Below are 72,089 nucleotides of genomic sequence, written 5' to 3' on the forward strand. Positions count from 1 at the left end.
AATCTCAGTACTAATAGACTTTTCAGAGACAGCCTTTGGCGAGTGGTATCAGGGATTGAACCCAGGTCACTTGACCACTAAGCCATATCCCTGCCCTATTTTGTGTTTTATTTAGAGACAGGATCTCACTGAGTTGCTTAGCACCTCGCCATTGCTGAGGCTGGCTTTGAACTTGTGATCCTCCTGCCAGAGCAGAGAGAGCAAAGCAGAAGGCCTAGGGAATGAAATGGTCCATTTTTTTAATATCACTTTAGCTTCTATTAATAGGATGGATTGTTGGAATAGAGAAAGGAGATATCTTTGATTGCAAAGTAATAGAGCAAACTGAAGTGTAGGGTCAAGACATTCAGTACTCAGACGTTTGATGGGTAGGATATGGAAGTAAGTGAGAAAGACTTCAATTTAGGCAATAGGGAAAGATGAAGTTTAGGGAAGTATTGTGGACATTTGACACTTTTGCCTCCCAGCAAATGCCTTTCTTGTAGTCACACAATCTACCACTGACTGTATAAATTTTAGGGAAAGGATGAAAGTCAATTACTAACGCCTAGAAGTTGGTACACCATCTACAGCTTTCTGCCAGGGATCCTGAATCAGGGATTATGCTGAGAACAGGATATTTTATAATTAATTCCAATGATGATCTGAGGGCTGTGTGGTGGTAACAAAAGTGGCAGTACCACAACCAGGCATGGCCTTGATTGCTGTCATTTTGACTACTTAACTTCTTTTAGTTTCTGCCTATCTTTCAAGTCCATGTCTTCAGCTTGCCAGTTTTTAAAAAGTGTGCTTTAAAAAAATTGATGAGACTTATAAAGGTCACAAATCTTAAGTATGCAATCTGATACACAGTCACCTGTGATTAAGATATAATCACCTAGATCAAGATATAAAATATTTCAGCACCCTAAAATAGTCTTCTCTCTGGCGTATTATTTTTTCAATAAATTCCATTTCTGCTAGTCAGTTTTTGGCTAAGTCAAAATGCAACCAAACATACTGACATTAAAACCCTGGCATTCAAAGATCATCAAATGTGAAGCTTAATGGATTCAAAATGAAAACTCAGCAAGAAAAAGGGCAAAAGAGTATTTCTTATTCCAAAGCTCTGAGGTCAAGCAAGATTCAAATTAGAACTTGTCATCCCCTCCCCCCCCCACACTGCCCCCACCATACTAGGGATTGAACTCAGAACTGATGCATGCTAGGGAAAATTCAACTGCTCTACCACTGAGCGACATCCCCAGCCCTAGGACTTGTTATTCTTAAACAATAAAACTTTATCTTATCAAAGTACCTAATGTTCTTAAATTATATAATCCTAACCCTCAACATCATCCTGTGGTCTGGAAACTAAATTCCTTTCAGGAACCATAACACTACCCAAACCTATTTCTTTTGGTTCCCTAAAATAAAACTACACAATCTGAAAACTTCCAAAGATTGTTAATATATGGTATGTGGTACTACTTAGGTAGATATGCAAGGAAGTGTTTTTGCTTTCTGATTGTAGCCATGACTTTACAAGCATCATCACTAGATACAGAAGCACTACTAGTGTTATTAGTTAACAGAACATCATAAAGCATTTTGATAACTGTTGTATTAATAACGTCTACTACAAGGAACTCATTTTAAAAATATGAGTTAGTCATTTCAATCTCATTTGATGGCAATTTCTTCAGCTGCTTAGGCCTTACTCCTTACATGGCTTACAGGCAGATTCTTTTGACTCCTACTTCAAAATATATCCATTATCCAACCATTCCTCACTACCTCTATTGCTTCTTCTTTGATCTGAACAATCATCTTTCTATCCTAGATTACTGCAAACCAGCTTGGAAATAATAGTGAAATGCCTTCAAAATTCTAAACAATGAATTTCAATGTAGGATTACCAAACCAATCATAATGAAGCATGGGAAAGAAATAAAGTCCTAGTCAGACCTAAAAAGATGAAAACTTTATCTTCCAGGTAGTCTTATTTGGGGGGATAAAAAAGGGCACTTGCAAATATACTTCAGAAAACAGATACAACAAACAACAACAAAACAAATTCAAGAAAAAAGTGGGATCCAAAAAAATATATTCCAGGACTGGGGTCATGGCTCAGCGGTAGTGTTCATCTAGCACATGAGAGGCGCTAGGCTCAATCCTCAGCATCACATAAAAATAAATAAATAAAATAAAGGTATTGTATCCAACTACAACTAAAAAAGAAAGAAAGAATAATATTCCAAAATGGTAGTTAAAATAACTTTTGCAGAAATTTGATAAAGTTGACTAAGAAGCATAAAATGATCTGAGTTATAGAAAATATACTGAGTTAAATGATAAATCAAGGAATATGCATTTTTATTCTGTCAAAGAAAAGTACAGACAAAAATATACTTCAGGAGGGGCTGGGGATGTGGCTCAAGTGGTAGCGCGCTCGCCTGGCATGCGTGCGGCCCGGGTTCGATCCTCAGCACCACATACCAACAAAGATGTTGTGTCCACCGAGAACTAAAAAAAATAAATATTAAAAATTCTCTCTCTCTCTCTCTCTCCTCTCTCACTCTAAAAAAAAAAAAAATATATATATATATATATACACACACACATACACTTCAGGAATCCCAGGACGAGAACTAAAACCACTGAACAAATTTGGTAATTCACAGTATTATTAAGACAGTTAGTAAAATTATTTATCATCTGTCAAAATTTAAATAAATTAAATACTCCAAGAAAAATTAAAATCTGCAAAAGCTATGGCCCAATTATTGAAGTGAATAACAGTATGTTTTAGAGTGCTAAGGGTATGAGAGAAAAGAATCCATCCCCTTGTTCTTGGAACATTTTATTTCAATCAATATAGACTTAAAGATATAAAATTTTGCCTGTGAATGAATACCTTCACATACTCTAGCACAAACTAGTTACGGATCTGCAGTTTTTAGGATCAATATATAAAGGAAAAACATAGGTCAAATATAGAACTTCAAAATAATAAACATCTATTAATACTGATTATATAAATTAATAGCATAATTTATAGAAGTCAGGAGGTAAAAGGTCATAATAAGTTGGAAAGGAAGCCAGAGTTGTTGACCATTTCTTCAACTGGTAGGGAGTCATGAGACTGTTTATTGATGGACTGAGAAATCAAGATTATTAAAGGTATAAAGGAAACCAAAAAAAAAAAAAAAAAGAATCAAAAACGTAACTAATAGTAAGGAGAAATAAAGATAAATTGCTTACCATCACAGCAAACAATCAACAGACACTTTTAAATGATAAATTAAGGAACAGCAGCAACAAACATGCTGTTAGCTCTGAGAAAGGGATTGGTAAGGACAGCAGAAAGGAACTCTTTCTTACTTTTTATTTTCTCTCTGAATTGTTTAAAATTTTTACTCAGGTACATGCACTAAAGTTAAAATTGTTTTTAATCCTCAAAAACATCAGATCCAGTAGGCTCAGAAAGGAATTATAGTTGACAGTCTGTATAGGCAGATCCCAGGAAATTACAAAAAGCAGGTATAATCACTGAAAAAAGATTTAAAGTAAAGGCAGTTAAGCTTATTCAGCACTTCTAGATGCAAAAGAGATAACAATATAAGTCTATAAGTTATGACTCATAAACATAGAGGACAAAAAAATGTTGAGAATTCTCCATTTAAGGTGAAGGACTAAACTTTAAAACTATTCTCATCCAAAGTGAAATAATATCTTAAAGTATTTCAGATTCTAGAAAATTCAATTTTGGATAAATAAATGTCATTATATATAATTATGGATAATACCTTTAAAAATAATATTAAATAAGCTATCATTAAAATCATTATGATAATTAAAAGAATGATACTAGGGTTATAATCTTTTAATAAAATCTTTACATTCTGAAACTTATTCAGTTCATACAATATACCAGTTCATAAATACACTTGACATAGCAAACAAAAGGAAGAAAACAGTCTCTCCCTGGAAAACATTTCAAAGTACTTTCCTCTGTTTACTCATGACATATACCTGCCACATATTATTTTGGTATTCTAAACTGTTATACAAAGCTTTAAAAAATGAAAATTTCATAAAAAAAATAATTATCATTTTTAGTGGGATTTCAAAGTAAATAAAAAGGTGTTCTGTTCACCAATGTATATTGCATAGAGATAGTTAAATACTTTTAATGTTTAGAAAAACATTAGGAAGCCAGTTTTTAATGCCTGCTAAATCTTAAAGCTGAGAATTCAAATTTTATTTATAAATCTAAAATTATACATTCTGTAGGTATAAAAGTTTAAAAAAATACATTCCAATTTAATTTTAAAAAGCCTTCTAAATCAACATTTCAAACACTACTATGATTACTATAAAACTGGTTTGTAGATACACTTAGCCAAAATAAGTTAACTTCTAAAAATCAATAACATATATGGTGGCAAGACGATTTCATTAGAAACAAATGGGGGTAATTATAAAGTCAATATTATAAGTTTATTATTACAAATAAATACTTAAAACATTACAGAATACAAAAATGCACAGAATAGGTGAAGATTTTTCTTAATTTGTCACTAATACAGAAATCTGAGCACTTAATCCCTCAAGAAGCTGAAAGACTCAATTGAAAAGGTGACTTCACAAAGGATATTGTGACCATCTATGAATCAAAAGAGGAAAGTCTATTATTTCTATTCAGGTGCTTCTAAAATGTTTTTAATTCAAGTGTTTTTATGTAATCCCTCCTTGAAGAACTTAAATGTCCTTTCCCTGAAAGACATTTTTTAACTAATAATTTTGGCCTCACAACATATATATCTCAAAAAATACATGTGATTCTACTGTCAACCACTTCCCCCAAACTAATACCTACACATATAAGTTCTTATAGGTATATACACATTTTCAGGATTATAAAAATATTTTTGTAAGCTTAAATAATTACTGAATGTTAATACAGATACATTAATATTTGTTTAATTTTATTTATAAAAAGGTTTTATACATAGCAGCATTTGCATTGCAAATGAAATGTGAACAAATGATGTTACAGTGTACAAGATTCTTACTGTAAATCAGACTGAGCAGCTGCATGTTCCTCTAAAAGGAACATCTGCCCCAACTACAGAGGAGTAATTCCTATATAGTACAAAAACCTTGAGGAGCTAATAACCTACATGATTTTATAAGTGCATTTGAAAATTACCTCCATATAACTGAAAAGGTTTATTAAAATATCCAAAAAAATCCAAGTTATCTTTATCCCCAGAAATTTTCTAAAGAGATAAAGCAAAAATATATTTCCCCCCAAAATTATGCAATCATAATTACATTCAAAATTAATGGAATCTTACAATCAAGTGAAATACAGTCTATGAAATGGTATTTATGAATACAGACAATCAGATAACATTCTTAAATATAATTAAAGATATAATTAAATCTTAAATAAACTGAATGATATTGTTGGCTAAGATTTCTTTCCCTTGTAGCTTTTCAAAAAATTTAAAATGTGGTCCAAGAACATTTAATATGCCTTTTCTTAGTTGTGTCATACTCAATGGGCATCCTTTCAAAGAAAAATCAGTTAAACTGCCAAAGAAAATGCATTTCACAAATTTACCTTCAGAGCTTTACAACAATGATTATTGCTTTAAAATAAACTTCACTGATCAAAATTACTTCAGTAATTTCCTAAAGGAATTGGGATATAACCAGTTTTCTTGGATTTGGTTTAATGCTGCAAATGAACTCAGTATGCATTTCATGTTAGGTCATGCCTTTTCACCTTCATGGTCTTGGATAAAATCATGAATAGTATTTTCCCTTATTCTTTAATTATACTTAAGAATATTATCTGATTGTCCTTATTCATAAATACCATTCCATATTCTATATCTTGCTTGACTGTAAGATTCCATCAATTTTGAATATAATTATGATTGTATAATATTTTGAGGGAAAATAAAACCTACCACATTAGTTAAAACTAAAATGAGAAAACACAGCATATAGAAATGTTGGTCCTTGAGGTTTGATTTCCTTTTTTCCTACCAGTTTCATCTTTTAGAGAAATACTGAAATTATAGAATAAAGGGGTATGATGGAAAGAGCACTAAATGTTAGTTTAGCAACTAGCTCTTATAAATAATGGGAAGATCTGACCAAAAAAAATGTCAAGAGAGATATATTATAAATAGAGGAAACTCACCTAAAATGCCTTTCAAATTATGCTTGCATGTGTTCTTTTAAAATATTTTAGGAATCAAATAATTAGATATGTGATACATCTAGGTTGATAAAAATGAGTCATAACTACTGCAGTTGTATACAGTGTGATATGGGAGAAAACTGACTGAATTCAATGAAGGAATACTAATCTTATTTAAAATATTATTAAATTCTTACTTCTTCCCCCCCAAAAAAAGATTATATTAATGAAGTATCTTTAATTGAATCACATGAACTTATTAGATATTATTCAAAGGTTTTAAGAGTAAAAAATATTTAAAAAACAACACTGTGAGGTATAAGAACATGAAAAGAACTCATTTGAAACTTTAAGACATTATTAAAAGCCAAATCAAACCTTTCAATCTTAAACACTCATATTAAGCTTGTTTTTGTTGAGCTCACGCTCCAGATTGCCAATCAAAGTATCAATGCTTTCTTGTAGATCTTTGAGATTAACTTTTCGATCCACTGTAGACTCAATTGTCTGCATTGTCAAGTATGTCTGGAATGCGCACTCTTTGGACATAGGAAGTGGCTGTTCAATCATTATTTCTGGCCCATTCATTTTGCTATAATCTTCTCCATTTTCTCTGTCTTCTGAAGGTACATCATCATAATCCACATCATTTAAATTTTCTTTTGTATTTAAAGAGTAGTTTTCTCCACAGCTGCTCCAGACTCCTGCGTAACGATTGCTAAGTGGACTGTCTAATCTGGTCTGCCTTGGTCTAAGTACTCCTGATGAATCAATACTATTCAAATTTAACATGTGAGGTCGTTCTTTCTTCCGCCTCAAATAATTCAGAGAGGACAACTGCTCTGGGAACATACTGTCTGTTGATTCTCTGACAGCTAAACGTTGCACTAGAAATGAACAATAAATTTGTTTTAGTGACAGCAATCCAACTGGTCTTAAAAAAACAGAGCTAAATAAAGATAAGCCATTTAATAATCAACTAAAAACATGCATTAAAACAAAAACATGCACACTATCAAAAGTAAGCATTCCATAATTATTTTTTTCTATCATCAGACATCATCAAGATTAGGAACAGAAGCTAGTGGAATGTTCGGTGGTGCTAATTCATGCTATATCATAATGTCCTCAAATAAATTTCCAATGTTGATTAACTTTTGGTGCAAGTTAATTATTATCTAGCTATAACTCAAACAGTAGCTAAGCTGGTAGCTTCTAAATTAAAGGCTACAGCAAAAAGCAGGCAAGGCAAGTGGGTGTACAAACAAAACAAAACAAAAAGTTCCTTTGTCTGCAAACATAATGACGCAAGGCATCTAAAGTGTTTACTCTAAAAGTCCTGACTTTAGTGGGCTCTTCCGAAATTAGCAACAGTGTCATAATTTACTAAGCAGCCCAAAATTTGCTTTGATAAAATGCAGGAATACTAGACTTGACCATTTGTTACCTGAGTTCGATTATACAGCATTAGCTACTAACAGTCTTCCTTTATTGCCTGGAAATAGTACAAATATTTTCATTTTTCCCATTCTGGTTAGATATTTAGCAACCCCAAATAACATTCCTCTTTCTAAGACTATTTTTTTAATATATATTTTTTTAGTTGTAGATGGACACAATATCTTTATTTTATTTATTTTTATGTAGTGCTGAGGAGCAAACCCAGTGCCTCACATGCACTAGGCAAGCGCTCTACCCTGAGCCACAACCCCAGCCCCTGATTATTTTCTTTTGAGATAAGACGTATCATATCTTCTGGTATCATACTGGCCACATAGAAGATCACTATAGATACACACATTATTTAACAACAAATCAAGGCTTCGTTGCTTACTCATATATACTACACAAAATATACGTCTAAGGCTCTTCTGTATATAAAATTGACTTAATTTATAAGACTGAGACATAGCTACTAAAGATTATCCATACTTTCTTTTTTCTGCTTGTTTATTTTATTAATATCTGCTTCTCCTTATATACTTCCTTAAGATAAAGAGCATGTAAATCAGTGATAACATACCAATCCTACAACATATAATCATGCTTGTTTACTATTGTACAAAATAAGAAAAACTATACAAACATATATGGTTCTGGTTTTCCAGACTTATAGTGATATAATATTTTTCAGATAGCACATAATATTTTACTTACATTCTATTAGGATACTTAATTGTGTGTCATGTTTTAAAAATTTCGATGTATTGCAATTTTTTGTTGTTTTTGGCAGTATTGGGCACTGAACCCAGAGACTTGCACATGCTAGACAACTACTGTACTACTGAGTTACATCCCCAGTCCTATATACTTCGTTTTTATGACAATTATTATTATATATTATTCATAGATAACTAAGTTCTTGATAAAAATTTTCAAGAAAATAAAGGTGAGACATTTACTTTAAGTGATCTTTCATGTAAGTATCAATATAAAATGTTCCATGCCATTAATTGACTCAAATGCAGAAAGGCTATCTAAATTTTTCCACTGTTTGATTATTCATATTCCTTTTTCTCCTCAGGCTGCTTATCTCCACTGTCTCCTTTTTTCCCCTTTCTCTGTGTTCTACCTGTTCTTAGTGTTGAACTGCTATGACTGTTGCTTTTGCCACCAAATTAACAGAACACTGCTAACCTTGGGGTTATCTGGTCTGATCCAACCACACATCTTTTTATTCTTGTGTCTTAAGCTTTCATTATGCCTGTATTTTCTGACATTCATCTGCAAAATCCAGATTTCTTTTGTTGCCAGTCTCTTAAAGCTGTTTTTAGCCAAGATGCTATTCCAACATTATCTCTGCATACTGAATAGTATTTAGGAAACCAATTAAATCAATATTTTATATCTTTTAGACTAAAAATTCAATTTCTAAAAAATCAATGGCATTGCTTTTTTTAAAGTGATGATGCTAGAATGTTTTCTTTGTTGATACAAAGAAAATGGCTAATTTTAACCCTAAAAGAAAAGTTCTCACTTTCTTATTACTGTTGACTACTCACTTTCAATGGAATGAAATAAGAAATGCAGTCTAATAAGGTTGCTGAAAAAACTTCAAAATGAAATGACTAATTACTTAAGAAACTTAATTTGTTTTTATTCACCATGTTATTCAAAATGAAATGACCAAGTACTTAAGTACTGGGATTGTGGCTCAGTGGCAGAGCACATGCCTCACACATATGAGGCACTGGGTTCAATTCTCAGCACCACACAAAAATAAAAACAATTAAAATAAAGGTATTGAGTTCATCTACAACTAAAAACATATTTTAAAAAAAGATCAAAGATAAATGCCATGTTAACCTGGGATAATCTTTAAAACAATCATGAATACAGTAAAGATGTCAGGAAGACGAATGAATGGATTTAAGAAGAAAAATAAATTTTGCTTCATAACAGTTGAACTTAAAATGAGAAGAGTAAATAAATTAACATTAAGTATTATGTGCCAAAAGCTGTCCTCATATAAAGTCTATAACAAAAGATGATAATACTGATGTTAAGGTCAAAGTGCTAATAAGTGGCACAACCAGGATTCAGATCCAGATCTGACCAAATCCAAAATGTGTACACTGTCCCACATGTTTACAATATTATCAGAAAAGGCACAAAATATACATAGAAAAATCTGAAGGAGAGGTATCAATTTATAAATATATTAAAAAGCAAAGCTAAAAAATATTATCTTCAATCATACATGGGAATATTTAATGATTAGCTAATTCACCCCCATCATTGAAAAATAAGAATATTTCCATAGAATCATTTACCTGGCCAGAGTTGGAGTAAATAATGAAGAACTTCAATATGTTTTTTAAAATTCAAAGCACTTGCAAGTTCTTCTGAATCAGTAAAGACTCTGTTGTTATGGGTGGAAGTCTCTTGCCTCTGACTTAATAATACTGGTCCGAAGCACACTGCCAAATTCTGGCAGGTCATCTTATTTACTTCATGATGAGAAGCTACCAATTTCAAATGATCCAACAACATCTTTAGGGTTGCCTAAATTAAATCAAATTAAATTTCACTTAATATATTCATATAGACACAAATCCAAGGATACAATTTACGGCAAAATATAGGTATGCATCTTGTCACTTTTAAAAGTTTGTTTCAAAGGTTTATTCGTAAGTTGGATATCAGGAACCTGAACATGTTTTCTAACAGAAACATTACAAAGGGTCCAGATAATATTCTAACAACATGATTTAATCCATTAAATGATTCTAATAATACTCCATAAAATGCTTATGAATGTATTCCAAATTTCAACTGGAGTCCCTGGGATAATGCATCATCAACTCTTCCTCTCTACCTTCTCTAAAAGATAACAGCAAAAGGTATAATGGAAAGGAAAGTTCATTTTTAAAGTATAGATAAATCCTATAGTTATAAATACAGGCCTACCATACTTAAGAAGCTTTACTATTTCAGAGCATAGCCAGATTCTACCATGATGCAGATTTTTTAAAGATCAATGTGTTTCTTAACTAATAAATATTAAGCAGATAAAAGATGGAAAAAGGAAAGTTAAAAGTAAAATAAAAATTTACAGGAAAAAAATATTTTAATCCTTAAGGAAATGCATAAATAGAACTGGGTCAAGAAGTGGAATATTTATTTGAGTTTATGTACTTGGGGAAAGTAATAATGTTTTTGAAGTATTACAAAATCAGTTATAATTTCTTATAAATTACATTGAAAAAATGACTAGGTTCAAAACATAAACATTATATAAAGTAAAATTGTGATAAATTAGGTCACATCCACTCAAAGAGATAGTATGCAGCCTCTTTAGAAAGGATGGTAATAGCATGGGTAAATTCATGCAACAGACTAAAAACAATCACTAAATTATGTAATTTTGGTCATGTGATTTAAATTCCTGACACTCATTTCTTCACTCAAAAGTGGCATTTATAATTTTACCTAATGTTAGGAGGGATTATTTCCACCTCTTCAATTGTCTCCTCCTGCTACACCCCAACCTCAGCTTCTGCACTCTTTAGAGGTTCCTCTCCCTCATCCAAAGGAGGAGTGTATTGGAGAGAACACTGGACATTTCTGGGACAAATAACTAGTGAATAAAGTTACTGGGCTCAAAGTTTCTACCCACTCATCTTGCACTTTCTACCCCTATACAATAAGAAATGCAAACAAAGCTGGCCTCCTCTGGTCAAGCCCAACCACATCTTTTTCTCATTTTCCCTTTATTCTTAGTAATAGCCTCTAAAGTCAGGCTTAGGCTGGTTCTGCAGACCAGTCAGTCATCCTTCTGTGCCTCCTGCAAGTAAACCTGAAGATGCTGGTGTTGAGATTAGATGTGGGAGAAGAGTAAATGGCAAGAGGCAAGGAGAAAAGAAGCAGAGGTGTGGGCAGGGTGCATAAGTCTTAAGACTAAGCCATATACACAAAAATGGTTGTCAAATTTAAAAAATACTAAAAGAAAACACATCAAAATATCAGTTATATTTGCCTTTGGATATTGGTAATTTTACATTTTTCTATATTTTCTCAGATAAATGTATTATTTTAATAATAAGATAACAATACATTTTAAAAGCTTAAAAGGCATATTCATGCCTAGGTTAAAGTCAAATACAGAAACTGTAAAACTGATTTCCAGATTTATGCTGTTTAAAAAACAATAAAGACAGAGCTTAAATACTTAACTGCCACAAATATTAAAGACGTGAAAATGTAGTTCTTAGAGCTAAGCACATAATTCATTAGCTGAATTTGGGAAAAATGCATACCAATTACATTACCTTCTCAACACCTGGCAGACAATTCAACAGGTCAACAGTGAACTTAGAATCACCTGGGTCATTTTCACAACCATTTGATGACATTTTCAAAGGACTTTTTACCATTGCAACTAATACAGCCTCATAAAGCTGCTTTGTTATCAGAGGAGAGGGAAGTTCTCTTAAATAATCCTTGAGAACACCTTTAAAAAAACAAATCAGAGAAAGTTGTGATTGGTCTTCAGAGTGAAATAAAGAACTATGTTTTTGTTTTTAAATATTAAGTATTATCATAGCCAACTTTTAATATTCCAAAAATAAAAGCAACATTAAAAAGCACTATAACAAAACTCTAGCATTTTGTATTTTTTAAGTTATCTTGGTAATTTAGTTTTGAAAACATACTAAAAACGCACACAAATTTCCAACTACCATACATATTAGGTTTATGAATCATAATGAGCTACCTGATACACATGTCCTATTGATTCTGCCCTTCTATAAAAGGCTCCTCAAAGTGAATGTAAAACAGAAGAAAGGCATATTAATTGATGTTAGTTGTAAATAATTATTCCAACTATGTAAATTTTGAGTTTCCAGACTTTTATTAATAGTGAAAGAGTACCAATGGTCCAAAGTCCCTGCAAATAAATATATAATTGCACTTCCTTTCTAATTCTGGAGATGGGCTTTAAACAGATATACTAGATGGTTGAATAATCTATAATGTTACACTATCATATGAAAGAAAAAAAATCACTCCTGAAACCAAACAAATGAAACCAAAAGCCAAGAAAAGAAAACATCAGACATCACTATAGGAGTAAGGGAAGTCAATTTCAAACACACCTCAAGCGGTTTTGAACTACCTATAGTAGAGGAAACAGTAAAGTCATAGTTGTTACATCTAAGCAAAGTAAGACACTAGAAAAAACTGAAATGTCATCAAAAGGGAAAACAAGATATTTCTGATTGCCAAAACCTAAAAATATACAATATTGATTTAGAACATGCTCTCAAATTAGCTGAAAACTTAGTCTAAAAGATTAGCTTGAATTAAAAAGCATCATATAGGAAGCTTTCTATTTCATAATTTAAAAAATTTTAATAGTAACATGGTTCATACATTTCTTATGCATCATTCAAATATTTGTTTCTCTCCCTTTATTACATAAAAGATAGCATATATCTCCCATTCTGTTTCTTACTTTTTCATTTAATACCATAACCTTGAGATCTTCTCAGTACATAGACAGCTTTCTCAATCATTTTTGTAGCCACATGATAGCACTCCAATGGATGGGTGTACCAGTTTAATCTGTTCACTCCCCTATACATGGGTATTTTGATTCTTCCTAATCTTTTATTTCAAGATATACTGCAATGAAAAATCTTGCACATCACAACTTTGGGTAAATGCAGGTATGTCTATAGCATAAATTGCCTGAAGGGGGAATGTTAAATCAAAAATGCATTTGTAATTATGAGGGAAAGGGAAAAAAGAATGTTTCTTTCCTGTTTGGGGCTTGAGTATACAGCTGGATATGACTTGACATAGAAAACAAAGGAGGAAAACTATGTTTTCGGAGGTAGAGAGAAGAGTTTTATTTTGAACATACTGAGCTTAAATTATTTATGGGACATTTGAGGTTGCTGAATATAAAAATGTGAGGCTAAGGAAAGAGATGAATGGAGACACAGATCTGAGAAAGATCATTTTAAAGGCGATAATGACTGAAATTATCAAAGAGGCATGGGTGATAAGAGGTAGTGCAGAAAATAACCCTGAAGAACATCAATTTTTCAGGGAACAAGATTTTTGAATGGTAACTAAGGAAGAATGGGAAAGAAGCATGTGTGGTGAGAAGCAGCAGTGATGGGGATGGGAGAAGAATGGGAAATATGCTGCCAAGCAAGTCAAGGAAAAAATGTTTCAAGAAAGAGTTTAAGCTATCAAATGAAACCCAAGAAAAATTAGGCTAAATAAAAAACAGCATTAAATTATGTGAAATATAGTATTCTTAGCCCTACCAAATCATAATCTCTAGGGGCCAGGTCTCAAGCACCTGTATTTTTAACAAATTTATCTTATGATTCTATGCAACTAATTATTTTTTTAACTAACTACAGAAAACAATGATCTGGAGATAATTTTGAGAAGAGCAAAAAAAGGAAGTGAGGCAACCATGGCAATTGGTTTCAGGAGAATAAAGGACTCTGGAGTCAGGCAGTTGGTGAAAAAATAAATGGGCATAAAAGAAACAAATACAGATCACCAGTTTAAGAAGTCTGGCTTTGAGAGAAAGTGATAACCACAGAGGAGAGGAAGGATAGGGAGAAGCAGGATCAAAGTAGAGATTTTCCTTGAAAGACTAACAACATTTGAATATTTCAACACTAATGGTAAAGAAGACATCAAAAAGGGTTTTAAGACTCAGGAGAGAGGGAATAAAATCAATTGAGCAAAGCTCCCAAAGAGGAAAGAAAAGAATATTGACAACAGATGTAGGAATTAAAATTAGTCCAAGATGTAAGGAAGATTATGTCTACACTACTGCAAAAAGGAAACTGGGAAGTAGAAAGTATGTATGCCAAAGAATGCTCACTGATAGACTGGTTCACAAAAGTAGAGGAATTTCCCAGCAGAAGGCTTTTATTTTCTCTGTGAATTAGGAGGCAAGATCATCAACCAAGTGACATGGGTGAAAGAGGTTTAAGGAGAGTGAGAAGACACTAAGCAGATAGTCTAGAGAATAAGAGAGAAAAGGCTGATAAGAAAACACAATTACTAGCAAGCACCACTAGGACCAAGTTAATCTTGAAATCTACAGGTTTATTCAAGAACCAAAATATACTCTTGCATAATTCTTTTCTCCTAACAATCAGGAACCCAGATACAGGCTAAAAAAGCATGCAATGACTGAAAACAACAGACAAACATATGGGAGGAGTAGGGGAGAGGGACTATGTCCGAAACATTGGACATGAAGTAAAGAACAGTGATTCATGAGCAATGGGAACTAAATGAGGTAAGCCCTTAAGTTCTCCAATTTACTTTCTGAAGGGACTTTTCAGGTTGCAGAAGGGAACAGAAATCTGGCTAAAGTTCAACAGTGAGGCTAAGCTGAGATGAAGCTAGAAATCCAAGGAGGACAACATAGCTAGAGCTTTCAGGACAGAGTACTAGAGGTCTGGAGGCTATCCATAAAGAACTCTGGAAATTTGCAAGGATCCTTGTGAATCTTCATCTGAGTACTGATAAGCACACACACATGAGGCAACTATACAAAGCTGGGGAGAGAACCATCCAAAAGGATTAGAGAGAACAATTCAGGAAGAGAACCACCCAAAAGGATTAGAGAAAAGCAATAGCTCCTGTTCTGTGCTGCCAGAGTGAAAAATGTCATCATTTATTGAATTTGGATACAGTACTGTTTGGGATTGAATTGTCCCTCCTCTCCCTACCCCAAATAAAGGTTTACTGAAATATGAACCCCTAGTACCTCAGAATGTGGCCTTACTTGGAATAAATTATTTATAGAAGTAATAAAGTTAAATGAGCTCATTAGAGTAGGCCCTAATCCAATATATATGTCCTTGTAAAAAGGGAGACAGACACACACAGAGGAAAAATGAAATGAAGAAATACAGGAATAATACCATATGAAAATGGAATATTGTTTATACATCAACAAGACAAAGAATCCCAAAGATTGCTAACAAACCACCAGAAACTAAAAGAAACAAGGAAAAATTCCTTTACAGGAATCCAAGAGAGCAGGGTACTACTGATACTTTAATTTTAGATTTGTAATATCCAAAACTGTGAGAAAATAAATTTCTATTGTTTTATTTTATCATCATCATCACCACCACCATCAACATATTTTTTGGCACTACTAGGGACCTGAACTCAGAGGTGCTCTACCACTGAGCCACAACCCCCCTCCTATTATTATTATTATTATTTTTAATCTTGTGAAGTTGCCAAAACTGGCCGCATATTTGTAATCCTTCTTGCCTCTGCCTCCTGAATAGCTGGGATTATAGGTATATGTCACCATATGTGGCAAATTTCTATCGTTTTAGCCACTTTTGTTATAGCAGCCCACAGGAAACTAATACAACCACATAGAAGATTTTTAATTTAATAATGAATCAAAGAAATAGACAAAAAGGAGACTTATTTAGAAGCTACTCTCAGTCTACCTAGAAAAACTGAGAAGATAAAACTCTGTGAATAAATTAATTGCATACCAGAACACAGAGTATTTATAGGAATATAAAAATATCCAGCATCCAAGAAGGTAAAATTTTCATCTAGCATCCAATAAAAAAATTATCATGCACAGAAAAGAGGCAAATATAATCTATGATTAGGAGAAAAATCAACTTAAACCAATCAGAAAAGACAAAGCTGAAAGAATTAGCAGATAAGTATAATAAAAAGTTATTAAAACTATTCCATATGTTCAAGAAGCTAGAATACTAGAATAAAGATTGAACATGTTAAGTGAAGACTTGGAAAGTTATACACACACACACACACACACACACACACACATACACGTGCATATATACGCACATCCCAAACAAACTTTTAGTAGTAAAAACTAGATATCTGAGGTTTAAAATGCAATAACATCAGAAGACTAGTGAAAATCTAGCAATAGAAACAATCCAAATTAAAATACGAGGGCATGAAAAAGTAAATCATCAGTGAGCTGTGGAATAATTTCAAGTGGCCTTATATATACATAATTGGAATCTTTAAAGAAAAGGAAATGGCAGGGAGTGGTAGATAGGAAGGAAAAAATAATTTCAATAATAAACAGATAAAAATCACATTATAGTTGAAGATTTCAGTTCCACTATTAGCAACAGAAAGAAAACAAAGACATAGAAGACTGTGACAAGATTATTAGTCAACTTGACTTTATTGGTAATTACAGCACTCTTCATCCCTAACCACTAGAATACACATCCTTTAGATGAACTCAAAAAGGAACATTTACCACCAAAAAAAAGAAAAGAAACTCCCCCAAACTAAAAACAAACAAAAAAATAAATAAAACCACACCAGACTTTAAAATAAATCTCAATAAATATAAAAGCATTTGAGTCTATGAAGTATAGTCTATGATTATAATGGAATTAAATGAGAAATCTATATTAGAAAAATATCTGGAATATTCATCAAGTATTTGGAAACAAACTAACATACTTCTAAATAACCCATGGGTGGGAGGGGGGAAAAAAAAGCATTTTCAACTAAATGCAAATGAAAATACAACTTATCAAAATTTGTGGGATTGTACTAGAGGTTTGGAGGCTATCCAAAGCAACATTTAGGGGAAAATCTATAGTTAAATGTTATATTAGAAAAGAAGAAAGGTATCAAATCAGTGGCCTTAGCTATATTCAGAAACTAGAAAAAGAGGAGTATGTTATATCCAAAGTAAGTAGAAGAAAGGAAAATACAAAGATCAGAGTAGACCTTAATGAAACAGAGACTAAGAAAACAGAAAAATCAATGGCACCAAAAGTTGATTCTCTAAAACATCAACAAAACTGACAAATTTTTCAGTAGATTAATCAAGCGAAAAAGAGAAGACACAAATTACTTAAATCAAGAATAAAAGAGGGAATGGGGACATCTACTAACTTTAAAGAAATGAAAAGGATTATAAGAGCATACTATGAACAACTATACCTAATAAATTAGTTCACACAAAAGTTAGAATGTACAGAACAATAGAAACTATTCATAGTTCAAAAAGAAATAGAAAATCTGATTAAACTTTTAATATTAAGAGATTAAATTAGCCATTTAAAACTTCCCACAAAGAAAATTCAAGTCTAGAGGGCTTCACTGGGGAATACTATCAAATATTTAAAGAATACCAATTCTTCACAGACTCCTCCTCAAAATAGAAAAGAGAACACTTCCTAATTAGTATTATAAAGACAGTATTAACATGATACCAAACCAGATAGAGATATCACAAGAAAATTATAAATCAGTATCTCTTAGAAATGTAGAAAGAAAATTACTCAACAAAATATTATCAGATAAAATCCAGCAAAATATATATATAAATATATATACATACACACACACATGTATGTACGTATATGGGTGTATCTTTTTTTAAAATAGAGTACATACCATAACCAAGTGAGAATTGTCACAGGGATGCAAGGTTGGTCTGACATCTGAAAACCAACTGATATAACGTATCAATCAAATAAAAGACAAAAACCCACATAATCTTCTCCACAGACTCAGAAAAGTCTAGCAAAATATATTTCATGATAAAATATAATCAACAAACTTGGACTAGAAGGGAACTTCCTCAATGTGATAAAAGGAATCTGTGAAGAATTAACACTTAGGAAAAAAGTACCAAATTTTACTCTGAAAACAAAAATTATTTTTGAAAAATGTTAAAGGAGATCTAAAATGTAATTTAATCTCACTTTGTGGATCAAAAGACTTAATACTGTGACAAGTTCAACACTCACCAAATTGATTACAGATTCAATGTAAATTCTATTAGAACTCCAGCTAGCTTTGTCACAGAAATTTATTAACTAACCCTAAAATTCATATGTAAATTCAAAGAGACCCAGAATAGCCTAAAAATCCTGAAGAGGAAGAACAGGGAGTTTTAAAACTTACTACAAAGCTTCAGTAATCAAAACAGTGGTACTGGCATCAGGATGAATATATACAGCAATGAACTAGTATTAAGAATCCAGAAAAAAGCCCTCACATTTGTAGTCAATTGACTCTTGAAAAGATGAAAGACAATTCAATGAGGAAAGAATACTCTTTCAAAAGAGGTGCCAGGACAAGTGAAAGTCCACTTATAAGAGTTGGAGCCTCTTCCTTACATAATGTACAAAAATTAATTACAAGTGGATAACAGACCTAAATACAAGAACTAAAACTACGAAATGCTCAGAAGAAAACATTATAAATCTTTATGATCTTGGGTTAAGCAAAGCTTTAGATATTACAACAAAATTGCAAGTGAAAAATATATTAGAATCATCAAAATCAAAGGACATCATCAAGAGAATAAGTGGGGGGGAATGGCACATTATATATCAGATTAGAGACTTGTACATAAAGAACTCTTACAAATAATCTGATTTAAAACATGGACAAAGGTTTTGAATAATTTCTCTGAAGAAAATATGCAAGTCGCTAATAAGAAGATGGCATGCCAGTATTTAGGAATAAATCTGATAAAATATGTAAGAATTACACATTGTCAATTTAAAAATATTGCTGACAAATTAAACACACCATAAATAGATTTATCATGTTCTAAGATCTCAATTCAATATTGTTAACATGTTAATTTTTCTCATATTGATGTATAAATTTAATGCAATAATCGAGATAATGTGATTTAGGCATAAAAGAGATATTTACCCAAAAGAACTGAATAGGACTGGGGGTATAGTTCAGTGGGACCCTGGATTCAATCACCTATAGAAAGGAAGGAAGGGAGGGAGGGAGGGAGGGAGGGAAAGAAAGTAAGAAAAAAGGAAAGAAAGGAAGGAAGGGAGGAAAAAAGAAAGAGAAATGAAGGAAGAAATAAAAGCATATGCCCACTCAACAACTTATAAATGAATGTTCAAAGCAGCTTTATTTATAATAGCCCCAAACTTGAAAAAACCCAAATGTCTGTCAATAGATGAATAGATACACCAGTAACAGTATATCCATACAATGGAATACTATTTGGCAATAAAAAGGAAATGGACCCTCATTACAAACCAGCTAGTGGTGTGGACCTCAGGCAGGCATTTTCTTTGTGTGTGAAAAACATGCCTTACCAATGCCTTCCTAGTGGTTGGGCAGGAACTTGTATGCTAACCTATGTTATTCCCCAGGCAGATGTTGTCCCTGGGGTTCAACCTCTCTAAATATCAGTAGAAGCTCATGGTAGAATCAAAAGAGCTATATAAATTATTCCCCTATTAGTTGTCTTAGGAATTACAGCCAGGAAAGGAGCAAGAGTTAGGGAAATAGCATTTTCTGAGGCCGGCTATAACCAACTGTCAACACAGTTTATGGATAACGTGGGGTGAATTCCAGGAATACTTGAGACCTTATAAGACCAAGGAGATTCTCTTGAAGAGGTAGTCCTACAAAACAGATTTAAACCTGCTGACCACTGAAAAGGGACGACTCCTTGCATTCCTGGATGTGAAATGCTATTTTTACATGTAGGAGAAAATGGTGCATTGTAACTTTCTGTACTCTGTAGAAATGTAGCTGCATCAGTTAATTGTTAGTATGATTTATAGGTTACTATGCCAATAAACTGATGTCTGAACTACTATGCCAATAAACTGATGTCTGAACTATAACCTTGTAGATATGGGGGGTTTATACATATAGCTCTTAGGGATGTAAGCTTACAGTTATCTTGAGAAACTGCTATGATGAAGTCCACTTTCTGATATCACTTGCAGGTGTCTCACTGCCTTTGTTCTGCATCTGTGAGCTGCTTATCATAAGAATTCCTGTGCATGGTCTATGGTCATGTGGGTCAAGAATTCAAACCCACCAATGTTGTAAATTTCCTATAAAGACCCATGTAATCTCTCAACTCAAGGCCCAGAATTTCAGAGTGATAGCTTTTCTGGGTCTGCCAGCGTCATAAACCTGAGTTCTCAAAAAAAAAAAAAAAAAAAAAGGAAACGGACCATGAATACTTGCAATAACATGGATGAATCTCAAAATAATTTGGCTAATAAAAGAAGCCAAATTCCCCACCTCTGCAAAAAATAAAACACTACATGAGTTCATTCTGTGTAACTCCATTACATAAATTCTAAAAAATGAATTATAGCAACAGCAAAAAAGATCAATGGTTGCCTCAGGACAGGGAATAAAGAGGCGAAAGGCACAAGCAGGAGGAATTACACAGAAATATGAGGGACCTTTTGGAGACAGTGCTTATATTCATTACATCTGCTGTGGTTATGGTTCTATGGAATATGAACATATGTGAAAACATGCTATTATATGCTTTTTATCATATGGAAATTATACCTCAATAAAGATGTTAAATAAGACTCATAAATGACATTGCAGATCAGAGGTTTTGTCAGATGGGTGGAGCAAAGAACAATGACGAGGTAACAGCATTTAGGACATTTGTATGAAAGTTGCTAAAATGATGAACCATGAAATCTAATATGACCAGAGTGGGAAATGAGAAGAGAACTGACTGAGCAAAAATATTAAAGCATAACTAATGAAGTGAAAAATGGGAAGGAATATAACTGAGTAAGGAAACTTGAGAATAGGAAATTTAGCTCTAGAATGAAATGAATTCAAATTTCAGAGGCAAATTCTAGATGACAAGAACCATGATCTCAGGAGTAGATCATAAAGTAGAGCTGATATAAAGGTCATAGTTGATGACAAAGAACCTAGGGTTCTGAACCATCATTTGTATGTTAAAGTCACTTAGGATGATGGCAGGACTTGAACTGAACATATAACCATTTGCTAAGATATCAAAGTCCTCAGGGAATGAAGAGGACTTCATATCTTAAATTTTGTATTTGCTTTAAAAAAAAAAAAAATCCTGATTTGTCTGGAGCATTCATTCTGTGCTCCAGACAAACCAACCTCTAAAAATGCATTAAACTGAACAACTCCATCACTTACTTCATTAATTTCTTATTTTCTAGACTTACTTATTAACTATATTCTAAAGTTTACTCAGAAGTGTGAGTTCATATGGAACAAACATTTGAGGCAACATTACTACTAGCCAGTTTCCCAAATCAACAACACACTTTGTTTTGAGCCACAATGATTAATCTATTAGAATTTTAATATTCCTCAAACAAATCTTAAATCATTTATTGACTCTATGAAGAAAGAAAATAGTTCTAAATTCTTTTGAAAATGGTCTTACCACCAAGAAACATCCAATTCATGAAATTAGAAACTCACAATTTTAGGAAAGAATATTTTAATCCCAATATTCACTGACCTATTGTCATTCATATTTTCTGCATATACTGCAAAACTAAAATCCCTTCTTACCCATTAACTAAAAGCATTCTATTTCAACTTTTGAATCATACATGCTTAACATAATTTCCATTTTTACAACAAATCTTCACCAAAACAAAAATCCACTTTCTTTTTTTCAGTGATAGGGATCAAACCCACAACCTTATATATGTTAAGTAAGGGCTCTACAACTGAGCACTCTCCAAAAATCCACTTTTATTTATAGAATCCACTCTCCTAAAAATTGGTATTTATAAAAATTGTCTCTAATGAATTCATAAAGTGGATATTTTACTTGTTTTGTTAATTACATATTAACAAGGTAAGAACATTTCATATGTATTTTTTAAATTATCTCATTTTTGTAGTGATAAGCCTCTTCCTTTACAAAAAATAAGTAATCATTATTTCTGATTTGTTAAAATTCCTAAGAAATTTATAAGAAAGAAAAGGGGGGCTGGGGCTGGGGCTCAGCAGTAGAACACTTGCCTTGCATATGTGAGGCACTGGGTTCGATCCTCAGCACCATATAAAAATAAATAAATAAAATAAAGGTATTGTGTTCATTTATAAACTAAACAAAACATTTTTGGAAGGAAGGAAGGAAGGAAGGAAAGAAAGAAAAGGGTATCTTGGTTTGTTTTCCCTTTTCACAGGTACTGGAAGTATATTCTTCTCAATGCTACTTGGTGGTTATACTGACCACTTGACTGAACAACTCAAATTCTACTACATCCTTTCTTTAGTGGCAAATGAACACTTTCAACTTCACTTAATATATCCATTTTAGATCTCACTGCTACTTCAAATATAATATATCCAAAACCAAACTCATAATCATTCTCAATATTTCCCCATCAAACACAGATCTTCTTATAGCTCTTTTTTCTGCTATAATGGTTAAGTTACCAAATCAACCAGGTTTCAAAATCCTTTTTTTCTGGGGCCCTCTCTTGTAACACATCCTTTCAATTCTATGCTTTTCTATTTCTACTGCTGCAATCCCTCATTACTTCATTGCTAGAACTACTGGTAAAAATTCCTGATTTTCCTTCTTCTGGTCTCTTCACTTTCAATTACATACAGACTTGCCAGATTAATATTCCTAAAAACAAATCCTTAATGACTCTACTTCCCTACTCGAAAGACCCCTTTGCCTAGCAAATATATTAAAATTTTCAAACCAGAAAATCAATGTCCTTTTACATCAACTACGCTTCAGTCAAACTGAACTCCTGTGGAATTTTATTTATCTCTCTATGAAGGTAGATATCTTCTAGCTACTACAGCTAATTTAATGTAGTTCTTACTCCCCCCTCATCATCTGCTGGCTATTTAAGGGCAGGAACCATATCTTAATATCTCCCCACAAAAAAAATAACACAGTAAGTAAGTAGCGTTTATGAAGGAAGGAAACTAAGACTTAAAAAACAAACAAACCCAAAAAAAGCTCATTAAATTTAGGCTACGATAGTGTTTCAATTCTCATTTCTACAGTCTTTCCAGAATTGGTACATACAATAAAATCTATTAATTACCTGTTATTACATTTATATCTGGGTACTGGTTTTCACATAGAACAACAGCTTTGCTATCCCTCTCAAAAGCCTCTCGAAGTTCTTTCTTGACTGCTGCTGAACCACATAATCGATACAGGCCTACTACCTAGAAATAAAATTATGGCCACATTATGTTTTATTTAATAAATAAACAATATAATAGTACAATATAAATCACATAAACTTAGCAATCACATTTGTTCTGATCGCATGTATACCTCCAAGACAGCTATTGAAGTCTCACCATAGACAATGTTGTTTAGTTTTTAAAAATCCTATTATTTCATTTCAAACAATATACTATGATTTCTGCATTCTCAATAATCTTAAGAAAGAGGTGCAATCTCTTCTCTTCATACTGTCCAACCAGTATCTCCATACCAAGCATGTACCATTTCATATCTTTTGCCCTAGACTGATATAATGCAATACCACAATTAAACAATGGTTTTAGAGTTGTAAAGCTCCCCTCTGTCACTCTTTACTGGTAAACTTGGGCAGGTTATTTAATCTCTTTAAGACTCAGTTTCCTTATTCATAAAATAATTATATAGTTCAAACGAGAAGCCAGTATGCTATTTGTATAAAGTTTTCTAAGGAAAAAAAACAAAAAGATTTTCAGGAAGAAATAAAAGCCAAACTAGGGGGAATTTTACTTATGAAATTGATTATAACGTAACAGAAGAAATTTAATCAATACAGTAAAGATAAAATAAAACCTCTAGTTTAAAATTTATGTAAGTTGCATAAGTACTATTCAATCCAATAACCTACAATGAAAGATTTGTTTTAAAAAAACAGTTCATACAGATTCTGAAATATTGTCTTAAGAAGTTCACTATAAATTCACTGAGAAGAAACCAGAATGGTTGCTATAAGGAAAAAACCAGCCTAAATGACCTATAAGAGTTCTTTGAAAAAATAAACTTGAAGAATATTAAGGAAAATAAGTGGTTGTCACCTATACTTCCACGTCAAAGACTATTTAGAAATCTCAGTCATCTTGAATTGAAGGAAGAGTTATAGAGAAAGAAATTATTTCAAGACAGAAATAAAGCAAAGCCTCAAGAATTTGAACTAGGAATCACTATAAAATGTTATAAATGATCTACAAGAAGGTATACTCAAATGAAATTTCTGGGTTTACTTGTGACTTAACCTCTTAAGTCATGGAAAAACTGATACCACTAATAAAAGCAAAAGACAAAAGAAAAAAAAAAAAAACCCTGACAGACTATAACAGAGAAGATGGGTTTTAATGTGGGAAAGTATCAATAATGGATGCAGGGAAATGTTGTCCAAAATGTTTGAAATGATAAGCTCTAAGTATTAACTGAAAGACAGTAAAAAAACTAAAACTGTTTGTACAAGACAGTAATGCAAAGTGTTGTTACATTCAAAAGGATCAACATATGGGAAACTAAGAAACATGGAATAGGAAAAATATTGAAGTTTCTCCTCTTAACTATATTCCTGATGCATTTATGTTAAGAATAGCATTTGTTAGGCTAGTTGCATCATCTCAAGAAAGACAAGGTAAAAATTTAGATAGGCTATTAAATAGGCTCAAAGAAAATCCTTCCACAATAGAAGAAACTAACTTGATTATAGCCCTTGTGGTATAGGCACATTTAAGTGTCATAAAATCCTATAATAAGGATGTGCCTCCTTGAACTTGAGAAGGAAATGAACCTAGAGCAAATTTAAGGAAGTACTACTTAAACAGTAGACAACAAATTAACATAACATTTTACCTCCCAAAACTGAACTACAACATAGCCTTTAAATGGATGAATAAAGAAATTAAGATTGAATATAAGTATTTCAAGGATAGGGCATTTTAGGATATATTCCTAAATTTAGAATGCTGACTTCTTGAATCAAATTCATGAAGTACATGCTCGATTTCTCTATCAGAGCCAGAATCTATACTGGATGAACCATAAGTATCAGTAATTTTTCCCACTGGAATCAGAAGACATAATATAGCTGCATTCAAAGTATTTAGATGATGTAAAAGCCCACGCCGCAAACTATTTTTATATGAATATAAAAACTTTATTTTCACAGTGAAAAAACAAGAATAATAACTGACAAAAAGGTAAATAAACTTTAAGAAACATGGTAGCCTGTAAAATGTAGAACAACAAGCCTACTTGTATGTGCGAATGCAAGCAAGCAAGCATGCACACATAGGTGGAAAAGCAGCAAGGGAAAGAAATCAAAAAATGTTTTTAAAAAATACAGTTTCAAGGGGCTGGGACTGTAGCTCAATGGTAGAGCACTTGCCTCGAACATGTGAGGCCTTGGATTCGATCCTCAGCACTACATAATAATAAATAAATAAAGATATTGTGTTCATCTACAATTTAAAAAAAAAAAATTTAAAGTATAGTTTCAAATGCCCAACTGTAAAACATTTTAGTTCGCAGGAAATCTTTAAAATAAACCTTTTTAGAATCTTTCAGTAAAGAAATAAAAAGCATTGCTAGAAATGTTTTCTTAGTGCTCAAAAAAGTAATTAACAGTCTTCACATACCTGCTCTTTATATCTCAAAAAATAAACTATAAAATACAATGCCACTTGAGTTACTTATTATAATATTCAATTGTAAAATTTTCTGCTTAATAACTAGCTTTAAAGTCTGCCCCATCTCTGAACTTTCTGCATACTAACTGAAGTGGGGGGGCAGGGGGAATGGAGGAAAAAAAGAGAAGCTTAAGAAGGAAAAGTAATTAAGAGAAAAAAAACTGGACTGTAAAGTCAAGTCCTCACTCTCACATCAACAACACATACTAGAGACAGAATTATGTATAAAATTTAGATGACCTCCCTCTTATCATTAGAAATGACTGGATCCACTTTTATAAATATAAGCAAATAAGACCCATAAGGATTAAGTGATTTGCCCAACATCACACAGTTAAGTAATAACAGTAGAGAAACCAGAATCCAGGTCCTCTGGATCTTAAGACAATACTCCACAAATGTATAGTTTCCACATTAAGTTCAAGGTGAGATGTTTTAAATGAAGACATAATATTTCAGATTTCATGATATTTACCCTTATTGTCTTTTGAGTCAATGTAAATTTGGGTGAATAAAGCAGAATTATCTCAGAACATTATGATTCTTAATCACAAGAATTTATGTGTCAAAAATTAATATAAATACTTTTTATATCTCAATAATATCCTCAGTCATATACTGTTTTTCATTGTCATACTCCATACCTATAAATGAACATAAAGAAAGACAAGGTATATTAACTGGCTAAGATTGTTGCAAATAATGCCAGAGTTTTGTTTGTTTGTTTGTTTCTTTTAATAGGTTGCCTTTCCTTTCTTATTTAAAAGGAAATGAGAGGTGTTCTTATAAGAACTCTCCTCATCCTACATGCTATATGACTTTCTAAGAACGGGACTATTATGTCAATCAATGGAAGGGTAACTGATGTGATTCAGCAATCTGTATACGGGGTAAAATTGGGAGTTCATAATTCACTTGAACCAAACCGTGTAATATGATGTATTAAGAACTATGTAATATTTTGAAAGACCAATAATAAAAAAAATAAATAAATAAAAAGAAAAAAAAAAAAGAGTAGGGAAAAAGTGGATAGAGTTAATGCGAGGAGTGAACAAGTTTATAGGATTCCGTATTAGAACCTTCTGTCATAAACTGTCAAACCATGTTATCAGCTTTAGCTTTTCCTAGCATTGCACTTACAAAGCAATCTTGATGCCTAGTTATAAAACCCATGTAGTTCTGTAACACAACATAAGCTCTGATCTATTAAGCTCTGAAATCACTGATAACACAGGTTAAAGTAATAAATTATACTCTAAACAGTGATGTAATAAAATAAACAACAGAAATAGGAAAATGTCTAAACTATTTTTTTTACCTTACCTTAAATTCCTTCCCCCAAGACTCAAAATCAGACTTATAATCAATTCATCAATCAATAAAGGAGATAGTAGAAAAATGCAGTGAAATATACCTGACAGCCTCTCTTTTCAATTTCCATAATACATTTCTGTATCAGGAGTGGCACCATCAATCCTACATTTTCTTTTTCTACAACTTTTTGAATGTCAACACCAAATATTACCGATTCTCGATTTTTATCTAGTCCATGAAGAGAATTTTCCCACTGTTCCATAAGAGTCATTTTCACATAGATAAGACCTCTAGGTTCAAGTTTGACAGCCAATTGATGTGTCTTTGTCACTCTGAATAAGGTGGGAAGAACAACAGTTCCATGACAGCACACTCTATTTTTTCTTGGAGTGGGTTCCCAACTAAATACTACTAGTTTTAAATGTTGTGCATTTTCAATTTCTATATTGAAAGTGTGATCCATGTCTAAAAATGTGGTTCGACATGTGAGCAAAGCTGTTCTTGCTTTGTTTACTGAATCTACCTGAATTGCACAAAAGACATCTTTTGAATCTATCCGTGGTGGTTTTAAATCCTCAGCACCATAGAAATGCACACTCATGAGCCCAGATATGTACTGTGAACACTTGGGTTGATCAGAAAAGTTATAATGTCTAAAAGCATCTATGTCTATTTCATTTTTACTACAACTGTTTGGAATTATTTCTTTTCCTTTTCCAAATTTGCTTTCAGATCCATGTTTGCTAGATTTAGTTATAAGTTCAGGTGAGTCTCCATCACTGAGGTAACCACCTTTGCAGGAATACTTCAAACTCATGGAGATTTTCTTCTGGTAGCTGTGCTGAGAAGATACAGTGGTATCAAGATGGTACCGGCTTATGACATTCCTCTTGGCAGCTGTGGTAGTGTTTCCAGAAGGTAAAATAACAGTATGATGAATTTCTCGACAGTTATATTTAGACAAGGAAGGAGAATTATCTGAACTGTTTACATAATTCAGGGTTCCCTTAACACCTAGCTTTCGGCTAAATTCTGGCAATCTTTTCATTTTCATGGAAAGTTTCCTCACAGTTCGTGGAGATTTTATTTTATCTGGTAAAGACCAATTAATTGAACTGCCTTTTTTCACAGGGCTAGGGCTTGGAGAGGATGGTTCCATAACTCCCAATTCAGTCCTACTTGTAGCAGCTAAGATTCCAGGACCTTTAAAAAAGAAAGAAAGAAAAATATTATAAAAAGATATGTTATGATTTTTCTTACTCCTATTTTATAAACCATCAACTAAACAAGGTCTCACATGGATAGGAATACTTCCCTGTTTCATCTCAATGGGGAGATTAGTTTGAAGTTCAGGTCAGTCTTCATCTTCATGTTCAAAGCAGAATATCAAGATCTCCAGATGGTATACAGTACAAAGAAGCATCTCCCTCTCCATCTGCTATTCTGAAGACTTGGAGGAAGGGTAATGCAGATTCCTTTTTAACATTTCCCACTACAATATACTCCAGTGAGCATATTATATATTAGAAACTAGGAAAGCTTCTTATTTTAAAATGTTAGAAATGCTATGCTAATAAGAACGTTTCTTCTATATTTATAATCTTATAAAGCTAAATGTTGCCACTTAGTAGAGCTAGTTTTTTAAAAAGCTAAAAACAAAATAAATTTGTAATTTTGATAGCTGAGATGCTCCTTGTTCTAAAATTCTATTAGAATGTGTCACCAAAGTTTATGTAGAGCTATCTAGTCAATCAAGAATAACAGAATATTGAATATCATAAATGTAACTGAATAATTTTAAAAACTGTTAAGAAATCTTCCTTATTGTGTTATTTGTATACAATAATTCCACAACTTCAAATGTTAGTTATGGTCTTTAACTGCAACAGAGTTATAAGTTTTCTTGCAATTTTTAGTTTTTATAGACAGTAAAACCAAGAAATGCTTTTGAATTTTTCTCCATACAAAAATGGCTTTATTCTTCTTTGAATGTCAAAATTATTCAGGTTTATGGTAAAAAGTTTTTAAAAATACTAAGAAGTATTTTACAAGTACAAATAAAGTAAATATCAGCCTAAACTACATATTTACAGATTAGCCACTACAAATATTTTGGTGGAAATAATACTAAATACTAAAAGTAGTTTAATATTAATAAATTATTAATATTTCATTATGATTAAGCAATGCTACCTGACATTTATTGAGCTACTTAATATCTGTAGTCACTTATTTAATTTTCATAGTAACCCTGTGAGTTAAAACCATTAGCACCACATTCTCCAGATAAGGACTCTCAGGCACAGAGCTGAGTAATTTAAGATCACAAAGTTGGCAGGTGGTAGAACCAGGATCCAAGCCACAACATTGGTTTTCAGAATCTATGCTTTTAAATATTATACTTTTAGCTCCTCCATTCTTCTACACACTTTTTTGTCCAGCCATACATATTAAACAGATTTTAAAGACTTTTTCTCAACTATTATTAAAATTTTCCATAACTTCCCCAGCTTAAAAAATGGTCAAAAAATACATTTAATTTTTAAATTTGTACTTGTTCCTAGTAAATTTTCAAACTAATAATACAGATTAAAAATATCTTCTAAAGCTGAGGTTGTGGCTCAGTGGTAGAGTGCTTTCCTTGGCATGAGTGAGGTACTGGGTTCAATTTTCAACACCACATATAAATAAAGAAAGAAAATAAAGTTTTTTTAAATCTTCTAAAACCTGATACATAAATTCTAACTTTTCCTGTAAAGAAGCAATCTAATCCCAATTATATAAATTTTTTCAACTTTTTTTCATATAACCATTCTTATAGAGGAAGATCTAATAACTTCAAAATCAGAAGTTAATCTATAAAAAAAATCAACAAATTAAATGACCTTTCTTTAAAGTATTAACATAACATTCTCCCTCCACTCACTCTGTGCGTCCACACAGAGAATTAGTTTCTTTATAGACAGAGTACTATTTTAAGTATGCCTCCTGGGCCTTTCTGGTAAACAGCTATTAAGAAATAAAGTGTGTGATAAATTGGACAAAGCATCCTCTATGTTGCAAATCACAGCACAATTCTACTGGCTTACTTGTTTAAAACATTCTACAGAAATCAGGGTCCTGCTTTACAAACATTAATCTATTTTGTCACAGCCTAGGAAAACCAACCAGTATATTAAACTGTTGTAGATTTTATTAAATTGCTAAGGAATTTAGCATACTGACTCCTTTTACATATTGTAAATAAATAATTCCAACTGAAGTCTTTAATTGTTAAAATGAAATACTGTACATGTTAGCAACTTCTATTATAGACAAAAGTGTATTTATTAAAACAAAGGCTTTTTGTTTTAATAAAATCCAACAGCTGAAATATTACCAAATTCCACAATCCTTTAAAATTAAACTAGAGCTACACTAATCAAATCACAGAATAGCTATATACAGCAAGCACACACACACACACACACAAAAAAAAAATCCTTAAACAGAAATTTATGTACCAGGCTTGAGTCAAGAGAAAATGATACACTCCTTCAACACCTGGAACAGTAACTGACACAAAGCATGAACTCAACATTTGTTGAATAAATGAAGGCATCAATCAACCAATTATTATTTGCCCTGTAAATTTGTAAACCTTTTTGAAAATACAATACAGAAATTAACAATAGCAAATGCCAGCCATAAACACCCAATACTAGTAAATAAATCCAAAAGAAGCAAAAATGATCATGATGAAAGGTTACTGCAATAGCTGTGGGCACAATCTATTAACACCAAATACCAGAAAAACAGTCAAATGAATTAGGGCCCATCAACTCAATTAAACTCAGTAAAACTTGAGAAACAATAATATTAATCTATATATAACAATGCAAGATGAAGATATAAAGAAAAAAGCACAAAATCAATCAATCCATCTATACCAATCTGATTGCAATATTTACCTGGAAGTTAATAAGCATAAAACAAGTCACAGTTATGTTAGGATGATTTTTAAAATTGCTGTTCATATTTAAAATATTTACAAATTAGCTACCAACTTCTCAACATCATTCTGCCAATATTGCTAAGGAAAGCAGATTGCATTAGGTAACCTTGCTACCAAACTAAAAAAAAAAAAAAAAAAGACATATACTAAACTGTATTCTTTTGATCAGTTTAGGATTGTGCTTATTAGATATGAATTACATGTTTAAAAGAATGATGGTAAGAAAGGAGACATAAATATTAGTCATTCCATACTTTTTAAAAAATTATGTCTATTAGTCTAAGATCATAATATGCCACAAACATTTTAAAAAATTAGTTTTAGTGTAAGAAATAAAATCAAGAATTAATAAACGTGATGGACTCAAACTAAAAAGCTTCTTCTCAAAAGAAACAATGAGGTGAAGGGAGAGCCTACATTTTGGGAGCAAATTTTCGTCACATGCATGTCCGATAGAGCACTAATCTCCAAGATATAATAAAGATCTCAAAAAACTTAACAGCAAAAAAACAAATAACCGAATCAATAAGTGGGCTAAGGAGCTAAACAGACACTTCTCAGAAGAAGGTATACACTCAGTCAACAAATATATGAAAAAAATGTTCAAAATCTCTAATAATTAGAGAAATGCAAATCAAAACTAAGATTTTATCTCATGCCAGTCAGAATGGCAGTTATCAAGAATACAAATAACAGCAAGTGTTGGTGAGGATGTGGGGGGAAAGGCACACTCATACACTGCTGGTGGGACTGCAAATTGGTGCAACCAATCTAGAAAGCAGTATGGAGATTTCTTAGAAAACTTGGAATGGAATCACCATTTGACCCAGCTATCCCACTCCTTGGTCTATATCCAAAGGACTTAAAATTAGCATACTATAATAGCACACACAGCCACATCAATGTTTATAGCAGCTCAATTCACAGTAGCTAAACTGTGGAACCAACTTAGATGCCCTTCAACAGATGAATGGATAAAGAAACTTTAGTATACATACACAATGGAATACTATTCAGCATTAAAAGAGAATAAAATTATGGTATTTGCAGGTATATAAATGGAGTTGGAGAATATCATGCTAAGCGAAGTAAGCCAATCAGTTTACTTCGCTTTAAACTTTTTTTTCCCCAAAAGCCAAAGGCCAAATGTTCTCTCTGATAAGTGGATGCTGATCCACAAGGGAGCAGGGGATGGGAAAAATGGAGGAATTTGATTGGACAAAGAGGTGGAAGAGGAGGGGAGGCATGGGGGCAGGAAATATGGTAGAATGAGATGGACATCATTACCCTAGGCACACGTATAACTGCACATATGGTATGTCACACATTGTGTACAATCAGAGAAATGAAAAGTTGTGCTGCAATTGCATACAATGAGTCAAAATGCATTCTGCTGTCATATATACCCGATTAGAATTAATTAATTAATTGATTTTTTAAAAGGATGGCATGTAGAAGGTGGGCTGGATGTAGTTAAAAGCATAGACAAAGCATTCATAGTAATAAGAAAGAAAATATATCATAAGATTACAAATTTCAGTGAGGGCAGTCAATGTTATGGTGAGAGAAGTGGGAGTTTTCTATTTATTTGCATTTTTCTCAATGAAATATAAAGTAAGATCTTAAACTGAGAATAAGAATTGGAAAGAAGGTAATAGGAGGGGAATGCTGAAATAAAAATTAGTTTCAGGGGAATTATATTAAAGTGTACGTCACTTTATAGATGCTACCTTTCTAACTTAGCTCTTGTCCTTATTATCTTCTTGCCTTCTCAATAACATTCCACATCCATCCCTATCTGTGATACTATAGCCTTTTCTCACACTCTACCCTGATCATAATCTGTATTCCAAATTACTATTTTATTTAGTATTATTTCTCTTTCCATCATACTACAAAAGACACATATTTACTATAGAATTGAGTCTACAATTAGAAATGCACAAAGAAGAATGTTTTTGATTACCTTCAATCACAATACCCAGAAACAAAAACTAACCACAACGAAAACTCTATTAACATTTTCAGTATGGCTTTCAATGTTTCTTTCAAAATTGTCAACATATAGTACACAGTTTTATAATTCACTTTTTCTCTTAATATAACATTTACTGGGCCTCCCCAAGTCGCTGAGAAAAGGATTCAAATTCAAACACTTAATTTGCAAAGTTTAGAAATCCCATCAAAGAAGTGAGAAAATTCAGGGGGAAATTCAAGATGAACATCAAGCTTGCTATCTATCACTATGAGCAACTGGAGCTTAATCTCAAGAGAAAACTCTAGGAAGATTAATCTGCTCATAATTACCCACCCAAGAGAAAAGAGAGCTGGGGTAGTTCTATACCAACTTGTCAGTAACTGGTTGAGGAATACTCCAAGGCTGCCCTGCAGAGAGCTTCCTTGACTTCAAAGAAAGTCCTTAGGTAGAGATGCAAATACTGTGCAGGGTAGAAAAAGGCTGCCTTCATTCAAGTAGTAAGTAATAAAACCCAATACATATGCACCGACAGCATCTACTACACCACACATCTTCAAATACTATGCATCATTTGAAATTCTATAAATTAAAATGACTTGATATAAAACATAACTAATTTCTATCCAACACTTGATATTTGCAACCAAAGGTGACTCATGCTGTTTCCTGGGGAGTATGTCTAGAACTAACAGAAGCATATCATAAAACTGAAGGCAAACAAGGAAGAGCAAAACCATTAAGTTCAACTATATAAAATGCTTTTTTTTAACAGATCAAAAACTGTTGAATATCAGCAATTTCTTATGGTTCAACCTAATATATATTAAACTTCAATCATTTCCTTTTGGGGTTCTATAACTATTGTAGCACCTTTTTAATCTCTCTTTTTTTTTTTTCCTTCCTTTCCTTTGCTCATGAGAAATCTTAGGCATAAGAACACAAACTAATGACTACTGGTACACTGAAAAGACAACTTTTCAGCTTTGGCCAGGCCATGTATGGGTAAATGAATGAATGAAGCAAAAAATTAGACTTACATAAAGAATATATCTTTTTCTTCTATTCCCCATGACTTCACTCTTTTCAACGAAGAGAAAAGCAATCATAAGTCTCAAAGGATAAATATACTAAATCATATCACATACTACATTACAAAACCAAGTCTGTGATAAAAATAATTAAAACACCATGTATATAAAATATTTATAAACCTCTTTGTTTTTCTTTATTTTTTAAATATATTCACTTTACACAGAAAGTACATGAATATAATATGCTTTCTTCTATATTTAGCAACTGTGAAAGAATTGAAAAAGAAGAAAGAAAAGGCAGATCTATGATCATCTTTACCTGCAAAAGGAGATTTCAATGTCGGACTATCCTCCACCATTAAACCTTCTTGTGTCTTGTGTCTTAACCTTTGCGTGTACTGCTGCATACATTCTGTGGAATGGATGGAATCTATAGGATTCACTTCATTTGACTGAGTGGTCTGAGTATCACCTTTGTGTTCAGAAGAGCACAATGGATCTTCAGTGGGCTGCTCTGCTTTTGTAGGGTCACTCCTAGACAATATGCTCAAACTGACAGCAGGAAACTTCAGAAGAGCAGGGTTTGGCTCATGGAAACTCAAGGCACTTGATACCCCAAGGTCATCATCCTCAGGAATGGGATTGTACCATATTTCTCCTTCATCATCTGCATCATTTTCCTCATTAAAATCTGAAGAGCAGTTTCTTGATAATGATGAGTTTGTAGCATTACACACCATATATGTACAGTATTCTTCAGATGATTTGAGGAAAGGATGTGATAGCTGATGTTTAGGAAGAGATACAGGTGAGATAGATAAATGACTCCTATCTTGGCATTTCCTATTTTCTTCTTCCAGATTAAAAGATCTCAGAGGACTTTGATATAACCAATTTCGTTTTTTTGAAACAGTGATACTGTTAAGTGACTTATGACCTCTGAATTCAATATTATCCTTCAGATCTTCAGATTCTCTTCTCTTCATTGAAGACCCATAGACATTTTCAAATAAATCTGTTTCAAAGAAGGAAAAAAAGATAGAATATAATGCCTAATATACCAGGAAATATATGGCACTTCAAACCAGTAGTTAAAATTTTTTAAAAGTAGAAAAGTAATATTAATCACAAAAAAAAAACAAAATCAAACCAGAAAAATTTTGGATTTTCCACCAAAACATGGTTTCCATTATCTAGAAATCAGACTGCTAGTATAGGTGTCATAAAATTCTAGGAAACAGAATATGCAAATTCTGATACTGCTTTTATTAAAAAACTACAGGATTAACAAAGCCTTACCAAGCAAAACAAATTTTATAAAAAGCTTATATAGAATGCTTTGTACACAGTATGACTAATCAATATTTGAATAATTTCCAACTCACTATTACTAGACCAAAATCATTAGAAAGAATAAGTAGTATTCCTAAATTTTCACACAAAGATTTACTTTCACCAACCTAACAAAAAAGTATACCTTACCTATTAAAATTTCAACATAACATTGGTTCCCTAACCATACAGCTCAGTAGTATCTTACGCAAAGTTTGAGTTCTATATAGCTGGAGCAAAAATTGAAATTAAGATCTCTTAAAGAGGCTGATTACAACCAACCATGCTGTCTCACAGTAAGCACAACAGCTATTATTATTACTGGCCAGATGCAAATTTAGGCAGCAGATAAATAATGAACAAAATAATCCCTGCCCCATAAGAAATTTATAGTCTACCCAAATACTCAAGATAATATACAGGTTAATACAATGTGATAATACCCTAAAAATATACATATAACACTATTTTCATCTTAAAAGGAAAATTTTGTGTCTCCAAAGAGGTGTGTGAAGCAACTTCACTTACCCTTCACTGATAGTGAATAATCTAAATATAATAATAATAATAATAATAATAATTCATTACACATATGTAATAAAAACCACATCTGTATAAATTTAAGACCATGTTAGGTTTTTAAATTATGGAATTATGGCCTTATGCTATTCTGGTTGTGTACATGGTTGATTCATCTTACTGTTACCGCAAATAAAAAATGATGTGGGGGGCCAGGGTTTTGGCTCAATGGTACAGCACTTGCCTATCATGCATGAGGCACTGGGTTCGATCCCTGGCACCACATGAAAATTAAAATAAAAATAAAAACAAATAAAATAAAGGTATTGTGTCCATTTACAACTAAATAAAATTTTTTAAAAGATGTAATAACAGTGATAAGCACATTAAGCTATGAGAATCTTAATAACAAAATTAGTTTCACACATAACAAGATGTTTAGTAACCTCTCTTCAACTGAAAGAAAAATCTTTAATAATGCAAAAAAAAAAAAGCCCTTGTCTTTTTTAAACTCCTAAACATCTACCTAACCAAGCAGATTAATTAAAACATAAAAATCTTAAACACTAATTGGGGTTCAAGTTCAATTAGTTACAGAAGGGAAAGAAGCTCCATGAACTCCTACTACGTCTGCAATTTACTCACTCATCAAATAAGTAACTATTATGTTCTAGAAATAAAGCAATAAGGAAGCCCCTAACCTCATTTTACCTCTACAACAATCTAATAAGTATAATTATCATATTATTGAAAAATATGAGGAATATGGTCAAGTCCCTAGTATTCAAAATTAAACCTAACCCTAAAACCCACATGTTTACCCCTTTCTCTATATCATGCTACCCATTAAGAACAGGGAAGCAGGTGACCCTCTCTCAACATGGGATAGCATCACATTTATAATACAAAATGACTGCTGATAGAGACAGGAGGATTGCAAGTTCAAAGCCAGCCTCAGCAATGTATTGAGGCGCTAAGCAACTTGGTGAGACCCTATCTCAAAATAAAATATAAAAAGGGCTGGGGAGGTGGCTTAGTGGTTAAGTGCCCCTAGGTTCAATCCCCAGTAACAACAACAACAACAACAAAAATGGCTGCTGATAAATATTCGGAAATCTATAAAATAATAGGGGAAAAAAGTCAAAACCACCAAACTGGTAAAAGGAAGGGGCAGTACTGAAATTCTGACTTTAAACTTCATAGAAGTATACCTGGGCTGCTATCACTAAGGGATACCCATCTCCATCCCCCAGGATTGAATAAGCAAACATAACAAATACTCAACGAACATCATGAACTGATTATTTAATTTAATTAATGAAAAGGTGAAGATTTTCTAGAGTCTTTCTTTGGTTCTATTTCCTTTACACTTTATACTTAACTAAAAATCAAACACATGCTCAGGAATCACTTAAGCTTCTGGATTCTCAGTTATTACATGCTTTTGCCAAGTGTACTGAATCTAGATCAATTTTACATTTAAGCCCAAATCTCAAGCTATTATTCAATAGCTTTCAGACCTATACAGGATGTTATTTATAAGTAAACGTATATATATAATTTTGACACTAATTATAAATTTGAAGCAAAAGCTATAAAATTAAATAACTCACTGACTAAAAATAAAATAAGCAACAGTTTATTTTATCTTATTCTCAAACAGCTCTTTAGCCCTGAAAATTTTATAGAACTAGATACATTACTTTGAGTCACAGCAGAGTTTTTTGATGTATTATACACTGTGAATGATCCTTAAACATATGTCTACTTGTACTACACTTCAAAGAACTGCAATAAGAAAATAAAGCTACTAGCATCCCATATTCAAGCAAGGTGATACTTCTATTGATACAAGTATTTAACTGGAGTATAATACTAAAAGTAATAATTATAAGCCAGACATGGTGGTATATGACAGTGACTCAGGAGGCTGAGGCAGTATGTTTGCAAGTTCAAAGTCAGCCTCAGAAACTTATTGAGATCCTGTCTCACAATAAAAAATATAAAGAGATGGTGCTAGGGTTGGGGATGTGGCACAAGCCGTAGCGCGCTCGCATGGCATGCATACGGCCCAGGTTCGATCCTCAGCACCACATACAAAGATGTTGTGTCCGCCAAAAACTAAAAAATAAATATTAAAAAAAAAATCTAAATAAAAGTATTCTTATGAACATTGTATCAGATATTTGAATCTAGGCCTAAAATTCTCTCTCTTCCAAGATAAATCTAAAAGAAAGTAAGGCATAAAATGAAAAGGATTGGAGCACTTTTTCTTTTTTGTCCCTTGTAACTTGCAATAAAAACCTTTAAGCAAGTTGTGTTGCTTGCTTTTGAGACAAGAAAATAGAGAAGAAAACTGTGAGACTGTTTTTAGTTTCACTAAAGTAACTGAGAAAAGCCAGAGAAGCAAGAAAAAGATGCACAAAAGAAAAAATGAGCAGAATAAATAAGTACCCCTAAAGGGGATAATCTAGCTCAATTCCCAATGCTCAAGGCAGTCCTCCTAAACTTCCATTCTCACTCTCCATCCAGAATCCTAATGATCTGGTGCAAAAACAATATTCCACAAACCCTGCTTGCCTTCCTCTGGATTATAACAGCTAAATGCCAGGGGAAATACCAAATGGATTATCTTTATTCTTCCCCTCAACCTAAAGACTGAGGCCACAGAAAATTGAATAACTTGCCCAAGGTCACAAGACTGTAAAAGGGGCAGAGTCTGACCAGAAACTCAGAATCTCTATTATGTTAACCCTCTACTATATGGCCTCCTCTTTTGCAGATTCCAAAATCTAATATTTATTGATGCAAAATGAGACCAATATGAAGGGAACTGCAAAATCATCACATACTGTAAGCAGTGTTAAGACTGAAGCAGAAAGAACTCAAGTGCTTTAGTTTAAAGAGGTTGGTGTAAGTATGAAGTACTAGAATAAGGTAGAATGCTTTTTCAAAACTTTGTGGAGGCTGGGAGCAGTGGTGCACTCCTGTAATCCCAGCAGCTGGGGAGGCTGAGGCAGGCAGGATTGTGAGTTCAAAGCCAGCCTCAGCAAAAATGAGGCACTAAGCAACTCAGTAAGACTCCTGTCTCTAAATAAAATACAAAAAGATAGGACTGGGATTGTGGCTCAGTAGTCAGGTGACCCTGGGTTCAATCTCCAGTACTAAAAAATAAAAATAAAAATAAAAACTTTGGGGCTGGGATTGTGGCTCAGCGGTAGAGCGCTCGACAAGCATGGGTGGGACCCGGGTTCAATTCTCAGCACCACATAAAAATAAGGCATTGTGTTGTGTCCATCTACAAAAAATAAATTCTCTCTCAAAAAAAAAAAAAAAAGAAAGAAAGAAAGAAAAAGAAAAATCTTTGAATTAAAAAAAAAAAAAAAAACTTTGGAGAACATGAAAACTCTAGAATCTCACTACTGGGGGGTGCTCACGTGTGAGGCACCGGGTTCAATCATCAGCACCATATAAAAATAAAGACATTGTGTCCATCTACAACTAAAAAATATTTTTTTTAAAAAAAGTGTGGCCTGCCTAACAGCGTCATATACCTATACTGGAACTTTGTAAAAATGTAAAGTATCAAGTCCCAGACTACACTTATTCAAATCAGCATTTTAACAAGATTTAGGGAATCCATATGCACTTTAAGTTTGAAAAGCACTGCTCTCAAATCGTAAACTATACTTTGAACACTAAGAGTCTAGAAAATAGCTTTGGTGGTTCCCAAAAAATAAACAGGCATCTCTTGGGAATCATGGATCTAGAAACACAGGATTTTCAAATCAACACAACACTACTTTCTGCTGAATTTGTAATTCTAAAAGTTTTCCAGCCACCAGCAACTCCAAAGTTCCATGGCACACTTCCAAAAAAAAGGCAACTTGCCTCTAGAGTCACAATGGCAGACTCATATAGAGATTTAAAGGTAGAAGATTGTCAAGTAATATATGTCTTTCAGAGATTATATAGCAGGAAAAGTGAAGTCAAAGTATGCTAATCATTTTTAAAAGAAAAAAAGAGTTGAAAAAACTCAACCTGATGCTTCTGAATATATTTCTGTGAACTATATGCTAATCAAAACTTATTTATAAATGTTTATATTAATAAAGAACTGTTAGCAAATAAATTAAGATTCCTTCATAACTTTAAGGCTTGCAGAAACTTGACAATATTTACTATGTGTAATGACTTTAGATTTCTTAAATAACCATCTCAATTAAGAACAAATTGGCCAATCTGTGAACACAACATACTTAACTGCATCAAATCATTAGCATTATTATACCATCAAAAGTTTTAATGGTTCTTGGTAGGAAACAGAAATTAAAATAGAAAATCACTTTTGACTTCTATTTGTCATATGGTCTCAAAAATTTCAAAATAACTAATAGATTAGATATCTCTAACCCATTATATACTGTTATAAATCCCAAATATATTTATTTTGGGAGAAAAATATCCTCATGAGTAATATTACATAAAAAATATGATACAAACGTTTTAGAATACTTAACATCTTTTATATAACCAAGAATGTACTCCCTCATCTGGACTGTCCAAATTGTTTTTTTAAAAACATGATTTTTTTTTATCCCTTGTGGTGACACTGGGGATGGAACCTAGGACTGAGCATACTAAGCACATGCTCTACCACTGAACTACATCATCAATTCAAAAACATGATTCAAAACAGAATCTAAGCAATATCAATTTGAAGTAAGCAAATATTTGAAGGTAAAGATTTAAAATAAATATAGTAATTAATTTTTCAAGAAGTCTTAAAACCTATTCTAGGATTCCCCCATCTTTGCAATTTTGAAGAAGTTATTTATCCCTCTACACCTTGTCGAAATTCCATCCATCTCCTCAATTCAAGCAACTTGATGGTAATACAACAAACCTCTAAAGAACTCTGGAGTCTTTTTTACCTTACATAAATAGGGGTTGTTGAGTCATGAGACCTGAGGTTTAACTCACATAAGAGTCTGATTCCATATGCCAGGAGAGACACCTCAGAAAAACTACTTAACCTTTATGTTCCTTTTGTTGTTCTCAAGTAATAGTTGTCAAATCTCTATATTTGGGGGTGGAAAGGTTAAAAATTTATATAAGAATCATATAAACTACCCAGAATGGCTATAGTAAAACCAACTAACCTTCATTAAAAAAATTTTTTTTTACAAATACTCTCCTAATCTACATTAGATAAAAAAAAAAACTACACAAATTATTTTCATGTTTCCTAAAAGATGAATTCATGATGTGAAAGGAAGTTGTTTAAATCAAACATTATGGTAGCTTTTGCTTAGAGTTCTTATAAAATAAAATACTATCACAAAGAAATTCTAATATTTCATTTTAATTTCTTTTAAAGTTGTTAGCATTTTCATAATTACAGTCTTAATAAAAAATTCACTGCATTCATTCTTAAAGGAAATATTTTCATTTGTTAACTCCTTTGTTAGTGAAGGCATTAAAAGCCAACAGGTGGTAAATATTTTACCTCTGCAACAAAAGGGTAAAAGTATTTGACTAAAGATACAGGTTTCTGATTATGGCTGAAATTTAACTATCATACAAAGAGTTAATGAACCAAGATCAAAAGAGGTAAAACTAATGTGGTAATAAAGTATAATAAGTGATTACAAATATTTTATTCCTGGAAACGCACATTTTAATGTGAATGTAGTATAAAGTAAACCTGTCTTCACAAAGATATTCTACTATTTATTTAAGTGTAACAGAATATTTAAACTTGAGGATAAAGTTTGACAGGCATTAGACTTAAAGATCAAAAAAACATTTAACTTTGCATATAATTTAAATGAATCATTTGATTTATCATCATTGCTTGATTAAAAGTTGTTAAATTTTTGTTTCTTCTCATTGTTGTCTGTACAATGGTTAATGTGTATTAACCCAATCCTGGGCACTTGTAATTCTTACCACAAATACTAAGACTACATTTTATATTTCAATACTTAATGTTTTTAAAAATATTACTAAAACGTAGGTCTTTATGTTCACTGAGATTTTTATATTTTAAATGTAGTTCAAAAAGCCATGTTGTTTTGTTCTTTTGTAAATAACAAATATTTGTTATTTACAACATAATTAAGAGATTCCTAGAATTGATAACCTAGACCTCCAGAGATAATTGAAAACCATGCACATTCAAAATAGGGAGCATAATGATATAAGAACAAATATACATTTCAAAAAACTAATTTTCTTCTAATATGAATAGTTTATAAGTTTACAAATAATTTTAAGTGCCTGAAATTTTTTTAAAGTACCTTATGGACATTTTTCTTTTGATTACTATACCACTATCCTTGATTTTCCAATTTTCCACAATAAAAACATCACTCACCTCGTTGGAGTTTGTTGGTGTGAAGAAGATGTGAAATGCTACCTGACTAAAAAGAAACATTACTCATACCTTTAGTTTGTTTTGGTTGTGGTTGTGTGTGTGTCTGGTGTAAGCGTCTGAGAGAGAGAAGAAAAAAGGGAGTAATGAGTAAAATGACAGTTTATGAAGCCTGTAAAATCTACCTTGGATCAAATTCAAATTCACAAACTCCACAAAAGTCTCCGGATTTGCCTGGAGCTACAGAGAAAAAATTCAAGGCAGCACCGCCCCTCTCTCAACCTACGAAAAGCGTGTGGCGAACTTAACCTTTACTCATTGTACTAAGGGAGTGGGCGCACCAGTTTTAGGAGAAGAAATTAAAAAAAAAAAAATCTGCATGCCACTGTCGAAAAAAAAGAAAGCAAAAGAGTGAATGTGAATGCATCACACTAAATAACCTCGACATCGCTTTAAATTGCCACCTATATGACACTTATTTTAGCACAGTCACGTATCTGTCTGCAAAAACACACTTTATTCTTGGCTCTAAAGACAGGCGCGGTGGGTAAACACTAAGGCTTGCGGTGCTAGCAAACAGACTGCAAAGTATCCTACCTGTCAATGTAATTCTTTGATCGGGAGGCACCGAGAGGATGGGGTTTTCATGCACTTTCAAAGTGCCCAGGTTAGGAGAAGTAGCCTGCGCCACCGGGACTTTAGAAGGTGTCCCACGAACGCGACCCTTCATTCCCAGGGACAGCAGGCGACCTTTGTACATCCACTTCTGCAGCTTCTTGACTGTGACTGTGGACGGCTTCAGGGTGGGGGAGCCCTCCTGGCGGTCTTCTTGACCCCTGCGGATCACAGAGGGCCCCGCAGGATGCCTGAAAGGACTTCTCGAGGAGCTGCCGAGGTCCTTGGAGCCCGGAGACAAGAGGCCAGCGGATGCTGCGGCCCGGGCGCTGCCCCCGCTCCAGCCTTCCATCCTGCCTCCACGTGGCGGGGACTCGTCTGGGTCCCCGCGCTCGCCGCACCTGATCCAGCTGTCGCTCGGCCACCGCTGTAAAGGAAGAGGCTTGGAGCCCACCCGGAGGCTCTCAAGGCTTCTGCTGCAGGACAGCCTCATTCGAGGAGTCCGAGGCCGGACTCCCTCAGGCTCCCTCGGAGGCGACCAGGGCGGGGACACCTGCTGCGGAGGGCAGTCGCCGCCTCCCAACTCCCAATCTCCGGGGCAGGCTCTGCAGTCCGCAGCGTCGCGGGGGAAAGGTAGCTGGCCAGGAGCCCCGGCTCCCGCGAGGCAACCGCGATCCGCCAACCCCCCGCCGCTCCGCCGCGTGCCTGAGTCAGGGGGTAGGTCGTGCATGGCCTGGATCAGCAGATAATAGGCCTCTCGCAACTGGGTTTGCAGCCTGCCGGTCTCCAGGAGGCCGCCCTCCACCCCCGAGGAGGAGCCCGCCGCAGGGGGAGGCGGGGGCCACAGCTCCGCCTCCGCCCCCTCAGGCGCTGGCGCGGCCACGGATTGTGAGCCGCCGGGCAGGTTCTCGTAGTAGTCGGCGTTGTAGTCGGCGTCGTCATCCTCCTCCTCCTCCTCTCCACTGCCTTCGAAGCTCAGCGCGGCGTGCAGAGTGGCGCGAGCTAGCCGGCGACCCGGGAGAGGGACCGCCTGCCCGCTGCGCGGCCGAGGGGCGAGCGCCCCCGACCGCGCCGAGGACCCTCTAGCGCCGCGCGCCTCAGGTGACGGCGGGGGCTGCGTCCAGCTTGGCCCAGTTGCGCCGGCGTGCTCGCACGGGGGACAGTCCTGGGCACACCAGGTGTCTCCTAGGGTTGCGGAGGAGGCCGCCACCGCAGCTGCAGCGGCCGCCCGGAATCCGAGCCCCCCGGCGATGCGGGGACCCCTCCTCTCCCGGAGTTTGGACAGAGTCCTCCTCAGAGGGTCCGCCATCCCCTTCTCCTCAGCAACTGGGCTCGCCCGGGTCGCGGGGAGAGGTCGGAGCCCCGTTGTGGAGAAAGCAGCGCTCAAGGAGGCGGCGGCGGTGGCGGCAGCGGCAGTTCCCCATGACCGGCGCTGGCCCTTGCCGGCTCCTCACATACTTGGCATAACTCTGCCGCGGGAAGGCGTGGGGGAGGGCGGTAGCGCCGCAGCGCGCATGCCCCGAGGGACTGGCCGCAATGGGGCGCGGGCCCGGGGCAAAGAGCTGCGTTCCCGAGGTGGGCGCGCGGCAGGTAGATTCCGGGGGCGCGCGGAGGGCGGTGGGTTAGGGTTGAGCTAAAGACCGCGGAGGGGAGCGGGAGTTACCGCACGCGACGCTTGGAGAGCTGTGAGTGGAAGTTGGGGTAAAAAAGTTCCAGCCGGAAGGTGAATCTGGGCTTGGCAGCTCCAAAGTTTTAACCAAAGAAAGGGAAAGTGCTCTCCCAGCTGCTACCCCGCCACCTTCACCAGCCCCTCCCCATTGCCACCACTGCTCGAGGAGTGTCTTAGATACTGCAAGTCCTAGCTTGAGAGAAAACAAAAAGATTGTTTTGACGGACAAAGTTAAGAGTGCAGGTGTATCTCACTTAGTGCAATGTGTTCTAGAAATGATCCTATCATGTTAACCTCACAGAGGTCTTGATATTGAAAGGAAATTTGCAGCGATTCCTTTTCAATAATTCCTTTTGTTTCCGGACACGTTGGTGCACACTTGTAATCATAGCAACTTGGGAAGTTGGCAGAAGGATCGCAAATTCTAGGCCAACCTCAGCAACTTAGCTAAGCCATAAGCAGTTTAACAAAATCCTGTCTCCAGATGTGGCTCAGTGGTAGAGCACCGCTGGATTTAATCCCCAGTATTTTTAAAAAAAAAAAAAAAATTGTCCAAAAAATCACCACAGATTTCTTAAGTCTACCTTTTCTTTTTTTTTTTATTAGTGCATGCTGCAGCATTAATTATTAGATAATCAAAACTGGCAAAATGGACCTACATATTTAATGGGGTCCCCCATCAGCCCGCCTCCAAGCCTACCAAATTAAAAATACAAGTTTGCAGCTTTCAATTATTTTTTAATTACCTTTATTTTAATTCATATGTTGGGCTGAGACACAATTGAAGTGAAATCGAGAAACAATGTAATTTGGAAATACCAACTCCCCCAAATATGAAATCCCATGATCAGTATAACACTATTAAACTAAAGGAGTTCTTGTTGCCACATATTAATTAATTGATCCATCAGTGATAGAAAAATCAGTCACCACCAAATCAGATTTCAGATCTTTTAATTTTTATGTATTGGAAAGGGCTCTTGTCTAAACTACTCATAAATGTACCTAACACCTTGCACAGTACCTGCACTTAGTAGGTACTCAAGAATAAATAAATGCTAATGTTACTGAGTGAAAAAAAATAACTTGGCCCTAATTTATCTTACTTCATAACTATATTTCCCTGTGTAAGTTGTGTTATTGTTTGCATCAGAGGCTCTGCCCTCTAAATTTGCTTTGATTTATACTACCTTTAATACCAAGTCTGTCTGTCATCTGGAATAATTTTATCTGCATCTGTATTTGCAAAAATCTTACTGATCCTTTACATTCAGTTTCCTTCACTATAAGGTCATCTTTGATCTCCCAGATGGACCTGATCTCAAGTTCTTCCAAACTCCAATAGTGTTTTATTCCTACCCAGCACCACAACCCTCTGGTATATTTATAGCAGGGGAGGAAGGATATGTGTTTGTTGTTTTATATAATTTGTGTGCATTTCTTACCTCCCTTAAAAGAAAATCCATAAATTCCCTAAGGGCAGAGACTATAGTTGATCAGTGTATTCTCCACAAACTACAACATCTTAAATACTGTATTACTTAATACTTAATAATTACTTAGTACTTAAATACTGTAAAAAAAAAGTTTTGTTTTTCCTGTGGTGCTGGGGATCATACCCAGGGCCTCAAGCTTGATAGGCAAACACTGAACTGCATCTGCAGCCCTACCATCTGTGATGAATAAATATTTTCAAATTACTATCAATTTTAATTTAAAGAAAACAAACGACTTTAATTTCCAGTCTATTGCCTAACTCTCCACTAGACCATACTTCATTGGTGTTGTTTTAAAAATTAGTGATGGATAAGAAACACAGTTTGTTAAATAATCTTAATTCTTATCTAGAAAAATACTATGAAATGTTACACTGTAATGTGCATACATTCATATTTATTATTCTACAATATTTTCATCCCATGGACCTAAGGTTATTTAATGAATACTCAAAGCATAAAATTGTTTCCCAGTAAAATATTCCCACAGGAAATGACTGATAACAAAGCTGCCAGTAAGGGTGTCTATAAACACAATTTGATCTCTATCTCAGAAATTGTTTCCATTCCAACTCTGTTGCAAAATCTTTTCATTCTTTGTAGTTAATAGAATTTTTAAAAACATCATAAGCTGCATATGTATATTTACATATATAAATAGGTCTAGGTTAAACGTCATCCTTAATTCAACTTGTCAACTTGTTCAGGAGTTATAAAATATTAGTCAGTATAATATACTATTCATTTTTCTAGGTATTACTCAAAATCAAGTCTGATGCAACACACCACACCTAAACTCGATATTACTTTAAAATTGAGAATGTTCCATCACATGAATTCACAATTTTAACATTTTGAGTCACAACAAATTAACAAGGCACTTGTGGTCATGGATACTAATTTTAAAAATATAAATCCCACTTTTCTATGTGTGCATTAATTTCAATAAAAAGTTTGTGGAAGTATAATTCTAAGGAAATAGTACCCACAGAACTTACATTATACATAATTCAGAAAGTAACAAAATATGAACATAAGCTATACTTTCAAGATCTTTCATTTTAGCAATTTATGCCCTGTTCTCTCACATATCAATTTTCTTATCTTTCTAATCATCAGATTACTATGAAAATTAGGGGATAAGTATACATCTTCCTGTGTTTATACTTGTTTTTCAATGACTTGGAAATAATTTTGATGCCCCACAAATTAACAACTGTGTGTTGGCACTGTCACAAAAGATATAACAACTATGGGATAGTAGGGATTCAGTAAGGCAGGGAGCCAAACTAGGGAGGGGGAAATACTGACTCAGTCTGGGAGAAGGGGAAAAAAAGCAGGGCAGGTTGAGGCAGAAGGCTAAGTTTAACAGCAATGGAAGGGAAGTGTCTATGTATGTTACAGTTATTTTTTAGGTCATTTAGAGTGTGTTTGTCTCACTGGTGCTCAGTCTTCCATTGTACTCTTACTGGAACCAAAAGCAAGTTTCACTATGGCATTTGCCCAATTCTTTCTCCCTAAACTATCTCACAAGCAGTTCCATCAGTAAGGAGTAAAAGGTACATTGGCCTAAACCATATACTAAACTACACTGAGAGTCATGACATATATGGCATGTTCTTCATACAGCAATTTTTACTGTTTCATAATTAACAATATGTGGCAATTTATAACTTATTACTATCTCCAGTCAAGGAGACTTTTCCTATATGTATGCATGTGAGTGCTCTAACATTTATAAATGTACACTTTTTTAGAATATTCACAGATATTTCAGATTCCCTATCATATACATGTGATATGTAGAGTAACTTGCTCAAGTTAACCATAATAAGGGAAGAAGAATTCAATCCTTTCTGTCTGATACCAAAATTACTACACCCCTGCAGCATTTCCTTAAACATAAATAGAGACAAGGCATTTGCTGTAATAGTACTTGCACTGACTTGAACCTTTGTTTTTATAAATTATTTAGTTGATCACCTTCCCAGAAGTTTAATATTTTATGAGCTTTTTGTCAAATGTATCTGAACATTGGAAAGCTGCTTGTTGAACATTTTAATTTTTTCTCAATTCAGTCCTCTTCAAGGCTATTAGAACTAAATTCTTTATTTCCACTTAATTGTAAATCTATTTTCATTGAACCACAATGTGGAATTTCATCCTGATTGTAAGATAAGCTATAACTAAATACTTCAAAGGGAATATAAAGGGATCCTTTTGACCTAAAGCTCTCAGATAAACCTTTTTCAAGACCAGAATATATGGGCTGGGTGCAGTGGCGCATACCTATAATCTTAGCAACATGGGAGGCTAAGACAGGAGGATTATAAATTCAAGGCCAGCCTCAGCAATTTAGTGAGACCCTATCTCAAAATAAAAATAAAAATGACTAGGGATGTAGCTCAGTGGTAAGGTACCCTAGGTTCACTCGCCAGTACCAAAAAAAAAAAAGTAAAGGGAAATTCAGCTCACCTTTTTTTTTTTCTTTTTTTTTAATTGGTTGTTCACAACATTACAAAGCTCTTGACATCTCATATTTTATACATTAGAATCAAGTGGGTTATGAACTCCCATTTTTTACCCCAAATACAGATTCTGCAATCAGCTCACCTTTAACTTACATGATTAAACCACCAGGTAACCAAAGATGATGAAAGGAAGTTGTTCTGTTTCAAAGTCATTAATAAATTAAGATTTGGAATGTCATCGTTTTGCACTGTAATGAAGTAATGCACCTAATAATGAATCCAGACAAAAATTGCCAGTGGCCAATATTAAAAGAGAGAGGCAACCTGACATATGCCTCTAATCAATGCCAGCTATGATTTTATTCATTTTAGTGTTCTTACCAAAAATGAAACTGATCAGCTTCAAGATCTGAAGACCAATTTCCAGAAATTGCAAGGAACAGAAGAGCATGATAACACTATGGGCATACCATCAACAAAATCCAACTGTAGGAAACTATATGAAAAATACTCATTTCTTCAACAGATTAACTAGTTGCAATTTATAGACTTTATTTAAAGCCTGATCTGAACAAAACGTCTGTTAAAAAATAATCAGCCAATCAGGAAGATTTGAACACTGGCTAGCTATTTGATGATATTGAAAATTGTTACAATTTTAGATTTTTTAATGTCTTTTTAAAAAATGCTCTCACTTTTCTTCTCATTACACTGAGATAATAGAAAACACTCAGGAGAGAACTTTCTCATCCTCCATTACTGTACCTACTAACCATCATTACCTGTGAATTGATAATCCACTGTGACCTTCCTTCCCCATTAAAAGAGATGAGCTACCCCATCCCTGAGGCCAAATCTCTGTCCTCTACTTCATATCTCTCAACTCAAATTGCCATCCAATCCTACTGACTCCCTTGTTCCTCTAACACACCAAATTCATTCCTGCCTCACAGTCTATGCATTTGCTGTTCCATCTGCCTGAAATGATTTCCTCATGACCATCCTCCCTCCATCCAGGTCTTACCTCAAATGTTACCTTCTCAGAGAGCCCCTCTCTGATCACCCTCACTAAAATAATACTTGTGACTCTTCTTGTTCATGTGTTTTTCTTTATTGAATTTATTTATGTTACACATTGTATTTATTTTCATAAATGTACTATTTAACATTACATTGGATGTCTATTTGCTTGTTTATGTGACACCATTGCCTCAGCTTATAGAACACTTTTTTTTTTCTCATGTAGACGCTCCATATACATTAATTGAATGAAAATGTGACTCTCATGCCCAAGACAAGTTATCACATGTTTCCATTTCCCCCATAGTGAAATTGGTTTGTCGTTGTTTCACAGGGTGTTGTTCAGAGGATCAAAAGAGGTAACAGTCAATACAGTCAAACCTTGAAAACATGTGAAAGAGGTTAGACACAAAAGACCACATGCTGACTGATTCATTTTATTAAGGATCCAGAACAGGCAGACACACAGAGATAGAAAGTTGATTAGTGGTTGCCGGCAGCGGTGGGAAAGGAAAATGAAGAGTGATTGTTAAAGAGCTTGTGGCTTATTTCTAGGTGATAAAAATATTCTGGAATTAGATGTGGGTGATGATTGTAAATATACTAGAATCTACTGAGTTTTATAGTATGTATATTATATCTCAATACAAAAAAAAAAAGATGTATTTTCTTGTCCTGTTGTCTTTTGCTATACTCTCAACTAATATTAATGGAAAGTCTTGACAAATTAAGAAAACGTGTTAAGGGAACCTTTAAGGGAGTATTGGTAATGCGATTAAGAACAGCTGAAAAGCGACTTCATTGGGCATTTGCTGTTGGAAATGCTTTCATATCCTAAATCCAAGTTTTTCCATAGAGACTTCAATTCCATCTGTTCAAGAAAGAAATATAAGTGGCTTCTTAAAGTTTACCAAATGCTATGGTTTGTATCTAAAATGTCCCACTGGGGCTGGGGATGTGGCTCAAGCGGTAGCGCGCTCGCCTGGCATGCGTGCGGCCCGGGTTCGATCCTCAGCACCACATACCAACAAAGATGTTGTGTCCGCCGAGAACTAGAAAATAAATGTTGGAAAATTCTCTCTCTCTCTCTCTCTTCTCTCACTCTCTCTTTAAAAAAAATAAATAAATAAATAAATAAATAATTAAAAAAAAAATGTCCCACTGAAAACTCATGTCTTAAAGGCTTGGTCCACAAAGCAAAAATGTTCAGAGATGTAGACTTTGAAAGGTGATTGAATCATGAGGGCTCTGGCCTCATCAATGGGTTAAACCATTGATGGGTTTATCATTTAATGGGCTATTAGGGAATGGTAGAAACTTAGGAGGTATGGTCAATTTAGAGGAAGTAGGTGCTTGGGAGGTGTGCTCTTTAAGACTATATTTTTGGCACACGCCTATAATCCCAGCAGCTCAGGAGGCTGAGGCAGGAGGATTTCAAGTTTAAAACCAGCATCAGCAACAGCGAGGCGCTAAGCAATTTAGTGAGATCCTGTCTCTAAATAAGGTACAAAATAGGGCTGGGGATGTGGCTCAGTGAGTGTCCCTGAGTTCAATCCACTGTACCTCCTCCACCGACCACCAAAAAAGACTATATTCTATCCCCTGGCATATTCTCTCTCTCTCTCTCTCTCTCTCTCATTTATCCCCCTCTCCCTTCTCCTACTCCCATCTCTCCCTCCCCCATCCCAGCTTCCAGAGCAGCTATATTCCCACTGACCCTCCCCACCATGATATTTTGCCTCTGCCCAGGCCCAGGAACAGTGGAACCAATTGACATGGACTAAACAGTGAACCAAAAATAAATCTTTCCTCCTTGAAGTCATCTCAGGTATTTTGTCACAGAGGTAGAAAGCTGACTAACACACCAAAGAATTCAAATTGAGGTTTACAAAATTAGGTCAACAGTAAGACTTCTCTGACCCCTCAATCTCTCGTTTCCACCAAACAAAAACAAAAATATTTTTCAGTATTTAGATATAACAATGTTTTGTTTCCTGTTAGAAACTCTCGGTTCTTTCGTATAAAAAAATGATTATGTGATCAAGAACATCACTTACCCTTATAAGCAAGAACTACTGAGAAAACCCATAATTATCCTGAAAGAGATATGTAAGTAAACACATCTTTAGTTTTTTTTTATTATTTTACTGGAGGATTTTCTCTAAGGTGGAGGGTAAGGAGCTACATATTAAATTATCTAACATTTTAGAATAGCAAAGTATAAATTTGGAGAGAAGACATAAACCAAAAACTACTTGACAACTTCTTTCCTGATTAGAATCATCTGGTTATTCAATTATATGTAAAGAGAGACCTATGGGTAAGCACTTATTTATTAACCATTTCAGTTATTACAGAAGGAAGCTAGATTTTGGGGGGCAGGAATTGAACTCAGGGGCACTCAATCACGGAGCCACACCCCCAGCCCTATTATATATTTCATTTAGAGATAAGATCTCACTGAGTTGCTTAACCCCTTGCTGTTGCTGAGGCTGGCTTTGAACTCTCAGTCCTCCTGCCTCAGCCTGCTGGGATTACAGATGCGTGCAACTGTGTTACACAAAATCAGTTACTTTCCTCCCAAGCTTACTTTTGCAAGAGCACCTATAACCATTAATGACTATAGTTTTACTATAGAAAAAAACTCAATTTTTCTATTTCAGTTTCTATTTTAAATTGTGCATGCATGAAATTATGCACATACAAGCAAGTGGGACACAGTATATACAGAGCCAGAAATATCAATTCAGTGTAGAAATAGTAGATTCCAAGAAATACATTACAAGTGGATTCTTTCAAAACAGGAGAATTTTATCATAACATGTTTTTAAAAGGTTATAGATAAGTAAATAAAACTTCTGTTTTCATGTACATGGGGGGTAAAAACACTGATAAGTCAGGCCAAGCAGATAGAGCAATTTCTTGACTGAAAAGTTCTGCTTCTAGTTACCAATCACATGACAAGGCAGTCATCACCAAAGCAATTCTTTCCTGGATTATACATTTTTGAAGGCTGAGATCATGTGTAATTCTTTGAATCATAGGGCCTAGTATTCCAATTTTCTACCCATCTTTTGTACTATGGATACCAGTCTCAAGTCGCATTCTTGTTCACAAAATACACCAACATTTTTACCATTTTAGTTCATCAAGAAACAAATGAAATTCTTTCACATATTATTAGTGAATATGAAATGAAGAATAGAACCATCTATTTTGTCATCAAGATACACAATATCACCATCTCTATTGACTCATCAAAGATGAAGCATGTTGACAGTTTTCCAAGATGTACATAGAAACACAGAGAAGAATAACTTAAATCACTGTCGGACTTGTTCTCACATACTACGTCCTAGTTTTTCAGTAGAATCCTTTATTCTACTTACTTGTTGAATTCTACATCTTCAACAAATAAATGCAAGTGACTCCTTAATTAAGAGTCAATAAGGGCCTACAGAGTCATTAGCAACACTACAATGGCCCATGGGAAGACCACAACCCATGCAAAAACGGCAATTGCTCTGAAAAAAACTAAAGCTGAGTTCCTGCAAAGACAACTTGACCTTACATGTCTACAATAGGGTTCCAAGCCCATTCCCTATTGGGGCCAGACAAGTCCTGCCAATGAATGTACAAGTCCAGGTACAGCAACCAGAGAGCTTAGTTAAAGGGAACAGCTACTTCCTCAGTTTGACGATGGACAGCTACAAAGAACCACTCCTCCACCCCATCCCCTCATCCTTGTCCTCTGTTTGTTTTCCCCTTTGGATGAGGAAATACATTTCACATTCTCAAAAATGCTATATAGGGTACTCATGGGTGCGTCAACCAAACCTATGTGCTGGTTGCATTTTTGACCTCTGATCTTTAGAGACTAAGAGGCTAACACATAAAAGTTGTTTCCAAACAAAGGAACACTAAATACCATAATTTAAAATAATCTGTCAGCCTTATGACCAAATAGCTAATAATCTGTGGTGATGATCAAATTTCTTTTTTCTTGTCTTATTTTTCATCACTATAATAATTTCAATGTCAGCATGAGGTTTATGTATGTGAAGATTTTGTAATCTTAGTCTGATTTTCACCAAAATATTCTGCGAGTAATAAGTGAACAAAGTTGATCGTAACCACATTAAAATGAGAGAGATGAAACCCAGGAGGAGAAAACCTTTAAATGATGGTTATTGAGGCCTGAGGAGGATTCAACCCCAGTTTGCCAAATTTCTAGTACAAATTCTAGTACATTTTTAAGTTCCTAGTATATTTTTAAAAGCACTGCTTATCTGATAAAAATGATGCTTTTCATTAAAGTCATGATAACTTGTAAATATAAAAAATGAAGACAATTTTTAAAATATCACCCCCCCCACACCAATACACAAGTATTAAAATGGATTCAGTTTTTAACTTCTCATAAAACTAGTTACTGCTGGGAAACCATATTTTTCAATATTTCAACATCATTAGTAGCACTATAGTTTATTCTGGTAATAAACAGAACAATTAACTTAGAGCATAATGTTTATTATATCAGCATTCGTATTTTCTAGTGTATTTGATGTAACTGAGCAAGGAAAAAGTAAAAAAAAAAAAAAAAAAAACTTATTTTACAACAAGAATTTCAAATGACCCAATAGGAATGTCATTTCTACCAAGAGGTCTGTGAAATTGCATTGGGAAATAAAAATGTGTCTCTTGGGGCTGGGGGTGGAGCTCAGCACTCGCATGTGTGAGGCCCTGGGTTCAATCCTCAGCCCCACATAAAAATAAGTAAATAAAATAAAGCTATTGTGTCCAACTACAACTAAAAAATAAACATTTTTTAAAAGTGTGTCTCTTTAAATGCAGAAGTTCACAAATCTGAAAATTTTGTTAACTATGTACAATAGTCAGCAACCTTATAATTACATAACCAAAGATTGTTAAAATAAAAAGGGAACAAAGCTTCTAACAGAGTTCAATGCATAAGTCAAGAGTGCCTGGAGGTATGAGAAGTTTTATGTCTCTGTTTACCCTAGAATAAATTAAATGAATGAGTATTTAGTACATGAATCATGGTTATATTTAGTCCACAGGAGAAGCAGAAGAAATTTTTTTAAGGTAAAATGTATTAATAAAAACTGAACATATACCCACAGGTCTGGATACATCCCCCTCCTTGAGAATGCAGTCATGACAAGTAAAATGTTAAATAATTGTGAAGGAAAAAGGCAAATTAGGGTTTGGGTGTTCTGATTCTGGATAAAAGGCACACCCTCTCATTTATGAAATGTGGACAGACTTATAAAGCACCTATTGGAGAAATCTGAAACAAAAAGAGCAAAAAGTGAATTGGGGAAAGACTGGAGTTCATAGAACTGATACAAGTAGTGCTTTCTTTAAGGTCATAGATAACTTGGAAATAAAAAAAAAATCAAAGATAATTTTTCAAAAATCTCAATGTAATCCTCCCCTCCAACCCAGAAGTATTATAGTAGATTCAGTTTTCAGCTTCCCATGAAGCAGTTGTTACTGGGAAACCATATTCTTCAATATTTCAATAGCATCATTAGCAGCACTAAAATAATAATCTGGTAATACAAAATAATTATCTTAGAGCACTATTGAAGATAAGTTTACATTTTATTATAAACATCAGCATAGCACTTGCTAGTGTATTTGATCTAACATGTCTGAAGAAGGAAAAAGAAAAAAAAAATGATGGCAAGCTGGGCACTGTGGCACAGCCTGTAATCCAAGTGATTTGAGAGGCTGAGGCAGAAAGAATTTGCAAATTTAAGGACAACTTGACCAATTTAGTGAGACCCTGTCTTGAAATAAATAAAAAGGGATGGGGATATAGCTCAAGGGTGAAACACCCCTCGGTTCTATCCTAAGTACTTGGGGGGGAGGGCAATGAAAGGGAAACATCTCTCCCCCTCTTCTTTTCTTCTTCCTCTAGTAATCTTTGACCTGAATGCAATATAATCTCAAATCTGGAAATGGGCACTGGGGCCCAAAAAGAAAAATCTCCCAGAGAAGCTCTCCAGTTTTCTCTTACAGAGTTGGATGCAAGCACCTAATGCTCAGAGAAAGTACAGAAATAGAAATCACCAGGATTTTCTTCACAGAAAGCAGGTCTTTTGTGTTCCTGCTTCTAAACAGTCCTGTGGTGATAGTGGAGGCCACAGTGGGAGAATACAAGAGGCAACACTCTAAGAGGGGAGAATCTTTCTTGCTGAATGGTAGAGGTGGGGCACCAAGATAGTGGCACAAACCCTCACTGCCTCTTTCTATGCATCCAGCTTCTTGCTGCTTGGTGTTGAATGCAAGCACAATTATAGAAGTGTACAGCATAACCAGGTAACTAAAACCTCAGCTTGGTGGCCAGAGAGCCAAAAATGAGAGCGCCAGGGACTTGGAAAAGATTAGAGTGGGCGCACCACTAAGCTATGCATAAATAGATCTGATCTGAATTAGCATACCAAAAACTTTAAAAACCAAGCTAACAGCTATAACATACCCCCTCCACCCTGACCCAAACTGACCACCAGATGACCCATATGTGGATTAGTTCAGAATAGTGCAGCAAAGGTTTGAAATACTGAGCTGATGTTAGAACCACAGCTTGCATTGAATTTTGCAGCCTTAACCTGACCAAGTGGATTGCCTACTAAAACTAACAAACACAGGGCTGGGAATGTGGCTCAGAGGTAGAGTGCTTGCGTAACATGCGTAACATGCGTGAGGCCTGGATTTGATTCTCTGTACCACAAAAACAAACAAACAAAAATCAACATTCTGTGTAGGACTTAAAATCCAGAATTTCAGAACATAGTGTCCAATATGTCCAGAAGATAATGCAAAATTACTCAAGTTACAAAGAATCAAAAAAATCTTAACTTGCATGGTAAAAGATAATCAGATACTAGTACTAACATAACACAGATGTTGAAATGATCTCACAGACTTTAAAAGAGCTATTGTACAAATGCCTCAGCAAAAATTGTAAAGACTCTTAAAAACAAGTAGAAAAATTCAGAGTTTAAGTAAAAGTAAAGATTTTAAAAAGAAAAAAAAAATTTAGAATTGAAAAATACAGCAACCAGAATAAAAAAAAAAAAAAAAAAAAACAACTCAGTAGACCCAAAAGAAGAAAGGAGATGACAGAGGAAAGTCAGTGAACCTGAAGATAAGTCAATAGATATTTTCTAATCTGAGCAACAGAGGAAAACAATTTGTTTTGTTTTGTTTTGTTTGTTGTTGTTGTTGCTGTTTTGTTTTTTAGTGAACAGAACCTCTGGAACATTTGTGTTAAAGGTTTAACATCCAAGTCATCAGTTCCAGAAAGAGAAAGAATAAGATGCTAAAAAAGAATTTAAAGATGTAATGACTGAAAACTTTCTGATTTTGGCTAAACACATAAACATAGATATTTTTAAAATTCATTGAATTCAAATAGGATAAAGTCAAAGAAATCCATGCCCAGAAATCATAATTAACCTACTGAAAACTAAAGACTAAAAAAAAAAAATCTTAAAAGTAGATGAGTAAAAATGATGCATTACCTACAAAGGGGACAGAGATTCAGGTAACTGCAGATTTCTCATCAGGCCATGGAGATCAGTGCACATTTGTCAAGTATCAAAAGAAAAGAACTGTCAACTTGAAATTGTATACCCACCTAACTATCCTTCAGGAATAAAGTGAAATAAAAATATTTTCAGATGAAGGGAAACATGATAATTCACTCTCAGTAGACCTTCTCTAAAATAATCATTAAATAAAGTTCTTCAGACAGAAATGGTACCAGAAAGAATTTGACTGCAGTGTTCAATACACTTGCATTTATTTGAGGGTGTGTATTTAGGGCTACTATTTTATTATTTGCTTTCTGAATGTTCCCTCTGTCATTGTTTTCCATTTTTTCGTCTTCTTTGAGGTTTTTGAATATTTTTTATGTTACATTTTAGTTCATCTATGTCGATCTTGACTCTTTGTACAGTTTTTGTTGTTTGTTTGTTTGTTCATTTAGTTCAAAGGATTGAACCCAAGGCCTCACACATGCTGGACAAGTGACCTACCACTGAGCCACCTCTCCAGCCCATTTTATATTTTATTTTGAAACAGGGTCTCATTAAATTGCCCAGGATGGACTCAAACTTGGGATTCTCCTACTTCAAATCTCCTGAATTGCTGGGATTTTAGGTATGTGCCACCACACCAGGCTTTTATCTTTTTAAATTGGTTCATCTGGAGGAATAATATATATACTTTGTGTAGACCATGTAAAATCAATATTTTACCACTTCAAGTGAAATGTAGAAAGCTACCAACATAGGGGTCCTTCCACCCTCTGTGTTAGCCAGCTCTTTGTCCCTTTGACAAAAACCCCTAATAAGAACAATTTAGAGGAGGAAAAGTTTATTTTAGGCTCACAGTTTTAGAGGTGCAGTCTCTGGTGGGTGGACTCCATTGCCCTGAGCCCATGGTAAGGTAGAACATGGTGGTAGAAGGGTGTGGTGGTGAAAAACTGTTGAGCTCATGGAAATCAGGAAGCAGAGAGAGAGAGATCAAGACACTAGGACAATATATAAACCCCAAAGTCACATCCACAGTGACCTACTTTCTCAGCCAGACCTTATCTTCTTATAGCTACCACTGAGGACAATAGTCCTTTCAAATTGTCAATCCATCAAGTGGATTAATCCACTGATTAGATTATAGCTCTTATAATCTAATCATTTCACCTCTGACATTCTTGCATTGTCTCACATATGATCTTTGAGGGGACACCTTATATCCAAACCATGACACCCTCCCTCCCCACTTTATAATTATCTACTTTTTGCTTTCAAGCATTAAATATATTTTGAAGAACTGACAAATAAAATGGAACAGTCTATTAAATGTACCTATATATTTACCATTTCTATTGTTCCTCCTTCATTCTGTTGATGGAATTATTTGGTAAAATAAAGTGTATGCTTTTCCTCCCTGCAGGATGACCTGGTCCCCAACTTCTGGGCATCTGATCTGCCATCAAGCTAGCCCACATTCAGTCTATAGTACAGCAACATTCTTATAGGTAAACTGTGCAGTACCTTGGTAGCAGTTTGATTATGATGGGCTCTTTCCTCCCTGGAACAGAAACATCTTCATTCTTCGTTTCTTTTCTATTGCTATAATACTTGAGCCTGGGTAATTTATTTTAAAGTAGAGTTTATTTTGGCTCATAGTACTGGAAGTCCTAGAGCATGACACTGTCATCTTCTCAGCTTCTGATAAGAGTCTCATGGTGGAAAATGGAAGGTCAAATGAAAGAGAAGCAAGAAGAAGCCAAGGAAGCAGAACTTTATAACAACCTGCTCTTTTGAGAACTAATCCAGACCCATTAAAATGATAATTCATTCACTCCTGCAAGAGAGCTCCACCTCATGACTCAAAACACCTCTCAATATGTTCCATCTCCCAACATGGTTGTATTGAGGAATTAAGCCTTAACATGAGTTTCAGTGGACAAACCACATTCAAACCATGGATATATTACCCTCTTTCTTTTCCTTCTTCTTCTCCCACCTCTCCCCATTCTCCATCATCTCATTGTGGGTTTTTTTGTTTTTGTTTTTGTTTTGGCAGTCCTAGGGATTGAACCCAGTGCCTTGTTCATGTTAAGCAAGCACTTTTACCTCTAAGCTATATCCCAAGCTGTTTTGTTTTTCTTTTATTTTAATACAGGGTCTTAAGTGCCCAGGCTGTCCTCAAACCTGTGTTCCTCCTACCTCAACTTCACAAGTCGCTGGGATTGTAGGTGAGCGCCACTAGTCTCAGCATAGCAATATTCTTGATATGAATTTGCCTTCCCTCCACACAACACTTCTTTCAGTGCCATGTCCATCCATGGACTTACCGAATGCTTTATCCTTGATCATAACTTTGGTTCTACACAAAGAATTTATTTTTACAACAAAAGACATGTGTTGTAGAATATGTGCTCTGAGTTTATCAGCTCTATATTTATCCCACAACTCAGAAGCAATTACCTACCAGAATGGTGGAGAGGTCACCTAAAGGCCAAATTTTGGTGCCCCTGAGGGACAACACCTTATGAAAAGAGGATGTATTGTCACAGGACACAATATATGCTCTGTATCAGCAACCAGTATATGATATTGTTTATACAATAGCAAGATACAGAAGTCCCAGAATAAAGGAATATAATTATGAGGAAGGGCATTCCTCTCACAATTATAACTCACAACCCTCTCACAGAATTTTTACTTCTTGCCCTGAAACTTTGAACTTGATTGGATCTGAGATTTTAGTTCAAATGAGAAAAATGCATTAACCAAGAGACACAAAAATATCTCCATTGAATTGTAATTTTAAAGAAAAACACCCAACAGTTTTTGGCTTCTCCAGCCACAGATCTAACAGATAAGAAGAGAGGTATATCAGAAAGTTGTTGCTGCAATAATGCTGCATAACAAATAACCACAAAAATCTCAGGGGGCTTAGGCTGGGGATATAGCTCAAGCGGTAGCGCACTCGCCTGGCATGCGTGCAGCCCGGGTTCTATCCTCAGCACCACATACAAAGATGTTGTGTCCACCAAAAACTAAAAAATAAATATTAAAAATATTAAAAAAATCTCAGGGGCATACAACAATGAATACTTCTTATCATGGGTCTGCAGATCAGTTGGGGGAGCTCTGCCAATAAGACATGCTATACATGTCTTATTCTGCTGCTTGGCAGAAGGAGCAGTGGCTGCCTGCAGCATGCCTCTTCAGGCCTAGACTTGAATCTAGTATGTTATCTCTGCTCACGTTCCATTGGCCAAAGGAAATCACAAGGCCAAGGCCAAGGATACATATATTCAACTTTTCTAATTTTTATGCTTTTATTTTTTTTTATTGGTTCTTATGGCCCATCTTGGTTTTAACCTTCCTCAAACTCCATTGTTCATATTTAATATTTCCCTTAGACTACTGCCAATCCACTTTCTTCCCTGACCTGTAACTTGCAACTATTCTAACGCTTTTCTAATCTGCTGATCTACCTTATTCCCAACCTTATGCACACTGGAAACTTACCTGAGTTTCTATGTTCCTGTAGGAAATCTAAACCAATCCCTCACTTCTTTTCCAATTTAGAACATAACTCATATACCATCTCATTCATCTTCATAGCTCTGAGAAACAGGATTTTCAATCCCCATGACACAGATGAGAAACCTGAGGCTCAGAAAGGGAAAGAACTCACACAGAATTACAGAACTGGTAAGTGATTCTTAGAATTCACACCAAAAAATACAACCGATTTCAAAACCTAGTCTTTCTCTCTTTATCTGATTGTCTTCATCCCACCTGACTTTTCTCTAGTCACAGCCTTAACCCTTTGTTAATCAAATCTGGGTTCTTGCTGTTGCCTTTGGGAAACCTGAGCAAGTGACTTCATTGTCTTAGGGACAGGAACAAGTCAAAGACTGCTGAGTGCGGTGGCACATGCATGTAATCCCAGCAGCTAGGGAGAATGAGGCACGAAGATTTCAAGTGCAAGGCCTGCCTCAGCAACTTAGGGAGTTCCTAAGCAACTTGGTGAGAGGCTATCTCAAAAAAAAAAAAAAAAAAAAAAAAAAAAAGAAAGAAATGAAGGATGAAGGAAAAAAGTAAAAAGGGCTAAAGATGTGACTCAGTGATTAAGCACCCTGGGTTCCACCCCCCAGGAGGAAAAAAAAAAAAGGTCAAAGACTTATGATTGAAGGAAATTACCTACTCTGTGCCAAGACCATGGATAAAACCTGGTGAAGGAGGCAGAAATGTTGGCTGGGTAGAGATGAGAGCACTCACTCAGTGTGAACCTAAATGCACAGGGGTAAGAAAACACAGAACAACTATGCTTGGGAATAGCAAGAGGGTCTGCTTCCCTAAGAATGGGGGATGACTGTTGGGTTCCAGGAAGAGAAAAGAGGCTTAACATCCAATTGGGAGGCATATTTGAGCTAGACAGTGTATGAAAAGAAGAGTGAGTGCTTTTTTCCTCTAATGGAAATCACAGAGAAGTAAGTAGTAATTACTGCCAAGACCTGTCAAGGCTGAAGGGAAGCAAGGATTTCATTCCATCCTCTTATATTAACAAAAGAATGAACCAAACTTTAAACTAATTCTCTGTGTAAACATTCCAAAACTGTAATTGGAGAAACAAAGAGATCATGGTATGCTTAAGGACCCAAGAATATGTGTGAATGAGGTCAATTACAGGCCATGGACAGAGAGAGGTAAAGAAGAATTAGGAAGGTGAGTTATAATCAGAAAGGCTACCAAAGGAAGAGTCTACCAGAAATCTCTCTGTGGGAAGAAGTGGAGCAGATATTCATCAGTATCACCAGTCAGATGATTAACACCAAGAACAATTGAAATTAAACCATAATTTAATGAAAGTTTTCAGGAATATATAATGAATTTCTCTCTAAATACTTAAAAATCCTAGAAACACAAAATTTCACCTGTAGATGTAATTTTCTTACATGGAAATTAACACTTTCACTATAAATTATCTTCCTGCATTCAGTCATTTCTTAACCCATAAACATAAGCATTATTGGTGAATTCCAATTACCTGTGGCTAAAGAAAAGGAAGAGAATGATACTTTTTATGTCATTTGAAGAACAAGCAATGGATCAAAGTTATTCACTTGGCTTATTAAATATGTCCTCCAAGTGTGATAAATCCATTCTGAAAATATGTGTTTCTTTTCATTGGCATAGAGTCATATTTCAAAGCTTTGGACTCAAGGGGCTGTCATTTAATTTTTGATTAGTGACAGAATTTTAGTGCAAAAAAATTGCTTGGATTAGTCATCATAACCATTTGCATACAAGATTCTAAACATGAGGCTCTTCTCTGAATTTTAACAATTTTACCACAATTTGATTTATACATCTTCCCATGTGGCATCACTTGATCCTGAACATCTCTCCTCTCCAAGTACCCCCCTCTCCTTCCCTGCTCAACAGTCTTTCAGGGTCTTATTATTTGTAAGAATGCATTCTGCCTGACATTTCTTCCTCACTGCTTTAATCTCTTCTGGTGCTGTTACAAAATGGCATAAACTGGTGGCTTATACACAATAAAAGTTTCTTTGTGGCAGTTTTGGAGGCTGGGAAGTCCAAGATCAAGGTGGCAGCAGATTTGGTAGCTTTCTTACTCACATATGGTGCCTCCTCCCTCTATACTCACATCCTCTCTCTCCAACCTTGCTGGCTACCTTTATGTTTCTCAGACCTGCCCAAACTTTTACCACTAGGGAACTTCACACAAAACTTTCTCTTTGCAGAGCATTCAGGGTCAGCTGTTGTTTGTCCTTCAGGTTGCAGCTCCAATGTTACTGCATCAAAGAGTTTCTGGTCATAAAACATCACAAACTGTAATTAACTTCTTTATTGATATATATTTATTTGTTTAGTGTCTGTTTCCCCCACTAAGATGTAAGCTCCTAGGCGGAAGGAACCAAGCACAGGTAGAACCCAGTTATCTTACCCAGGGCCTTGGCACTCTACCAACTGAGCTATATCCCCAGCCCTAGATATGTTTTAAATAACTGTATTTATAACTTCTACTTTGTTTCAGTTCAACTATTGTTCTTTGTATCCTTAGCACATAGTCAACAGCTGATGAATGAATGAATGGAAAATAAGTGAGGCCAAAGACAATGGCCTTAACACAGAAACATGAATCAGTGTAAGACTATGAGAAAGAGAGGATTTCTTTTTCTTTTTTAATTTTTTTTTTTTTTTAGTTGTTGACAGACCTTTATTTTATTTATTTTTATGCAGTGCTGAGAAACAAACCCAATGCCTCACACATGCTAGGCAAGTGCGCTTCCGCTGAGCCCCAGCCCCAGCCCCAGGAATTTTTTTTTCAATTGCACATGCTAAAAAAGTTCTCTACCACTGAGGGGCCCCAGAACCCTCCAAAGAGATTTCTGAAATGGAAGTACCCCACAAAATCCATGGTGTTGATAATATAGTATCATCTATAAACTTAACAGTTATTTGCTCTAGGATAGATAAAAGTATCAATGGATTCAGGTGTTCACAAAATAAATTGATTCAAAGTAGTTCAGTTAATATTAAAATTGTGGCAATTTTTTAAATCTGATAAGTTGGCAGTAATTGCCACCACCTTCCATCACAGAGCTAATGAGAGGAGCAAGTAAGAAGTTTTTCCAACTTGAGTACATGCCATTAATGTCTTCAGACATTATAATTATCTGTTTTAATAAAAGGAGAGGTAAGTTACTATTTAAATTTGGATATTTAACTATCATCCACTATAACAGACACATTTCTATTAAAGTATAACATTCAAGAGCTTGACATGTATATTAAATACTAGATTTTTTTTTTTTTTTTTTTTTTTTTTTTTGGTGGTGCTAGGGATTGAACCCAGGGCCTTGGAACTGCAGGTCAAAGCCTGCAGGCCTTGAAAGAGAAAGCAGGGAGTTCACTGCCTGGCCTCTAGCTTTCAGGCAGCTGTGTAATCCCATGGAACCTGTCTGGCAGCTCACAGAGTAACCAACTGAGCTATATCCCCAGTCCTAGATACGTTTTAAATAACTGGTATTTATAACTTCTACTTTGTTTTATAGAATATTAACATTGATAAATTAATTATTGAAATGCCATTAAGGAAGGTAATATTTTAATGGTTCATATCATTCACAATTATAAGCTGTGTCTTGCTACCCGGAGACAGAATGACCAATTGTTATTCTTCTCCTTTTCAAAAGTAGAATGCTATTCTGATAAGATTTTGTGTTATTAGAAAATACTAACTGCTGGGGATGATAATATTTATCTTGTCTTAATCTCTCTTCTAATGACTTTTTTTCCCAAAACAACCTGCCATATTGCCCTTAATATAATAACTTTTATTTAAATAGAACTTTTCATTTCTTACCCAATCTGTTTATTTTGGGGGAAAAAAAAAAAACAGGGCAAAGCTTGCCTAGGAATTCACTTTCCAATGGTGAATGTCAAAGATTACTCCAATTTCAGGGAGTTTTTGTTTTGTTTTGTTTTAAACATTTCACAAATAGGAAACAGTTCTTTGAACTATCAACAACAAACTAGAAACTGAAATCTGTGTGTGTGTGTGTGTGTGTGTGTGTGTGTTTGCGCGCATTGAACACAAGGCCTTGTGCATTCGAGGCAAGCCCTTTTTTAAAAATATTCATCTTTTGTTGTAGTTGGACACCATACCTTTATTTTATTTATTTCTATGTGGTGCCCAGGATCAAACCCAGGGCCTCGAATGAGCTAGGCAAGCATTCTTACTGCTAAGCCTCTACCCCAGCCCCTGAAATCTGTTTTTTAATGGAAGCATTGAGATCATATGTCATGTTAGGCAGAGGGGAGAAATGTCATCTCAAATGAGTAAAATACAATCCTTCAATAACCATAACTCTTGAGCTCAGACCAAAAGGGTATCGTCAAATGCACGTGTACATTTGTTATCTTAGAGCTGCTGTTGAGAGCTGGGGCTAGTGGGAGGGCCTTATTTCCATTGGCTTCTATAAATAAAATTTGAATCATTATATCATGTCTTAAAAGGGTTTATAGAAATACCAGGCATAGCTTTGAGTATAGCAATTTATACAACTACCTCTCTAAATATATGTCTTGGAATCCTTATTAAGCCAAGTAATAAGGGGCATTACCACTTCTACTGAGGCATATTTGTGTGACAGATTAGACCCTGTTTAGGCACCTATTTACAGGTCAAAGCCTGCAGGCCTTGAAAGGAGAAAGCAGGGAGTTCACTGCCTGTGTAATCCCACGGAACCTGTCTGGCAGCTCACAGAATAACTGCTGCTGCTTGCAGATAAGACCCTCTTGGAAAGCCCGATAGCCCTGGTCAATAAGGAAACTGCAGAGAGCAGCTGGAATTTTCCAAAGCATCAAAACAATCTCTGATTTGAAAATGTGCTCATACCAGGCATTACAGAGAAACAGCTGTTGAATATGATTTTTGCTAAGATAGATGGCAAATCTTTGCTTCTCAAAAATTAGTCATACACAAATCTGTAATCTTATCTTGATCATAAGAAACCATTGTTTGGTAATCTGTTACATCATTGAAGCAAAATAAGCCACCATAGCCATAAAAACAGGCTAACACTGGATTTTCACAGTTCTTTCAGCCAGGGTTAGAAAGTGCTATTAAAACATGTCAAATGTTTCATGATTTCTCCAGTGGAGAGGCATAGCCAATCCCATTTTTTAATTAGCCTGAATTTTCTTGCTTGTAGAAAAGGAGAATTGGCTTGGTCAGGGAGCAAATGAGTGTCCAACCCACAACCCACCACAGAGTGAGACTTCCAACCAGAGGAGGACTGGAGTCAATCCTAGCATCCTACAGCCACATTGCCCTCAATATAATAACTTTTATTTAAATAGCACTTTTCATTCTCACGCAGCTGACCTGATCCACAGTTCCACACTGACCCAACTCAGGGACCAGAGAAAGCCACTGAAATGATGCTTCTGTGTCTATATCTTTTGCTTTTAAAAAATTCTGGTCACTACAGAGAGCATTTGTTAATGAAAGCCAGATACCAATAAGCCTCTCATTGTGAAAGAAATGTTATCAGAACATAATACCCAAAAAGACCATGGATATGTTTCAGTCAAAGAAGAAAGAAAAAGACTGTGTGGTTAGACAGCAGTGAGAGGGCTGGAAGGTAGAAACCCTGGGTACATTCTGTGGTTGAGCTGTTTGGAGCAGTGCCCCCTCCCTCTAGGTCTCTCTCAGCCATTGGTTATTCTGATTCTGCCCGGATTGTCCTCTCCTGTTTACACCACTGTTTAGTGTAACAGGTAGAGTTTCCACCAGGATTATGACTTCACATTCTCTTCACCTGTTGGCTCAGGAGGATGAGGCAGGAGGATTGTGTGTTCAAAATCAGCCTCAGCAATTTAATGAGGCCCTAAGCAACTCAGTGAGGCCCTGTCTTTAAATAAAATATAAAAAAGGGGCTGGGGATATGGCTCAGTGGGTTCAATCCCTGGTACAAAAAAAAAAAAAAAAGAAAAAGAAAAAAGAAACAACAACAACAACAAAACCCTCTTCTTCACCTGTTTAAAACAAGCTACATGTTCATATGAATGAGTTCACCATGAGAAAATCACCTAAAAAGCTATACATTCTGTGTTGAAGTCACAGACGAATTACTCTCATGTATTCATTATAGCAAGTCGATAGCCATAGATGTCATTTAAAATTAAAGAAGCAGAGTGGAGGAACAAAACCACTAAGTAGCAGTTCTCTAGATAATGTGGGCCATGGAAGAAAGAAAATTAAAGATTTTGTTGAAAGAATGAAGAGAAAATGAATCTTTTAGCAGAATTTGTTCTTTTGTATCACAGTGAAAATTTTCCTAATAACAAAAACTCAGGCCAAAAGAATTGAGATTTACTACATTTTATTATCTAGGGTGGAATACTAGATAAAACAAAATTGGATTGTGATAGGCAATATACCTGTGCTATATACCTGTAATTCCGGTGGTTCCTGAGGCTGAGGCAGGCAGATCTCCAGTTCAAAGCCAGCCTCAGCAAAAAAGCAAGGTGCTAAGCAACTCAGTGAGACCTTGTCTCTAAATAAACTACAAAATAGGGCTGGGTGACTGAGTGGCTTAGTGATCAAGTGCCCCTGAGTTCAATCCCTGGTATAAAAAAAAAAAGAAGAAGAAAGAAAGAAAAATGTTGGTTTACTTTTTTCTCTTACAAGAAGGGGTTTAAAACCAGGGCTTCTTGCAAGTTAGGCAAGAACTCTACTATTGAGGTACATCCCACCCCTTTTTATTTTTATTTTGAGACAGGGTCTTGCTAAGTTGCCCAGACCGGCCTGGAACTTGCAATCCTCCTGACTCAGTCTCTCCAGTAGCAGGGATTACAGATGTGCACTACCATACCTGGTGACAAAAGCAAATTTTAAAATCCTTAAATATTTTTATTGCTTTAAATCAAATTTAAATAAAGTAGGAGACTATTCAATGTTATATTTTAGGTATTTTCATGACAACATTTCAAGTTTCTCCCTAAATTAATATCTGATTTCACTAGAAGTTTATTGAGGATTTTCACTTGTTTCCCCAGAATGAAAATAGTTTTGTATTTTTCTGATTACATAAATAAAATATTTTTTAAAAATTGAAACCAATTTTACATGTTTTATTTATATTTATTTTTAGATATGTATGTGTGCATATATACATATGAAAGTAAAAATGACCTGATACCTTGTCATCCTAAAAGGTATCACTCTACACTATAAACATTTTGGTAAGTGCTTTCATGCATCTCCCATATCTACATACAAATTTATATGGATAGAATAATATACATGCTGTTTTTATTATGGCACTTAATTTTTAAATGATATTGCTTTATTGGTTGTCCCCATGCTCATAGTCAGATACATACACTCTCTGTTCAAGTGTGTGTGTGCAGTCTGTGTTTTGCCTGTCTCATCTAAACTAAGAAAACTGGATAATGTTAACTCATTCTTTTTAATGGCTGCAAAATTTTTCCATTGGTCCACAGGAGGAACCATAATTTAATCACTTTCTACCTAATGTCTAATTTTTTTCCCAATGGTAAAGATGAAATAAACATTTTTATATGTATATCCTTTCATACATACTATTTATTTTATTTAAGTAGGAAAATGCTTACAAACAGGATTGCTAAGAAGAAGACATATATATTTAACATATGTGTGTATGTATGTGTGTGTATTTAATTTTAAGTTTAGTTTCCAGAGTACTGTAACAATTCACATTCCCACTAGCATTGTGTGAGGATGCCCTTTTCCATAAGTTCCTGAAAGTAGTAGCTGTTGTCCCAGTTTTTTTGTTTGTTTGTTTTTGCCAATCTGATATCTATAAAGGGATATCTTGTTGTTACTTTAATTTGCAATTCCCTGATTCCTCATGAAGTTAGCCATTTGGGCATCTTTTTCTTTTTTCTGGTCATCTTGGATTTGCTCTTACATGACTTGCCTATTTACATCCTTTTTCTATTTTCTATTGTTACCATTTCCTTCATTTTTTGTATTGTAAAATTCTTAACCCTTTATTTTTCATAGGGTCTAGAAATATTTTAACTAATTTGTCATTGTCTACCGAATTTGCTTGTGGTATTTTTTCCCTCGATAATACTTTTTATCTTTGAATAGTTATTGACATTTGTATTTACAGCTCTTGCTAAAAATCCCTTCCATATCTAGGACTAAGCTTCTTTTTATTTTATCTTGTTAATTAACAAATAAACTTACATATTTTCATTGGATTTTATCTTATTAATTAACAAATAAACTTACATATTTTCATTGGGTACTGCATGTGGTGTTTTGAATTATGTTTACATTGGAGAGTCGCTTGATTGAGCTAACAAATGAGAAACCTCACATACTCTTTTTTTTTTTGTGGCTAGAATGCATAAAATCTACTATCTCAATGATTTTGAAGGATACAATGCATTGTTACTATAGTCACCACTTTGTACAATAGATCTCTTAAACTTATTTTTTCTATCTAACCGAAATTGTATAGGCCTAAATTTCCATTGTTACACTTTTTACATTTATATCTCAAATCCATCAGAAATTTGTTGTTAGACTATTAGGCCAACAGTCTCACTTTTATTCTCCCATTTGTATGGTGTGGTATTTATCAGTGAACTAAGTCATCCTTAACCACTGAATTGACAGAATATTTTGCACATACTAAATTGCCATATGTCCTAGGATCAGGGGTGTCTTTAAAATATGTACAATTAAAAAAGCACGGGCACAGACCAGCAAGAACACAGTCTGTAACCACATCCACAGGAATACTGTGCAAAACAAGTGGATAACAGCTCTGCCTTGAAGCTATTTCTAGGTTCTCTATTCTGTTTCAATGACTTGTTTGTCTATTCCTGTGCCAGGATCATATTGTTCTAATTTGCAGTATTTTAATATGTGATCAAGCATGTCCTTCACAGTTATTTTTTTAAAAATAACTTTCTTGACTCTTCTTGGATATTTATTCTTACATATGATAAAAGTTCTGTTTATCCAGCTCTAAAGCATAAATTATTTTTGTATAAATAAATTGTGATAAAATTATATCAGTTTTGAGACAAATTAAAGAAACTACTATTTTTCTTTTAGTATTTATTCTCCCCTTCTTTAGTGATAAAAGTTTTGACTGGGCACATAGTTCTTCAGAACAAACACTTTATTTCCCAGCCTGCTCTGCAGCTGTGGCCATGTGACTAAATTTTAGCCAATGAGATGTTAGCAGAAGAGATATCTGCAACTTCCAGATCTTACCCTGCAGTCATGCTATATAGGGCTCTGCCTGGATGCCTCTTCAGAAGGGCTGAACTCTTTCCCTCAGCTGTTGGCTCTCAGCTGCACCCTGCTCCAAGAACTGCCATCAATCAACTGCAGAGAGCCACCTCACCTAAGATTGTTTCCTTTTCCCAAGGTCAGCTCATATCCAATCACTGGTTTGTTCAACTCTCTTGTTTTAAGAGGAAACCTATAGGACCCTCATAGCTCCAGATATTTTCGTAGAGTTGGCTGAGACTTTTATTGTAACCAAATCACAGTTCTCTCTTTGCCTGATATCTCTTCCTCCAGATATTTATCTCAACACCACTCCCCAATAAGTTTCCTGCTGTCATTTACTATCTTAGAGACTATTTCCCAGAGAACTGACCTTAGACAAGTCCTTAAAAGAAAAAGCTGGATGCAAACAGGGCAAAGTATCAAGGGGAAAAAAAGCCTGGTCTCTGGCATTGTGGAGCACTTTATCAGCCCTGAAAAGCCCACCCAGACTTTCACATAGAGAAAAATAAGCTTCTAGGTTGTTTAAACCACTTTTAGTACTGATATGTCCCAATACCAAATTACTAACATTTTTTGCCATATTAAATTCTCCCATTCAAGAACATGTCGAATTTTTATTTTGTACCCCTCAAAATGATTTATCATTTTCTTCATATAGATCTCATACCTTTCTTATTATATTTATTAACAAATAATTCATAATTATTTTACTACTGAGAATAAAATTTTTCCCATTTCCATTTTTTAATGGAGAAAAAATAGATTATGCTCTTTTACAAAGTTTACAGAGATTACTTTCTATCTACCTATCTATCTATCTATCTATCTATCTATCTATATTTATGTGGTGCTGAGGATCAAACCCAGGGTTTCATACCTCCAAGGCAAGTGCTCTACCAATGAGCTACAGCCCTGGAGATGACTTTTTAATGCTTAAGAATATTGTAAATGTTGCCAAGTGGGTTGGCATACGCCTGTAATCCCAACTGTTTAGGAGGCTGAGACAGTTGAATCGGGAGGTCAAAGCCAGCCTCAGCAAAAACAAGGTACTAAGCAACTCAGTGAGACCCTGTCTCTGAATAAAATCAAAATAGGGCTGAGGATGTGGCTCAGTGATTGAGTGCCCCTGAGTTCAATCCTCGGCACCAAAATAAAGAATATTGTAACTGCTGTTTGTGTATGGTGGTGCATACCCATAATCCCAGAGATTTGGGAGGCCAAAGTAGGAGGATCCCTGGTTCAAATCCAGCCTCAGCAATTTAGCAAGGCCCTAAAGTGACTTACAGAGACACTATCTCAAAATAAAATAAAAGGGGCTAGGGATGTAGCTCAGTGGCTAAGTGCCCCTGGGTTCAATCTCTTGGTACAAAAAAAAAAAAAAACAAAAAACAAAAAAAAAAAAAAAAACTGAAAATACTGTAACTAATGATAAAGTCAGAGTTAGGGTTCAATTCCTGACTTCACTTCTTACTTCCAGTATGTTACTTAATTTCTCTGGCTCCCAGTTTCCTTGCTTATGAAATTCTTTTGATGTACCATATTTATAGGATTTTTATAAGCTATGAAAGATAAACTTAGTTAGATACATCACAATTTTAAGAGGTATTTGAGCATTCCATAACTCATGAATAGGGGAGTGTTATCCCACAAGCAGTTTGCACTCTACTATGGGGCAGAGGAGACGAAACTTTAGTTTATATTTTATAAGATTTTCAAGACAGCAAGACAAAG

At 34.8% G+C, this 72,089-nt stretch overlaps 1 protein-coding gene across 1 annotated transcript; it reads right to left on the reverse strand.

Moving 5' to 3' along the window:
* Positions 1 to 6,586: 6,586 nt before the first annotated feature.
* Syde2 (synapse defective Rho GTPase homolog 2) lies at positions 6,587 to 44,041 on the reverse strand. The gene is made up of 7 exons (XM_026406176.2): positions 43,294 to 44,041; positions 34,789 to 35,484; positions 27,567 to 28,669; positions 23,542 to 23,668; positions 11,971 to 12,152; positions 9,973 to 10,204; positions 6,587 to 7,086 (listed from the first exon to the last, which is right to left on the reverse strand). Exons 1-7 carry the CDS (start codon positions 44,039 to 44,041, stop codon positions 6,587 to 6,589), a joined length of 3,588 nt encoding a protein of 1,195 aa, XP_026261961.2.
* Between the last annotated feature and the right edge of the window lie 28,048 nt (positions 44,042 to 72,089).

The sequence above is a fragment of the Urocitellus parryii genome, chromosome 11, assembly GCF_045843805.1.
Source record: "Urocitellus parryii isolate mUroPar1 chromosome 11, mUroPar1.hap1, whole genome shotgun sequence".
In the NCBI taxonomy this organism is placed as follows: domain Eukaryota; kingdom Metazoa; phylum Chordata; class Mammalia; order Rodentia; family Sciuridae; genus Urocitellus; species Urocitellus parryii.

Excerpts from the sequence above, each read along its gene's own strand:
- Syde2 (XM_026406176.2), bottom strand. The coding sequence starts at position 44,041 with ATGCACGACCTACCCCCTGACTCAGGCACGCGGCGGAGCGGCGGGGGG. Across the intron at positions 35,485-43,293 it reads TCAAAGAATTACATTGACAG|ATTTATTTGAAAATGTCTAT; the intron begins GTAGGATACTTT and ends TCTTTGAAACAG. Across the intron at positions 12,153-23,541 it reads AGATATAAATGTAATAACAG|GTGTTCTCAAGGATTATTTA; the intron begins GTAATTAATAGA and ends GTTTTTTTAAAG.